Source organism: Candoia aspera, chromosome 10 (genome assembly GCF_035149785.1).
Source record: "Candoia aspera isolate rCanAsp1 chromosome 10, rCanAsp1.hap2, whole genome shotgun sequence".
Classification (NCBI taxonomy): Eukaryota; Metazoa; Chordata; class Lepidosauria; order Squamata; family Boidae; genus Candoia; species Candoia aspera.
In genome coordinates, this window is record NC_086162.1 from 5,680,657 (window position 1) to 5,752,745 (window position 72,089).

The window sequence follows — 72,089 nt, forward strand, 5'->3', positions numbered from 1 at the left end:
GTAACGAAAAAACGGGAAGGGAAAATGAGACTCTCGCTTACCCATTGGCCAGTGGAGCGATCTAAGCTTTTCTAGCAAGTCATTAACCTAAAACATGCCAATCCATAGGACCTGGGCAGATTCTGAAGCAGTTTTAAGACATTAGGTAAGTCTAAATCTGGCAAAGCAGAACCTGTTTTGGATCAGGATCAACTGATGAGACAAGTTGTGAAAGACACAGAGTACAGAATACTATAGGAAAAAAAAAGGTTTATTGCATTTCATGCAGCTTTTAAAAACATGCATTGGCTGAATTTTATACCATTACCCAGTAGATTGCATCTGCACGTCCAAACCTCCTTAAGTCATTCCAAAATAGTTTGAGGCCAGATTTAAAGCCTTTAGAAAACAGGATTAACACAGGAAAAGCTGGGTTCTTCCTGTTGTTTTCATCCTTGGGAGCTGCAATTAGCAGCATCTGGATTTGGGACATTAAAAAGAACAAACAAACAAAAGGAATCCTCTGCCCATTCTCTCTTACATGCATAGACACACACACAAACACATTCATATACACGCTAACACACTTTCAGACTTAATGATAACAATGCGATATGCACAATCAGGGCTGAAACAGGATGAAGATCCTCTGATTCCAAATGTACTGGACAGGAGAACAGAAAAGATCCCAGACCACAAGAAAGCACTGCTCTGCCTGGCAGAGCCTTCTGTAAAATGGTCAGACTGGAAATACTGAGGAACACAGAATTCAACATTTCTAAAAAAGAAATACACACACACACACAGACACATATGTATATGTATATTGCATTGTAGTCAGTTCCTGTGGCATCCTCTCCTCCCAGCAAATATAAGCAGCTGATGTAATGCTGATGTAAAGTCCTCAGCATCTTTCTATCACTGAAGATACATGGTGGGGAGGGAATGGACTAGTTGAAGAAGGCTTCTGAACTCGGTCAGCGGGAACATCAGTCAAGTCGGTATGAATTCTGCCACATCAGGAAAGCTTCCGGCTGGAGCTGGTCAGTCTCCCGTGACCTGTGGGGCCTGTCCATCTGTCGTCTGATTGGTAGACTGGATAAACATGGGTTGGGTGATATCTTGACCAGCAGGCATAGTCACTTGTTGGATCTGGTAGAGTTGCTGGGAAGGAACAAGCAAAGAGAGCTCCTGAAATGGCATTTCTGATGGATCCTTTCAAGGCATGGCATGGCACTGCATCCCCTCAGGCACAAACAATCCATTCACACACTGCTAATGCTACCTACAAACACCTCACGCTTCTACAACAGTCCTCAACTGGGAAGAACTCACAACTCTAATGGAGAGCCTCCAAATGAAACTCCAAGCTAGTTCCCACTTAGCAGAAGGGATCAATAGGGTGAATATATTATAATCCACAGAAGGATGCTTCTGGCTTCTTCCTCTTAGGTCAACAACCCTCCCAGGAAAGCTGGCTCCTTTCAGGAGAAACTGACCACCCCAAGCTGCTCCAGCAACAACCCCTTTCTCCAGCCCCAAGAGCAAAGACATGTACCTGCCCATCTGTAAACTGGCTGAACTGCTGCTGCCCCTGCTGAACGTCTGTTTGCGCAATCTGGAAGAGACATGCATTCATGACATTTGCAGCTCTTTGATCAAGAGGGAATCAGGGCGTTCAATAAATGCGAAAGAGCGACTATAAAACACAAGAGGCCCCTTGAAAAATCTGGCCTGCTCTTTCTCCTGTGAACCCCTTGCAATTTGTTGTTCTCCAGTTATTTATTTCTCAAAGTAATTTATCTACCAAAGGAGATAAATATCCCTTCAAAGGAGGTGCAAGACACTGGCACAACTAATGCTCCCCACAAGAGTGAGGATAAAAGGATGGGGGGGGGGTTTCCATGCATGCGTGCATATTGGATCACTAGTGTTCTTTTTGCTGGGGGGATTGGGGGAGTCAAGTTTGGGGACAACACACACACCATTCAGACAGTCTGTTGAGCAACAGGCCTATCTGCAGATGTAGCTGTGAACTTTTCCAAACAAATGGCCTTCAATATGTAAGCTCTGAAGCCCCGTGACTGTAGAAACCGGAAGACTGGGACACAGACATAGCTGAAGGCACCCCCTTCTTAAGGAAAGAGACTGTCGGGGTTATGTGTTGGGAAAGGCAAAGAAGAAAAGAGAGGCTGAGACAGAAAAGCAATCTGATTGATACTAATCAAGGCAAATCCCAGGTTGCAGACAATGAACCGTCCAGATCTGAAGGAGATGAAGGCTACTGTTAGCCAGGATCTAAACAAAAGCACTGCTTTTAATGAATGCATTTAGCAGTTACTAAAAAAGGTTTTGCAAAGCAGTGGAAATTAGATACGGCGCCTGAACACAAAGAATGGCAACATGAAGGCTGGCAGGTGGCTCAAACATAAAAGCTGACCGATAGATACAAAGGCCTGGGGGAAAAAAAAGGAATGGAGTTTCACTAAATTTGCTGAAAACCAGATAAAGTTTTTAAGTAGGAAGCAGTCAGATTTCAGATTCCAGCCTCCAAACACCAAGCCCCTTATCATCACATAATATGATTTCATTTTTAACCCACGCAAGGGATTTATTGAACGAGGATAGTGGTGTCCAAGTGGGGGAGGGGTGTCAAAAAAGTCACGATGGTAGTTGCAACCACCTTCTTGACTTTTTTGACAGACCCCACATAGATGCCCCTGAAAAATGTTGTTTACAAAACAAAATGTGATTTATATTTTTACAGCTGAGCAAACATTAAAGGACCTGTGTCTGGGCAAGCTTATGACAATAGCTCTGAGCCATAATCTTTGTTCCACTTGATATGCCAAGGAGCAAGGTCAATGTGTGTTCTACAAATGGTTGAGCTCTCTGTTTTTTGTTTTAAATAAGAGGCAGTAATCAGCAGAAATTCAAGATCAGAATGCCTACCACCACCCCTGGATTCAATGACTGCACCTTGGGAAATCAATTCCTTTTTCAAAAGGCCAGGAATATTTTAACAGCTATTTTCAAGAAACTTGGGAGGTCAGCTGGTACCTGCTGGGTGTTGGCTGCAAGCGTCTGGATCTGTCCCTGGACCACCTGGGTTCCGGACACAGGCTGAGCTAAGCGGATATACTGCAGCTGGCCGGCATTAAGCTGGACCTAGAAACAGTAGGAGGGAGGAAGAGGACACAAAGTTGGTCACCTGGAAAACAGAACATTTCCCAGGGATGTGTGGAGAGATTATACAGGCAAGATGATATAATGAGACCAGTGTTGAAACCATAAACACATGCGCTTGGGGTAGGAAAGTTGCTCCTCCTCCCTCCTCCTCCTCCACCTCAGCACTGCAGAAGAACAGAAAAGGAGCTTGTTGCTAGTTTCTCAGCTCCTCTGACTCCGAGCAATAAACAAACCTGGAATGAAATTACCTCCACAGGAAAGTTAAAGGAGAGGATTTTCAGCCTGGGGACTAGGTTGTATACGGTTATCTGCAGAAGGCACTACATCAGCAGAAAGGTGGAGGAAGACTCATCTGGGGCATTTCTCTCACCTACTAGCTGGGCTGGCTGTAAAGAAGGGCAGCCATGAAAATGGGGAGTGCAACCGTTAGTGCTCCAGTACTTTTCTCTGAATCTGTTCTGGAAGAGGAGCTGGGACAGTCACTCCAGAGAAGCGCCCGGAACGTGCTGGCCAAGGCTAGATTCAGCAGTTGGTCTCTCCGCTTATTAAAAAAAAAAAAGAGAGCTGGGAGAAGCTTTTGCCTTGGGACTCTGAAAAGCTGCTGTCAAAGTGTAAGAGCGTGCGCATTCCTTGCCTCATGAGTAATGAGGGGCACCAACTTGGAGAACCCAGGATCGTTTTAGGAATTTTGAGAACCGACCCAGAAAAGACTGAGGTAAAAGTTCTAGGAAACCTCTTGCCAAGTTCATGAGATTCTTCTTCTTCTGTTTGACAAGCTCCAATTGTGTAGCTCTGCCGGAAATCAGAAGGGGCACTGGGCTTCGTGGAAGGCTCTACCTGTCATGAGTACTCATGGCGAGCAGGAGGGGGCCCCTATCCAGGGGGGAAACACATGCATAGTAGAGAGAATTTGAGCTGTCATTCAGAGAGACACAGAACAGACCCGCCTTGACTTTGGGGTTTATCTGTCTGGGATTTTCCCACGCTTCTTCAGTTTGTTAGGATTCTGTTTTATGTAGCAGTAATAAACACTAGAGACCTACTCCTCGTCTCAGCGTGATTTCTGACTGTTAGGACACTACCAGTGTCAATGGGGAAAGCAACCTCTTAGATCAGTGTTTCTCAACCTTGGCAACTTCAGGCTGGGTGGACTTCAACTCCCATGCTGGCTGGGGAATCCTGGGAGTTGAAGTCCACCCAGCTTGAAGTTGCCAAGGTTGAGAAACACTGTCTTAGATTCTCCTCTCAGTCAGGGGGAAAGCAGGCCGAAGAAACACGCAGGCTGGGCCAGGTGTGGAGAGGGGGATCCTGGATCTCCCCCTAAGGACTATTGCCACTCTTAGTACACAGCCTCTTCCTTTTCACAAAGTTCTCTGAAGAGCCACTCTTCCTCCCCAGGGACCAATCTCACGTCTGGCCCTGTATGTGACCAAACGCTCAACGGAAGTACAGGTGGCTGTCTTGGGCATTTCAATCGCTTATTTAAAGCTTCCACGTGAACAGCGTAAAGACTTCTTCGGGATGAAATTCAGTGGAAACAACGTGAATGAAGAACTACCGGAGGTGCACACATCCATGTTTCTTTTCAAACCTGAAGGGAAAGAACCCAACTTGATTCCTGATGGTTCTGATTAATGCAAACTCTGTCCCATTATGGCACTCTCCTCGTCCCCACCCCACCCCGCCCCCAGATCGTGCTACCAAAATATGGTGGTTAATCACGGATTTTCAGGCATTTGAAAAGAAAAATGAAATAACCCCCAACACAGATGCATTAAACCTTGGGCATGCTTATGGCAACTATGCTGATGCCCAGAATTTCAATCTACCCCCCTGGGTGACGTTACGGCGTCACTGCTGGGCCTCTCGGGTCCCTCGCTTTGCACTATTTAAAAAGCACAGCTCCCCCATCACGAAAAGCTTGCTCAGCCCTGTTTTAGAGCAACCTCACTACATCTAGAAATAGTTAACCTCCTCCCTACCCTATTTATGCAAAACACAATTATACTGTGCTCAGGACAGCATCTTTTAATAAAGGGACAGGTGGAGGAGATCTTGAGACAATCTGTCACTGGTGCCCCAAACCTTGTGGAGCAGAAATTACAGCACTTGGACCTTGCCCCTCCACTGAGTTCTCCAACGTGCAGGATTTTTTTTCCCCCCAAATAATCAGTCCCTGAAGGCAAAGGGCAGTCCCCCAACTGCAAATATACACTTTCTGCAAGCAAAAGCTTCTTTACAGCTGTCTTTCGGCAGGCACTGAAATATGCCTGCAGGGAGAAAAGCTGTTTGCAACTGGAGGCCCCTAGTTAGACTTTAACTAGAATAACTAACTCTAAACGGACAACGCAGACATTACGGGCTTCAGCTTACTGCTCTGCTGCACACGACCCAAGAGCTTCTGTCTGGGAAACAAGCTAAGGCTGGAAAGCCTGGAAGGGTCAGTTTGGAGAGAGACCTTCGAAACATGCACTATGATGAAAAGAGGCGTGGAAAGTTTTGCAAATATCTGTGTGACCCTTGTGCAAGCATTCTGTGAAACATGGAGGGCTTGTTTGAATGTTAAACCCTACTGTGATGTAAAACTGCTTTACAAGATGAGACTGAAAGAAGGGGAGGAAGACAAGTTGAGTTGATGAGTGGCACAGGATGGGAGTCTGGATGGGGAAGGGGCGGCTTCAGCAAAGGTTTGAATGAGCTGCTTTCTGGAACTGGCTTTATTTCTAGAACTTGGCGGACAACGTGCAGGGCCCTCGAATGCAGTTGGACCCGAACCCGACACAGCCAGCAAAAAAAAAAAAAAAAGATTAGAGCTGGTCATCCGGGGTATCCGCAGGAGAGGATACAATCAGAGCTTCGATCGCACTGTCGTGGCCACCAGCTTGACTTTCTTTACCACCATACCCTGTGGACACCCCTGCAGTCAGCCACGACTCCCTTCTCTAATCAAGCCTGGAGCTCCTGGCCCTTTCTGTTCTCCTGCAGCTTCCATGCAGATTTGGACCCTCACCGGTATTTGCTGGATTTCGCCTGTGTTGGTGATGATCTGCTGCATGACCTGCATGGTGGGCCCAGTCCCGCTCTGCGCTGGCTGGGTCTGCCCCTGGGGCTGGGCCTGGACTATCTGCACCTGCTGCCCTTCGCCGACCTGCATGGTCACAGGAGTGGTCTGAAAGAACAGAGATGCACAAGAGAAGATGGAGGACATCTGAGACACACTGGCCAGCAACGCTAGTGTCCTGCAGCATGACCAGGACAGACAAGTGCTCTCAAGATCACCAAGCGAGCTGAAATGCTCCCCTCTGTTCAGCGTCACAATCCTTCAGACAGAAAACACCCAAGATAGCAGAAAGGGCATTTTTGAAAACTTTCAGATGCTAATACTTAGAAAGCAAAAGATAATCCATATTTTTCTTTTTTTCCATTCAAGTTATATCCTGTCCTTCCTCCAGGGGTTCAAGGTGGCATCATACCACTCCTCTAATTTTTCCCCTTGAGAACAACCCTGGCAAGCAATAATGGGGGCTAAACATCATCCAGGGAGCTTCCGCAGCCAAAGCTGGACTTGAGACACAATGAAAAGGAAGCTCCGGTCTGACCTTGTAAAACAGGAGCAACCCGTCCAAAAAAGAGTGCAGCATTTATGTAGAGAGCACTGATTTCTCCCCACTGAGGTACTACTTCAACAACTATGCTACAGGACAACATGTGGCCATCCGGAAGTTGCTGGAACTCTAACTCCATGTAGTCCCAGCCAGCATAGCCCAGGGGAGAGAGAATAGGCACTGCACCAAGCAACATCTTCTTTCTTTGCCCCCGCTTCCTTCTTCTCACTTAGGAAGGCAGTGAGAAGCCTGTCCATACTTCCATTCCCACCCCCACCCCCACTGGGTAGGTCTTCCATTTGTACGTCTAGGCAGCTGACTTCAGTCTTAAGACTTGCAGTTTTGCCAACATTATGCGGTTGGATTTCCATAACACACTAATGCTAGCCTAAGACAGTGTTCAGCACATTGTAGCAACGCAGTCACAGCATGTCAGGAGAACCTGGCCAATATATTAAGCCACAATACCTTAGTTTCTCTGTTTGAACGCAGCAAGCTACCCCAATGTAGCGTGTCGTGCTTCGTTAACTCAACTTTAGCACGCTGGGTGAACTCAGCCTGTTGTGTCTCCCTTCACAGATCAGAGGACACCTGATGCCACCTTCCATCCTACTCCCCAAATTCGGAGCGCGCGCCATCTGACAGGCCTGCGTACCAACCTGCCCTTGCTGAGGCTGCGCGATGATGATCTGCCCGGGCTGGATCGTGGTGGTGGATGTGGTGGTCTGCTGGCCCGTCTGCTGGCCCTGGACCTGGACCGCTGCTGGCTGCTGGGCCAGAGTGAAGTAGTATTGGACGGGTTCTGCTGGAGTCACGGCTTGGCGCACCTCCTCCTGCGCCAAAGGAGAAAAGGAAGGTCAGATACAGTAAACCTGAGCCTGGAACACAAGGGTTCCAGCAGAAGCCAGAAATGCAAACAGGCATGGAAAAGTCAGTGTTAAAGTTATATAAATGTCCAGGTTTGCCTCCCCTCCGACTAGTATTCTTCTTCTTCTTTTGGAAAAGGCACATCAACCATCTGTTCTGTTCTGTTCTGTTCTTCCTGCCTTACTTTCTCCCATTCTTGAGAGAATCTTCCAGTCTGGTGGCCGAATTTCCACTTTCTCCTGCAAAGACGAGCAGCGTCCGAGAGTGAACAGGCCTGCTACTTCGGGGGGAAAAGCTTTCCAGGAGTGATGAAAGCAAGGAGTTATTATTCACAGGGAGGACAATGAGCTGAGGAAAAATGCCGTTTACTTACTTGGGGGATGTTTCAAACCAGTTGGGGTTCTTGGGGCAGATTATGGAAACAACAAAATGGAGTAATAGCACAGAAGCAGGTAAGAATGATGCCTTAGTCCAACTACTACTGCAGTACAGCAGGGGTACTTTTTATCTTAAGGGAGTGCCAGGCGTGTGCCCACCCCAACTCTCCCACCAAGACCTCTTCCTGGTTCTCTGCCTCCCTCCAAATGAAGTTGGGGAACAGAATGCTGAGAAGAGGACAAGCTGGGAGCCACACACAGACGCATTTCGAGCTCCACAAGACATGAGGAGGAGTTACCATTTCTGAGAGGACCAGTCCATGGCAGGAGGCGTAAACAACCTTCTCCCAGCCACCACGAAGTCACAGCTGAGAGTGTAGGATGTTTACACACACTGCTACATGGCTAGGGTCAAGCTGGCAAAAGACACATGAGGGCTACTGGCCAGTCAGCTTCCAACACCTTCCATCCAAAAACAGCTGAGGCAAAAAAAAAAAAAAAAGGGGGGGCACAGAGGATGCTCACCCCATCCAGGACTGAATTCAGTCATAGTGACTCATTGCTCAAAGGCGATATCAACATCTAGTTAGAAAATCCAGTGAGAGTCTGTCCCCATTGCAGAAGAGGACCAAAGGACATCCAGTGGATCATTCTCCTCCCCACACTGGTAAATCATCTCCGTGTAGGGAAAATCAAGTAGAAACGTGACCCATCTTCCAGGGTTTTAAACCATGGATCCTGCAGGTTATTTTCTTCTTGAGCTTCTTCAGAAAGACAGGAATAATTTCCAAGCATACCCCCAAACTCATATTTAAATACAATTTTTAATGATTTTGAAATCATTTGGCACTTGGAATGAGTACTGGGTTTGAATGAATCACAGCTTCAAAAGCACTACGAAACTGTTGTCTGGCCCATTTGCCAGCAACGATGTCAACGGGCACGGCCAAGGGATGCCATTGCCAAGAATGAATTCCATCAACAACACATAAGGACCTCTTGTGCAAAGTCACCAGCCTGCGTCAAAGCAACTGACTCTAGACCCACAGGGTGGGAGGAAAATCTTTCTGGGAAAGAAAATCCCGTTCTGACTTCAGAAGAGTTGAAGGCCGCTGTCCAGACAGAATGGAAGCTGACAAGAGTCGCTCCTCTTCCTTTTTATCTAAAATCAGATTCGTGTCCTTATGAGTCATGAGCACCAGACAAATTCCCATGTGCTCGGTGAGCTGGAATACGGGGAAGTTGACGTAACCGGCTTCCCACATTTTTCAGGGCACCCTGAGAGCTGCGGGCTGGGGCTCTGTTCAGCCTAAAAGAGGCAATTGTGGTGAGAAAGATCCAACAGGAACGTCACCAGGGCTCTGTTAAGCTAGACCATGCTAGGAGGTTAAAATTTTAGAGCTCACTGCATACAGGTATGGGCAGATGTGTCTGACAACTCCTTTCATCTAGGATAATATGGGAAGTGTAGCCCAACACACCTGGAGGGCACCAAGTTGAAGAAAGATCCTTCACAGGTAGTCCTCGCTTACAACCACAATTAGGACCAGAACTTCTGTGGCTAAGCGAGGTGGTGGTTAAGTGAGTCACGCCTGATTTTATGATTTGTTTTGCTGTGGCTGTTAAGTGAATCACATGATCATTAAGTGAATCTGGCTTCCCCCATTGACTTTGCTTGTTGGAAGCCAAATGGGAAGGTCACAAATGGTGATCACGTGACCCCAAGATGCTGCAACCGTCGTAAATACACGCTGGTCGCCAAGTGCCTGAAGCGCGATCACGTGACCGCAAGGACGCTGCGACAGCTGCAAGTGCAAAGACTGGTCAAACGTCACTTTTTTCAGCACTGTTGTAACTTTGAACAGTCGCTAAACGAATGGTTGTAAGTTGAGGACTACCTCTATATAATGGTTGGAAGGGGGTTATTTAAAAAGCCAGGAAGACGGATCTCACCAACCAACTACTCCATTCAGCGTATCAAGCAATCCAAGTGCTCCTTATGTATTCCCAGTTTCATCTCCCCACCTCCTCCTGTGCCAGTGTTCTCAACATCTTGAAAACTCACAGATCCATGAGAAACTGTTTTGAGCTGTTCTTCCCCCTTTAAATGTACACTTGATATATCTTAGTACAATAAGGAGTCAACTAGCTATGTGGAAGTGCCTACTTTATTTTTAAGCAGCCCTATTTTGTTTCCAAACTAAGAGTAAAACTTGACTGGCGGAGTGCTTATTAAGGGAATGATAGGCTAAAAACAAGAAGCAGAAGCAGCTGCAGCCCAGGGCTGCCAAGATGGGAATCAAATGCAACTACTTCTTCGCAGTATGATTTTGGTCCAGAGCTCTGCAGCGTATGAACCAGGAACATGGTAAAAGCGTGACCATTATGGGATGGGACAACATATTTGTAGAACTCAGTGCAATCGAAAAGATGTAAGATATAAATGTCTACTAAACACGTACATACATACACACACCTAAAGTTTACTGGAAGATTTGGGAATACAATAATGATATGTCTATTTGTTCCTCTTGTTCAAGGGCACAAGTCAGTCTGTATGCAGACCTAAAGTTAATGAATTTTTACTTTTTCTTTTATACTTTTGTATTTTCTCCCTTTGTTAATTCAGTATGAATACCTTATTGTAATACTGCTCTGCAAGGACTTCATTTATTTTATTTTCTATCCCGCCTTTACTATTTTTATAAATAACTCAAGGCGGCGAACATACCTAATACTCCTTCCTCCTATTTTCCCCACAACAACAGCCATGTGAGGTGGGCTGGGCTGAGAGTGACTGGCCCAAGGGCACCCAGCCGGCTTTCGTGCCTAAGGTGGAGCTAGAACCCTCCTACCACACCTGATTGGCTCTGGGGCTGAGAGAGAGGGACTGGCCCAAGGTCACCCAGCCAGCTTTCGTGCCTAAGGCGGGACTAGAACTCTCCTTCCACACCTGATTGGCTCTGGGGCTGAGAGAGAGGGACTGGCCCAAGGTCGCCCAGCCGGCTTTCGTGCCTAAGGCGGGACTAGAACTCTCCTACCACGCCTGATTGGCTCTCGAGCTGAGAGAGAGTGGCTGGCCCAAGGTCGCCTAGCCGGCTTTCGTGCCTAAGGCGGAGCTAGAACTCTCCTACCACGCCTGATTGGCTCTTGGGCTGAGAGAGAGGGACTGGCCCAAGGTCGCCTAGCCGGCTTTCGTGCCTAAGGCGGAGCTAGAACTCTCCTTCCACACCTGATTGGCTCTGGGGCTGAGAGAGAGGGACTGGCCCAAGGTCGCCCAGCCGGCTTTCGTGCCTAAGGCGGAGCTAGAACTCTCCTACCACGCCTGATTGGCTCTCGAGCTGAGAGAGAGTGGCTGGCCCAAGGTCGCCTAGCCGGCTTTCGTGCCTAAGGCGGAGCTAGAACTCTCCTACCACAGTCTCCTGGATTCTAGCCTGGTGCCTTCACCACTAGACCAAACTGTTGTACAGTAATAATGCATTTTTTTAATGAACCAGGAATGCCAGTTATTCAAAGCCACAGAGAATTACTTGAGTCTGTTCCAAAGCTTCGTGAAATCTGGAGCCCTGGAACCCTTGAAACCTGATGGGAGGGGAGAAAGCACTGCAGTCAATCCAACATGTGGCCTCAAGGGACAACAGAAGGAGGACAGATATAAAACAGTGCCTTGCTTGTTCTATATTTGTAGTTAAGGCTTCTCTGAATCCAGAGCAAGTATGCCTTGGCATTTACCAAGGAGAGAGAGTGGAACAAACTTCAGAGCATGGCTATCCACCCTGCTGCTGGGAATGTTGAGAGCGTGCAGTTCTTTGGAACCTCCCAATGTGGAAGAAATTTGCCCCCCACCCCACCCCTTTGTGGCACACACCGATCTTTTAGGAATCCTACATTAGGGGCAAACCTGATGCCACTGAGCTTGCCGAAGAGACAGAAACCTTTGTCTAAGCTACCCGCACAAGACCGTTACGCCTGCTGTGGCATTAGGAGATTGCAACGCTTCTGAAGCACACGATTGTCAACGTTCAGAAATGAGCGCTCGCACTCAGCCCTTTGGAACATCAGTCCCGAATCTATTTTTATGGAAGGAACAATATAAAATAAAAGCACCAAACTGCGAGGGTGAGAAACTTCCATTTCCCCCCCACCCCACCCAAGCTGGAGATGCTGAGAACAGCAGCTTAGTAACATCTGGAAGATTACAAGTTTCTCACCTCCAAAGTGAGGCCTCTTGAAGGACTCTGCAATTTGTTGCTATGTAGATACTTCTGCAAAGCCACGTATCCCTTCTCTGATCCTCCAGCTGGAAAGGTCTGCCTTGCTCGAAGGCGAGGGGAGATTTAAACCCATGGGGAGCAAACCTCACTCTAGGATCCCTGTTTGTTCTACACCCGACATACAAAAAATCCAGATTTGTACTTGCTATACCAGCAGGAGTAGAATTTGGACAAGGCTTCCCTGCGGTCACCAAATGTCACCAGCGGAAGCTGATGCACAGACATGGGGTTGCCTTTCAGTGACAGTAGGCTGTCTTCCTCGCAATCCTGAAAAATCAACTTCCCCAACAAAGGGGGTGAGGCTTCACAACAGAATGTCTTAGATCAGGGTTCCTCAACCTTGGCAACTCTAAGCTGTGCGGACTTCAGCTCCCAGAATTCCCCAGCCAGCTTTGCTAAAGCTGGCTGGGGAATTCTGGGAGCTGAAGTCCGCACAGCTTAGAGTTGCCAAGGTTGAGGAACCCTGCCTTAGATAAAGGACAGGGACAAACTTCAGGCTTAAAAGATCTGCCGTTTTCTGCATGAGCATCAAGACCCAGAACATAAAGCAGTGGCTGTAGAGCCGGACATATGTTTCGAATTCCAGAACTGGGTATTTTTTGAGCACATTTAGCAGCTCAAAAGTTTGTTTTCAGTATAACAGTTAAGCTCAGAGGTTCCCCCCTTCCCCCACAAGCCCACTCCTTATTCCCCACTCTTCCCAAGCATTTTTGTATTTCAGTGACCTAATATAGGACGAAGGAGTGTGTTTTATTTGTTGCTCTGGTGAGTCAGACGTCCTTGCTGATCAGCTGAACTCCCCTCTGGAGGTCTTCCAAACATATCACCACCGCCATAAGAAAGCATGTTTTAATAAGAGGCAAAGGAAAGAGACTGCATACCTTATCTTGAGGTCTTTGGAAGTAGATTACATGCACACTAAATGGTATCATCATTACAGTTAAAAGAGCGTTTGCAGTATTTTTTCTCGGCCGACGGTCTTCTGTATTCTAAGGCTGGTTTGACAGGAAGCAGTGACTGAATACATTGCAAACCTGGAGCCTTCTCTAGCCAGGTGTCACCCAAGGGCAACTCTTCAATTTGAACCCATTCTGTTTTAGGAGGATTGTGGCAGCCTGCCGCTGTAAACATCCGACTGAAAGCCTCTTTGAGCCTGCACAGCTTCCAGTCAAGGATGTTTACAGGAGCAACAACTGCCCTGATAGATTCACAATGGGACACTCCCAGGATGATGGATTCCTTGCCGCAAGAAAACCATGGAGCTTGTGTGTGTTGGTGGATTCCCATGTCAAATGTCCTGGAAAACCTGGGGACCTAAGGAAGATGGTGGCTCTTCCCATCAGCATAATTCTCAGTTCAAGCAGGCACAAACCAAGTTACCATTATAACTCTCTGGCCAGTATCTGTCCAGTCAACCAGGCAAGATTTTTTGACCAGGCAAAATACAAAAGTTCCAAATGACCAATTGGAAAATGTGTCCCGTTTCTAAGCACGAGGCAGAAACCTGCAACATCGTGCACAGGTTATTGCTTATGTAAAAGGAACCTGCTGGGTAGGTAATCAAGGGCCCAGTTGTGAGCTCAGGGAGGGGAGGGCACACACTGCATTTCAAATCCATCCTCATGCTGCTTTTCACAATTCCTAAAACATTCAATTATCTGAGTCAAAAGCAGCAGTAATACCATGTGCTACATTGAGAGGAGAGGGAAAAACGAAGGATTCTGGAGAATAAACTATATTAAATTCAACTGGTAGACTAAACATAACCATACTTACTATATACATACATCTGAAAAGATGAGGACTGCCAAAGCTGGAGGAATAAGCTGCTCCATTCACAAGAGAAAATATAAAGTCTGGCAGACACTTAGGCCAGCTAAACTTCAAGCTACAGTCAACAAGTTGAAGCCCAACCGGATCCTGCATGTAAATCTGGGCATTGTGCAATTCCAGTCGACTGATGTTATCAACCCATCTGGCAGCTCTACAGGTGACTAGCCAAAGGCATGGCTTAAAGTGCCCTCCAGACTCTACAAGCCCTCATGGGGAATTAGAGTTGCATGCAACAGGGTTACAAGGTACTCCAAATATACACAGAAGCCTGCTCCCCTAGGCTTGCTGCAGCTGAACCTTAATATCATCTAGTCTACCAGGTTGCAGAGCAACAGAGAAGGAACACAAGGCTGCCCTTATCGCTCCGGAGGAGCCAGCTTCAGTGGGTTTCAGAAGAGGGATGACTGAAGGCGAAGCAGAGCCACACGGCCTGTTCCGTTGAGGGACCGGAGCTTTAGGGTCCTTCCTCTCTTTGAACTGCTTCCGTTTCAGTTGGCCGTAAGACTATCGCCAACGGCCACCAATGTTAGTTTCATTGCAAGGAACTTCTATTGGTGTCTGCATCTTTTTCCTTTCTTTCCCCATCCTTTTTATCTCGTGTGTGCTGCCTTTTTAGATTGCAAATCTAAGGCACAATTTTTCTTGCATTTAATGGATCTGTGAGTTACACTAAAGGGCCTTTTTGCCTGGAGAATAAGATATAAAGCCACCTAATATCCCATAATACGTACAGAAATAAGATGGAACCAGAGTATTACTAGATAGGATTTTAGTCGGGTTTACACAAAATATTTACACATTTTGGGAGAGGAAAGCAGAACTTTCTGGCCCTAAAGAACAGTCCCCACATTCTCCTTTTCCACGGATAAAATTTATGTTTCAGGCTGCTCTGATCTGTTGGCTCATGCTTTCTTCTTGATTAAAACTTTTTTCTGTCATGAATTTCCACTGACCATGATAACATCACAAAGTTACGCAGTTAATCAGATTTGGGCATGTTACATCATCACCAAGGGCAGACAAAGCACATTCCTTCCGGGCTGATCAGGTCCAAGTTGCAATGTGAGGACATATAAAAAGAACACACATGCACAAACCAGCACAGATTCCATTTCACCCTCACCTGCCGCTTTGGAGGTTTAAGTTCATCCCTTGGAACAATGTCAATGAGAAAGTCAAACTGATCAAACTTCGTGATGGCCATAGCAATATCATTTCTCTGTAACAAAAAGAAAGTTTGGTAACAGTTGGTTTCTGTAACTCTTGCTGTCTGAATGCTGTTGCCGCTGGCCTTAATCAGCTTAACAAGAAACAGCTCTCAGAGGTGGAGAGGACAATGGATGATGACATAAATCCTTAACAACCTGAAGATACAATAAAACTTGCAAAGGAAGGCTATTTTCAAACTTCCCAGCTCCCTGATGTTTATTCATTAATTACTCTGCAAGATCAATCAATACCAAAGCCTTGCGTTATATAAAGTTACTAAATCCCAAATACATCACATGTTTTCAATTGCGTTCAGTATCACATGGGTGTAATTCAAAATCCATGTATCTTTTCTACAGAATGCTAGGCCACTACACTTGCTCGAGGACTGGAGGTGCGAAGGTTGTGTATTCAAGTCTCGTGGATCTCAAGGCTCTTACATCCCAGGAGGCATCCCATGGCAAAGGGGAGATCAATCTGGCCTCATTCATTAGCCAGAACAGGAAATAACTGCAGTTTGCAGGGAGTTGGCTTTACCCTTTCTTGCCAGAAGGAGCAACTATTCTGAAATTAAACAAGCTGACTCTGCACACTGGCCAGAGAAGGCATTTCTGCTCCAATACTGCCATCTTCTTCCTTCCCCCTCTGTGCTGTGGCTGTTAGATTGTGAGTCTACAGCACAGACTGTGTTATCTTTCATGATCTATATATGACATTTATTAAGCAGTTAAAACTTTCTAAGGGCTTAGCAATAACACCACTAAAATTCCAAAATGAATGAATGCTGTAAACTACCCACTAAGGAAAAAATGCCATTAACGTTATTTCCCATCTACTTTTAATTACAGTTCTGAATATTTGTTTTCCCTGAAGCACTTGTATGACGTATGGAGCCCAAGAATCTCAGCTTTCATTTTTCCCTTTATACCAGGAGTGGGCAATCTTAGGGTGGCCAGCTAACATTTTGGAGGACTGCAAAATGGCATGGACTACTTCATGCACTGGGATCCTTTGTTCTTAACTGTGATTAATCCATCTTCAAATCTGTAATATAATTTCCACGCAGTTCTCATTTCAAATGTGATAAATTGTGCTGTCAATCTTCAGCAATCAGGGTTATTGTGCCACAAAAGGGGGCTAAGACTGCACTAAAGCCCACCCTTGCTTTATTCCAAGGTACCAACTCTTGATGTTGCAAAGATCACTTGGGAAATGCAAAAGATTGGCACAAGGACCACTACCACAAAGGATTTTGAAGTGTGTCCTGCAGATGCACCTGGACAGTACACAACATTATCGGCAACAAAGGGATTTTTTTTCCTCCCCACTTCAGAGATAGGGGGAAGTGAGATCATTCTATGCTTGTGGCATGTATTAGACCAGTGTTTTTCAACCTTGGCAACTTTTAAGATGTGTGGACTTCAACTCCCAAAATTCTGGGAGTTGAAGATCACACATCTTAAAGTCACCAAGGTTGAAAAACACTGTATGGGACTCTCTGCCACACACTGACCATCCTGCAATGCTGCTTCACAATCCAGCTCAAGGGGAAGCAATTTGAGCATGCTGGTTAAACGGGAGGATTGTCAGCTTGCAAAATCTGCTGGGCTAAAATAGTCCACAAGAACTGCTAGAATGGTGACAATTTTTCCTCTCCTCCTGTTAACTGTTTGCTGACATGCAAAGTGATAGAGGTTTTTGGGGCAGAGAAGTAAACAGTAACTGGGCGGCTTCAATGCTCAGCTACCGGTTAGCTGAGGCAAAGGAAGCACAGGCTAAATGGTGAATGCATTTGGGAACCAGAGGTGGTGCTGAGAAAAAGTGGGAAAAGGTACATTCAGGAAGCTGTGAAAGTGAAACAGGTAGTGACACAAAACAAAGCGTATAAAAATCAGAAGGAGGCAGGATGAGTTTTCTAGCAATCACAACTTTATAAACAGTTGGCCAAAGTGTTAGTTCATCCCGCAGAGCGCTGTGCTAATCATGATCAGGAGGCTTCTGGTAGATTAGGACGCAGAGATATTTTGGTCTAAATTTCAGCTAAGGGGGAAGTTAGTTTAGGTGGTACAAGACAATGCAACTCAAAAGGTGATGTCCCACTCTCCAACCCCAGTTCAGCTTCTGCAACCCCAGGAGTGAATTTCATACTTCTAAAAAAATGGCAAACTCATGTTGATGAGGTCACTGTGCTGGGGGGCCTCCCTAAATATCATGGCCTCCCTAAATATCATGCCAGTCTGGTAGTAACTAGTAATCATCTAATTGTGATTTTAAAGACGTTTCTAGAGCAGTAATAGCAATAGCAGTCCATCCGGGGCCCACTGTGTGGCAGCATGTGGCTCTGTGGCTCCTCCCCCCAACCCCCAACCCCCACCCCCGTGCCTCTGGAGCATCCAGAGCACATAGCCAGGATTTGGCAGTGCCGTTTTTCAGTACATTGAACTTTTGTTAGCCCTAATATACCTATTTGCTAATTATCCACAGGAAACCCTTGATAAAAAACAAGCAAGCAAGCAAGCAAGCAAGCAAAAAAAAAAAAAAAAAAATCTACGCCCCTCTTCAGAAGCATCACTGCTACATCTCTTGCAACTTTTTGGATGCACTAAAAAAAAAAGAGGAAAGAACAGATTACCCCTCCTGGGTGCAAAACGATCACCTACTCCTGTTCTAGAGCAATTCGGTGGATGTTCCCAAAACATGCCTCTAAATCTGCATTTCTCAACCAATGGCTGGCTGGGGAATTCTGGGAGCTGAAGTCCACACGTCTTCAAGTTGCCAAGGCTGAGAAACGCTGCTCTAAATGAATGCTGAGGCCAACTCTCAAAAAGGACACAGCTGGTCACTACTCCCGTCTCCCACCCCTTCCGCCCCTGGGATTCTGGGTGTGTGTCTGCAAAGGATGGAAGCAAGACCGAGAAATAGAGACTGGGGGAAGACTTAAGCTCCCGTCGGATGCTTCTGTCAACTGGCTTTGGGGGGAGATGCTATCACCAGGCATTGGCGTGCCAAGGCTGACTAGTGAAGGGCTTGGTCCAATCCACTCTTCCCCTTCCCACCCCCAAAGCAGGAACAGACAAAGGGTAAAAGAGACACCACACTTTCAGGATGGTAAGCCGTCCTTTACCTGCAAGGTCCTGCGTTTGTTGTCTTCTGTGTGTATCCAGGCTCGTAATGTCAACTCCGTGATGAATATCTGAGCAGCCTTGGCGAACAGGACAGGGGCTTCTGCACTGATCATCTACAAAAACGAGGGTGCATTTTACCTAACTGTGTTAAAACAAGACAATTACAGAAGCCTGTCTCCCCACCCACCCCCAAAAAAGCCTTATCTGGGATGAGTCAGAGCTACTAAACAACTTGCTTATCTTGGAAAACGAAGTATCTAGGCTACTTTATCTTCCAAGGAGATCAGAGTGGCCCATATGGAAGTTATCCCTTTTGTCCTCACAGCAACCCCAAAAGATGGACTAGGCAGAATAAGAGGCTGTTTCAAGACTACTTGCTGAGTGTTTTGGACAAACAGAAATTTGTACCTGAGATTCCCTCAGGTTTCACCAGCCCTGCAAAAGGTTGCCTTCCAAATATGTTAGGGCTAAAATGTGAAGAATTCCCAGATTTTCAACCTCAAAGGATGCACATACGAAAGGGCTTCATCTCTGGGGACTCACTTCCAGCCCAGGAAAATGGCAGAGCAGACAAGTGTGCATGTCTTGCCGTTTAAGAACAGGCGTGGCATGTTCCAGACCTTTGGCCCAGAGGAGCCAGCTTCCTCACTCACACAGGAAATGTCTCTTTTAATTCTGATCACACTGCTGGCCTCAGCGCACTTCCTGTTGTTCTCAGACTACAGTCCCAAGAACAGTCCAAACAGCGCTGTCATATAAAAGCATCTTAGTCCTGAATTTTAATCAGTCAAATGTGCTTATGAATAATACCATCATTCTGAAGCATAGAGCACAACGAACTTTGTTTTTAGATGCTCTTCAGAAGAAGCATTTTCTCTAGTGTGAGAGTAATGTTTCTTCAAAGGTTGTACCAGGCATCCAAGGGTTTCTATGTATTCCCTTTTAAACAAATTTTTTTTTTTAAGAAATATTGGACTAAACGTTGATCCCCTAAGTTTTGAGATGTAAGTGAAAATGACCTCACCTGGTATTTTAAGAACCCTGTTTTCACAAATCTCTTTGCAGAATTCTAGCTTTGCACTGCTGGGTAACATTTGACATGCACACCCTTTGAAATCAACCCCAACTCAACCCGTAATTCCTTAGAAATAGGACAGTATTTCACACACCACTCACTCCCTGGAGAGCCAAGTCTACATTCAAAAGCTGGCCAATTTTCAAAAAGAGCAGGGCAAACATCACTCAATATTCCAGCATTAGACTGAAGTTGAGGAAGAGAAGCCACAGCTCCTACTGCCAGTTTGAGCAACGGTCCAGATTCAATGTCCACGTAAAAGAGGGGTAATTGTTTCCATGAACCACTGGTTATTTGCAAAGAAAGTAAATGGGGCACAGAAACCAAGACAAAAAAAATATCATTATCATGTGCGTCTGTCAGGTGAACCTGTTTTTACTGGAACAACTTGAAAAGTGCCCTGCTCCACACCAGTGAGGATTTTCACATCGTATGGCTTAGGCACTCTGCGAGGGTGTCAGTTTCAGTGACCCCATTCCCATCTTGTGAGAGCTACAGTCAGCCTGAAGGAACCTAATCCTGATACTAAGAAAGCAGTGGAGAGGGGGGGGGAGAGAGAGAGAGAGAGAGGGAAGGAAACAACTTCGGTGTTGCGGGTTAAAACGTTACGATCAAGAAAAGCATGCGTTTTACAAGATGTGATGGACACTAAAAGGCTTAAAAGGCGGCTTCTTATATGCAGAAATGAAGATCTATCGAAGGCTATTCTACAATCAGAAACCTGTTTACCATGGAATGTCAGTTGCTGGGAACAGCACCAACAAAAGAGTGCCCAGCTGTAGACTTCTCAGGGGTTGGTGACCAATACTGGCAAGGGGGCAATGACCAGGGCACTTCTGCTCGATCCAGTAATTCCTCATATGCACAAGGTACTTTATGATTTAAACAGGGTCTCCATAGTTTTAGTTTTAATATCCTCACTAGCATACCACATTGCTTTTCAGCTATGTTGTAAAAATAAGGCTATCCCCCGACACCTAACATATATGGGGAGAAAGAGAGAGAAAGAGAGAATAAAAAGGAGAGAAAATCCATTCGTTCCCAGAAAAAAAGTGGAAAACCAAACTGAAAAAGTGAGAAAGGGACAAATAGCTCTAAAATTCACAGTACATCTCTTCAAATCAAAATATAACTCTCACTTGACACCCTGCCTATTCCCCCCACCACTGTCATTGCCCACCCTCCTCTGCCACAATGTCTTTCATGCCAGTGTCAGCACAGCAGCTCATGCTGCATTTTAAGTTTTCATTCAACTCCAAGCCAGGCTGTCCTTAGTTTCTAATTTGAGAATAAAAAGAGAGCCTCCAGGAAACACACTCAATAATAAATCAAATATGCTCAGAACAAATTTATGGGCTTCATATATTTAAAAAAAAAAAACTACTTTGCCAGACATTTTACCTTCACATCTTCATCTAGTTTCATGATCTTCTTAATGCGTGCCAACGGGAGTTCCTGGACTCTGAAGTCTTTCTGCAGAGAGCAAGGCAAGAGACCCCCAAAACCCACAATCAGTAAAGGATGAGACAACTGTCCAACTATATGGTACAAGACATGGCACACACTTCCCCCAGATGTGATAAATTCCCATATGCTGCTGCTACTCCTCTTTTGCATTAGTGATCCGTTGTTACAATTACGCAAGTGGACCTCAGGTCTGCAAAGGGCAGCATGATTTGCTGCAACACAACCAAACTCTCCGGAGATGCTTGGGTAAATATACAACTAGATATATTGGTAATGGTTTCCATGGATGTTCAAGTCAAAGTCTGTATTACACTGAAATCCACTAAAATGCACGTTGGCAACCATCCAGCTAAACAAACTTCTCTTGACAATTCCTTGTCATTCTTTTCCCAAATTAGGTAAACTGCATAACCTTCAAGCCCCTGTACCAGCTCAGGAACCTGGATGTCTCACAGACAGATCTGTGCAACTAAAATCTCTCTCTCTCACTCTCTCTCGCATTAAAATATGTAGCATAACTCAAGGTCTGATACCACAGGGTCAATCATGCTTGAACAAATAACATTCTGCCCATTTTCCCCTAGAAGCTGGAAAAGAACCTTCCAAAAGGGGAAGGTTCTCTGGGTAAATATGGGGCACACAGAAAAAACAACTTTTTTTTTTGCTCATAATTGCCAAGGTAAATGGCATATGGTTAGCCCATTCCTTCTGGTTGTGACAGCTCAAAATGGGAAAACCTCAGCTAAAGCAGCATAAGCAGAACAGAGTCAAAATACAATATAGCTCACTTCCCCCTTTAAACCACTCCCAGAATAACCCTTAAGAGTGAGGATAGGGTCAGAGGGACAGTTGCCAGTTTGAGCTAAGCTCAATTCCAGCACTTCCTGTTCTTTCTGCATGCAAAAAATATCAGGCCTGTTTTGTGTAGTCCAGGAGGGGATTAAAAACCAGCAACAACCAGTCTCCCCACCTTGTATTTGTAGCCATTCTTGGCCTTATGCGCCTAATGGTGAAAGTATACAAGTTGAGTGTCAGAAGGAAGGGCTTGGTTCATACCACCTGTATATTTAACCAGGGCTGCTTTGGTAAATCTTAACAGGTAGGGAAGGTCATACTAGGGTGCTGGGCATTTTCAAGAGACACAGAAAGCCCAAGCTATGAGGTAGGCTTTAAACATCTATCTAGAACTTTGATCTGACCCTGGAAATTAAAAGGGCTATATTGCAGCTGCCATAGTATCGGCTGGAGATGTTTGCTTTTCTTCATTCTATCTATCAATCAATCAATCAATCAATCAATCATAGTTGTATGGCTGCCCATCTCACAGAAAGACCATCTCCCCAAGAGTTCGTACTTCCCAAAGCTTCCAAGTCGCTTGGGAAGAACTGCCACAAACACTACAGTCTGCAGGAAGAAGTGGGCAGAACCACCTGAGCTGAGCACTCTGCTTCCAGCTCCAACCTCAGAGATGGGTGGGGAAGGCAGTTGTTTGCTCCACCAGCAAAAACCAAAAGCAAAGGGCTAGAAGTAAAACCATGTTGTGGCAGCAACTCCGCCAATCTCCTGTTGTAAGGATTCTGGCTGCTGCCAATCCAGTGTAGCAGCAATATTTCTTCCAAGCAATCAAAACAAATCTGATGGTTCTCTGTTGCTGGGATGTTTAGAACAGTGGCTGGGATTCTCCTATTAAGAACAGCCTCTCCCAAAGAGTACTTCCCAGATATATGGACCAACTTCTCAGCAACAGCTCTGGCGGCAGAGATTTCTGGGAGTGGAACTCCACACATCTGGTGAATGCCTGAGCTGAAAATGTTGGATTGAAGGAACAATTACAAGATTCCCCCCAAAGACAGGTGTCCATGACCTTCAGGATGCTCCGTCCATTCCTATGAGGTGACTGCAAGGCCAGAGAAAGCAGGAAAGCCTGCCACAAGGTCTCAGCACCATAAAGGAAACTTCTGTCATGGCGGGGTTTCTAGGCAAGACATGTCAGCCTGCATGAGAACATTAGAACAAGACAACGTGGAAAATGGCTGCTCTAGGAAATACGAGAAGAAAAGGTGTTCCCTTCTCAATGCAGCATCATCATGAGGGCAGTTGCCAAGAGTGCCTGCCTCACACTCAGATCAGGTACTCAACTAAAGTGTGCATCTCTTGTATGGATTACACACAGCTCAACAATGAACACCAAGGTCACTTCAAATGCAACAAAACCTGGACTTCTCTACTCCTGCAGATCACTTGGCACAGCTACAACAGAAGACAGAATTATAAATATACATGCACACACACAGTCTAAATTCAAGACATAATTTAGCACTAATTACAGGCAAGAAAGTTGCAGATAAGGGTTTTTCCTTTTTGTGGTAAATATCTTTTTTACATAGCCCTAGGCAGAAAAATTATGGCTCAATATTCAAGGTTGGATTTAATCACGGTGCAGCGCGTTGCTTCACATCATCAGAATGCCCAAAATTTTAAAACAACAACAACTGCCCTTTCCTGGAAGCCTGTGGGGTAAAACTCTTGACCACGCACAGCTGAAATCTCAAAGCTTCTACATGGCAGGCCTCTGGGTACCAGGGGATCAGAGTAATTAATTGTAGTTTTTATGCTCTCTGCTGGCCTCCAAAAAGGTGGCTCCAAGTGTCACATGAAAATGCAAAGCTTTTTTTTTTTTTGCCTGCTGGTTCTGTGCTGGGCTCTGGGGTTTAATGTGCTACCTTTTCTAAGCTAGCAGCTTTTTCCTGGAGGGTTGGGGAAGGATGTTCAATTAAATCAGACTACAGTTAAGGATCAAGACCTGAAACATGTGGAGATGCAATTCTCTAAGAAGGTCTTGTTAAGAGTCCCCACACAGAAAAGTTCCAGCTGCTTATTTTTAGCCTCATGCAAGCATTTTAAATAAAGCTTGACAAAATCAGCAGTGCTTCAAGGAGGAGGATTTAATAGATACTATTTAGTTCTCTTCCTTGCAATTAGACACTATCCTGGTTTTTCCCTTCTTTTTTTCTCTGAAGAGTTCAATGTTCAAGCTGTGGGAAGGAAACCACAGAATTCTACAAAAGCTCCCATCCTACACAAATCCGTCAGCAGCACAGAGGACAATGACCCAACCAAAATCCATCTTGGAATATAAAAGATCCCTGCTAAGGGATCTCCAAGGGCCTATCTCATTCCCAATCCAGTTTTTAAGAGAAGTCTTTAGGAAGGCTCCGCAGACAGCTGTTTCCCCCCATCATTATCCTTTGACACCTAATATTCAAAGCCATGCTGCCTCTGGACACAGGAATCCCACTCAGCTGTTCCGGCTACCAGATACTCTACATATATTCTCCAGGACGGTCTGCTCCAATCCGGGACCCTCAATATGCACTGGGGCAGCAACTTTCCAAATTTCCCAACCAGCTATGCTGGCTGAGGCTTTCTGGGAATGGCAACATCACCACTGCTTTAAGGTTTTGTCTAATCCTCAGCAACTGTCACAACACCTCCACGATCTCTACAGTACGTATCCCTTCCCGCGCTTCGTATGAGTGATGTCTCCTTCAGTGGAAATAAGACCACTAGTCTAAGTAGAGCCAACTGGGGAGCTTAAGGGATGCGCATCTTTGGCCTCATCCACTGGCCAGGGATCCTTTTTGCTTTCCAAGAGGAACATCGTGGAAAGGAATTAGCTCAGTCTGGTCCCTTATATCGGCTGAAACTGAGCACCACAAAAAGCTTGTCTGCCCTAGCTAGAATTCTCAGGCCTTAACAACCCGTAAGGAGACCAAGGATTGCCAACTGCTCTTTGAGCAAGAACAGAGACAAAAGGAAATCAGTGTGACTTCATTTAGAGAGTAGCATCTAGAAATGTCCAGGCTTAGGCATTTCAGCAATGGCATAACATAGTAAAGTGACCTCCTATGAGAAGCCAGCTAGGCTTTCTTATAACTTGGAACACTACCAGAAGTCTTATTTCTTAATGGGTGTGAGGGGCTGGGGTTTTATTTTGGAAACTGAACCCATTACATCTTAAATGAAAACTTTACACAGTACCTTCTTTTTTACACACATCCCCCAACAGTGGTTATTGCCTGGCTGGGTAGGGTTAACACCACCCTCCTAAGCCCTATGAGTTGGCTTAGCTCATAAACAAGACTTTGGGGCTCAGTCCTTACAGTACAGGTAGTCCTTGCTTAACGGCTGTTCGTTTAATGATGGTCCAAAGTTATGAGAGCCTTGGAAAAAGTCCTTTACAACCTGTTCTCACACTTACAACTGTTGGAAAACATTGCACCACCCCCAGTCACGTGACTGCAATTTGGGCACTCGGCAGCTGGCTCGCATTTACGACCAGTTGCAGCATCCTGCAGTTATATGATCCCGATTTGCAACCTTTTTTGCCAGTTTCTGTCAAAAAACATCCTTAGGGAAGCTGGATTTGCTTAATGACCAGCATAAAAATGTTCATAAAATCAGGTCCAGTCACATGGTGACTCACTTAACGACCTCCCTGTTTAACACCAGTTTTCCAGTCTCTATTGTGGTCATTAAGTGAGGACTACCTGTAGTTAAAAGTCCTAAAGTTTGTAAAGTGGCATACAGTCCTTGCCTCCCTCCAAAAGTTCTTGCATTTGTTGGGGATTATGTGCTGCCTCAGCATGGTTGCTCCTTTCACAAATAGTTGCAAATCAAGGTTGCTGCTGAGCTCTAGGCTCTGCTCTTAAGCAATGTTGTGACTAAGCACCCAAGCTCAGTTCCCAAGCCAACCACCAGGCAGGGATCAAGCCAAGATGGACTGTTTACCGTGGCTGGCAGTCTTGGAAGTTGACTGTCAGCCCGCTTGCTTGCCTGCAGCGGCTGCACTTGCCCAGACACTACTTCCCACTTCCTTGACTCCTCTTCTCCCATTCACCCACAAGCCCTCTGGGTTGGCTTTCCCTTTTCTAGGCTAATGGCGTGGGTAGAGTAAGGTATGCTAAGCTGGCTGCCTGTGAATGGATGTTGGCATATTCTTGAAAAAGCCAGGGTGTGGCTAAACTAGCCAGCTGGGGACACTGTTATCCGGTTAAATGCTGGGGTGTAACCAGATGGCTAGCTGGGGTGCCAGTGGGGATGCCTGTAGTGTGTCTGTACTGGTCAGTCTGCCTCACTCGGCAGGCTGGGGGGAACTGAGCACTTCCCCGCTCAGGTTCCAAGACTGTAAGACCCAGGACTGTAAAACTTTTATGTCCCTTAAGTAATGAAATGCATGCGAATCACCAGCAAATCTTGGGTAACCAACTAATCTAAATATCATATGGCTAATATATTCTGAAACACCATTAAAAGCTTCAAGTACTGTAAAACCCCATTTCTAACCAATAATAAACAATACATTAAGAGAATACATTAAATAATATGTAGATTATATGTCCAACGTGGCACAATTCTATGTCTAATGCTATAGTTAAAAATGGTTTCCAAATAAAACTGAATTATACATCAGAATTATTTTTTAAATATGAAGTTATTCTATACATCAAAGCACACTCCCACAATTTGGTTAGCCATTCTTTCACAGAGGGAATTAAAGATCTTTTCCAATAAAGTGTGTATAAAATCCTTGCAGCTATTAATATATACAGTGCCAGTTCAATATATTTTGAAGAAGTGTATGGTTTAGTGAAGTTTAATAAAAGTATCTCAGGATGAAATGGGATTACAATTTTCAAAATTTGTTCCATTCGACAGTGAATTAATTTCTAGTATTGTTGGGCTTTGCAACATTGCCAACCACAAATGGAAGAAGGATCCAATTTATTTATTGCGTTTCCAGCACTTCACAGAAAAGAAGTTGCTCATTTTAGCAATCATGACAGGAATAGTGTACCATCAGTAAAATATCTTACACCAACTCTTAGTTTAATGCTCGAGGTAACTATTCTTTTTGCACTGAAATTCTCATTGTTCCATCTCTGTGACTATACAGATGCTATTCAGTTAACAATCACTCGTTCAGCGACCGCTCTAACTTACGATGGCGCCAGACGAGTGACACTTATGACCAGTCCTCGAAGTTCCAGCTATTGCAGTGCCCCTGGGTCATGTGGTCACATTTCCAACTGTCACAGCACTCCACAGTCATGTGGTTGTGATTTGCAACCCTCCCTGTCAGCTTCCCACAAGCAAAGTTAATGGGGGAAATTGGCAAGAAGTCAGAAGTCATGATCATGTGAGGTCCTTGTCACGTGATTTGCTTAGCAACAGTAACCTGGGACTTCCGGAACTGCTGTCACTAAGCAGCGCAATCATATGATGTCACACTTTACAACCACATTGCTTAGCAACAGAAATTCTGGTCCCAATTACCGTCGTTAAGTAAGGACTACCTATATTCAAATTTTGCATCCCTTTAATCATATAATCTTTGACTTGTTAGGGTTCTGAGTCACATTTCACTAATAAATTATAAATTGTGCAGAACAAATGTTCAGTACTGTAAGTGATAAGATTTTCAGATTTAATCAATTCTCAATATTCTGCCTTATTTTCGTAATTGTTTTGTTGCTGTGCTGTTTATTTGATAGTATTGAAACCAATTAAGTGTGGAACAGTGCTGTGTAGCAAAAGACTCAAAAGAATTTTCTCCTGTTAATAAAAAATCTGAACAAATTGTTCTCTCTCTCTAATTTTTGGTACTTCATAAAAAGTAGACATTCAGTAACATAACAAGAGGGGAAAAATCTGGACTTAAGTCTTTTCCTGGATTTGTCCCAAACATTCAGTAAGTTTAAACATTCAATATTACACAGTATCTTGAAAACTGATTTTTCTGTATCAACTCAAATATACGCAACCCCTCCGGAAGGCCTGCCCCTTCCACAGAGATGATGCAAACATAAGGAAATATAATCCTTTCTGAAATCCATGTTAGACAGCTGGCATGATAGTATAATCTGAAATTCAGAGCCATTAGGCTGCCTCATTCTTTTGAATCCTGTCTTGAATTTAATCCTTGGCCTTTTATTACACCATATATAATTCATTACTGGTCTGTGCCAGTGGTTTAATACCTTGTTCTCAATAGAAACTGGAATCATTTGAAATAGAAAATTTAGTCTTGGTAAAATATTCATCTTAAATGCTGCAATTCCGCCTGACCAAGATAAATGTAATTTCTTCTATCTAGAAATATATGTTATATGTTTCCAGTTTAAGTAAATAATTGTTCTTAAATAGGTATTTATTCCTTTTTTTAAAGAAAAAACCCTAGATATTTGACCTTAACAGTAATATTAAAGCCTGCTTAGTCAATACACAAACTGGTTTTCATCCTCTGTCAAATTCCACATCAACATCTGAATATTCTCTTTGGTTCATAAGCCTGGCACCAAACCGTATTATTATATATGGTCCATCAATGTGGTTTAGAAGACTCCAGGTTGAGCAATTGCTAGTACAATGTCATCAGCAAATAATTCAATTTATATTCTTGTGAAGCTAATTTGACTCCAGGATTCTATTTTCTTGACATATTTGGATTGCCAACAGTTCCAATGCTAATAAAAATAAAGGAGAGAAAGGACGCCCCCCACCCCCATGTGTGCTTCTCCCACTCACCTACACCCCCTCTGGATCAGTGTTTCTCAACCCCAGCAACTTTAAGATGTGTGGACTTCATGGCTGGCTCGGGAATTTCGGGAGTTGAAGCCCACACATCTTAAAGTTGCTGAGGTTGAGAAACACTGCTCTGGATTGACTTTCCTTTTTCTAGGCTAAGGGGGTGGGTGGGGTAAGGTGTGTTAACTTGGCTGCCAATGAACGTGGACACCTTCCTGAAAAAGGGTGTGGCTAAGCTAGCCAGATGGGATGGTGTTATGCCAGTCAAATTGCTGGGCGTGGCCAACTAGCTAGCTGGGGCACCAGCATGGATGCCTATGGGTGGTGGATGCCTATGGGTGACTGTGCTGATCATTCTGCCTTTCTCAGCAGACTGGGGGGAACTGAGCACTTCCCCTCTTAGTTTCCAAGACTGTAAGAGCCAGATCTTTAAAATGTTTATATCCTTTGGGTGGGGAGGGAGGGAGAGAGCCTAGCTTCAGGAAGAGTGTGGTGGGGGGGCATTTTTGCCTGGCTGCAGCCAGGTAGCATTTTCAGTGCTGCCTTCCCCAGGTGCAGAGGGCATTTTTCACCTCATTCCCCTCTCAGTGGGCCCATTATCCTAACTTGTTAGTTACCCCTCATGGTTGCTAAAATGTATAACTTTTAGCAGGCATTCATATATTTTCATATTCCTAAGTTATCTTGGACATTTATTTTTGCAGATACCTATCCAATAAATTTAGAAAAAAAATGAAGTTGTTCCTAAGTGAGGTGATGACAATGGTGAGCAAATTTTCAAGGCCAAATGAATCCATGGTCAGTAGTGCAGACCATTCACAGGGATGTGTGACCACCGAAAACTATACATAACAGTGGATGCTTGCCAATCACCAAAATAGCACATTGCTGAACATCCAACTATACAGCTTCTTCTGACTTGAAGGTAAGGGGAAAGTATTTCTGAAAATAATTCTGGGCACAGGTGTAATACTGTATTTTTTTTGCCACTGCTTCAGTGAAGAACTAAATGAAGAGAGATAGATGAGGATGCCATATTCCATATTCCTGGCAGGAAGATTTTATGGTGAACAAATACCCCAGACTGAAACATGTCTACTAGCCCTTCTTAGCATCTTGAGCATATATTTCATATACCAAGAGGTAGCCGAGGAACAATTCTCTCTTGTTGTAAAATCAGAAAAGGGTGATTTTCTCGCTCTAGTTGCTCTAGTAACCAGCAGCCCATGGAGGAAATTGTTGAGGTTTGAAATTTTACAGTCATTAAAATTGTAAAAGTCTGAACCTTTTCTCCTTTAAAAGCACAACATGAAAAATCACTAAACACTTGTAGACATAACTAGTAAGAGGTTTATAAACAATTTCTCAGTGGGATGCTATGAAAAAAATCTCCTTACCACTGTTAGGTTTCGAATCTCATCCATGACCCGAGGCCAGAAAGATTGAAGACACTGCTGTGCATCACTGTTGCCTCCTGCAAAGCCCCCATCCGTGGACATTATGGTAACTGGAAAGAAATCAAGTAATATCTTAGAAGGAAGATGGTGGGGATAAGGTTTTTGAGCCTATATTTTAAAAGATGTACATAGTGGATTATAAAGCAAAATAAAGATGTTCAGCAAAGCTTCAAACCAAGAACCTGAAGAGGATCTTCCTCAAATCCCTTTCATCAACATAGATTTTATTCCATCAGACTTGGAACAAAGCAACTTGGAAAGGCTTGGTCAAGGATTTTGTAGGCTCTGATTCTATTCCTATTCTTGTTCCTATATCTTCCTTCCTTCCTTCCTTCCTTCCTTCCTTCCTTCCTTCCTTCCATCCATCCATCCATCCATCCATCCATCCATCCATATTTTGCCTATGTGATCAAGCCATGGAGTGCCTTTTCTCCCAGAAATCGTTTTTAATGTTCTACAGATATACTTCCTGATGTTCCTTTCTCTCTCACAAGGCCATGAAGGTCTTTCTCTGACAAGTGTTTCTCTGTACCATAATCTGTCAAGGAACTTCCTATATTCCTTCATCTGATTTAATTCAGATACTTTTATTAGTCTAAGATGACGATATACTTACAGGTAGTCCTCGACTTACAACCATTTCAAAGTGACCATTCAAAGTTATGACGGCACTGAATGAATGGTGGTTATGATCGGTCCTCGGAGTTCCAGCCGTCCCATCACCCCCACAGCCATGGGATTGCGATCTGGGTGCTTGGCAACCCATTTGCACTCACAACCGGTTGCCAAGTGCCCTGCGATCACAAGATTGCCATTTGCAGCCTTCCATGCTGGCTTCCCCCGAAAGTCAAACGGGAAGCTGGTAAGGAAGATCATAAGCTGCTGGGGTAAGTCTCCCCACCTGCACACACGCCCCAGCCCCTCTGTGCTTGTGCCACACCAGCCACCCATGCACCCTCCCCAACCCACACCCCATGCACCCACCCAACCCGCGCAACACCTCTCACACACCCTCCCCAACCCACGCAGTGACTCTTGTGCACCCCGCGCATACTTCCCAACCCGTGCAGTTGTGGGAAGCCAGAATGAAGTTGCCTCGCCTAACAACCATGGGATTCAGTTAACAATGGCAATCAGGACTGCAGGGATTGCCGTCAGTAAGCAGTGCAGTTGCGCTTTATGACCACGTTGCTTAGTAATGGAAATTCCGGTTCCAATTGCCGTCATAAGTCAAGGACTACCTATATTTCATATGCAGATGTTATGCTCAGCTAAACACAGCAGGACTACTTCAGATAATGTGGTTGCCTAACTTCTAAGTTAATCTGTACTGATTTGCTGTGTATATACATTATACCTGTTAGGGTTATATATCATTATTCATTTTGAATGTTACTGCTGAAGCACTGGTTCTGACAATTACTGTAACTGCCTTCTGTGATGCTCTGGGCAACTCCTGATGACATCTGTTTCCAAGACTGTGTGGCTCCTCCACAAACTGACAGTAGTACTGAGCAGCCATGCAATCCTGGAAAAAGGTACAGCTTCTTAAATGAGCATCCGAGGTGCTGCATTCATTCTCCAAGGCAATTTCCTGGAAGCAGATCTGAAGCTCTGCACAGCCCTGCTATGATAACACAAGGAAACAGAACTGAGGACCCTAAGTCAGCTTTAAAAAATATCTCAATATTTTGCTTTGGTGTGCAATCTTCATCTTATTACCAAGAGACAGTTATCTTTCAAGTATTACTACCTGAACGGTCTAGAAGAAGGAACACATAAAAAAATAATTGAAAACTGTGGTTGGCTCAAAAGTATTATCTCATAAGAGGCTACCCTCTGTGTCTCCCCGTGATTCTTCTCTTTTCCCTGCTTCTTTCCTTTCAGCCTTTTCCAAGATGAATAATTATTTATTTTTGTTTATGTATTCAATTTATATCCTACATATCTACTCATAGCAGCAAGTATTCCATTCTACATTTCTTGATATTTGGAGCAACTAAAAGTGCACGAGCCAGCACAGAGACATACTGCGGCTACTGAACCTCCGATGCTGTAAATATATGCAGATTTAGAGGATACTTGTAACTTCTCTGCAAGGGCCTGGGCTTGTCCTTTGCCATTCAGAAGGCACACCAAATGGAAATTCATTCTAAACCCAACCAGTTAATTTCTCTGAGAGGCCATCGTAAACATTCTTAGAGTGGACTTTTGTGAGGGGAGAGGGGAAAGGATAAGAGCCCTACAGCATTCATTTTTCTTCAGGAATCATACTAGCAGCAATCAGGATGGACGGATCCCCAAATAAAGTCAGTTTTTTAATCATGGGAAAACTTTTAGAGCCTTTCTGCCAAATGTAACAGCTGCAGAAGCAAACATACATACAAAGAGTTGCAAGTATATATCATGTGAACTGCTGAGAGCAGTTTGATTATGGAAGGATACAAATAAATAAATAAATAAAGTGTGTGGATTGATGTCAACCCATGTCATATTTTACTTACCTAGAAGAAAGCATCCTGAAAACTATAGCACACATAGCTGTCCCTTGAGGAGAAAGGGTCATGCTATTTTGGAGTGGTTTTATTCAATCCTCTCCAAATCAACACAATCCAGACGCTGGCTGGATTCACAAAACACACTGTAACCTAGACTTGGTTTAGCAAAACACAATTGTTATGTTTGCTTAACATGTACTAGCATACAGAACATTATTTGTTACATTTATATCTTGTCTTTTGTTCAGGAGCTCACTGCAACGCATATAGTGGCCCTCCCTGCATTTCCACACCCACCTGCCCCCCATATTTCACCACCCTGTGAGGTAAGTTGAGCTGAGTGAATGAGTGTAAATGGCCCAAAGTTGCTCAAAGAACCTCCGTGGCTAAGGGTGGACCTGAATCTGGGTCTTGCCACCGCCAGTCCAACACCTAAACCAGAAGGCCACAATAGCTCACAGCTTAAGGTGATTGCCTTAGTCACACCACATGCTAAAATAAGGTTCTGTTTCTACAACAAGCAGAAGCAGAAACTACCCAACTACTACATTTTACCATAGTTTATCATCGTTGAGTAAATCGAACCTCGGAAAGAATACGTCCTTCTCTTATTTGCTCCAAATTTAATCATAAAAGGACACACATTGACTACAAGGTAGGTAGAACCTAATACCTGTTCACTCAACCAACCTGTCAGCTCTTCAACCATAGTTAGTCTGGATTTGAAAAAGAAGCAGGACAATTTACTTTCCAAGCATTGGAGAATACTGACTTCCTCTTGTAATCGTATGGAAAATCTGAATGGAGGACTGCTTTGTCCTCACAGATGACTTCTCGTTTGGATGAAAAGGGGGGAAAAAAAATCTACCTCAACTATGTAACATCTGTGAGGAACATTTCCTGAACAGTGAGGTCTTTCAATGCACCGTATCTGCAGAGTGAAAAGGCATAGCTGAAAGAGCAATGAACAAATCTGAAAACCCATCATCTCTGCAAGTAACCCTAGAGCTGTAGGTGTAAAGAGAGAGCATCCTTCCTCTAACATGCTAGGATGCTGGCTAGGGTTGCTCTGTGGCTCACTATTAGAGCAGCATCGTTTTTAATAGCCACTTTCTGTGGGGAGGAGGCCTGCATATGGAGGACGGGCTGGAAGGGGAGAAGAAAACATTGAATCACTTTTTTTTTTTTTTTTTAAAGGAGCATCTACAGAAGTCAGGATTCTGTTAAGAGCAAAACCGAAGGTCTGCTTCTATACAGAAGCCGTCTGGAAGAAAGTGATTATTTGCTTTTAAATGGGACAAAATGAATTTACGTCTGCTAAATGTTCTCTTAGAAAATAATCCCAGAGGTGCTTTTAGAAAAGACTGTGTTAAATATATCATTCAAAGTTCACATAGAAGGGTGAGAGAAATGAAAGAATGCTTTATTTAAAAGTCTGAATACATGCAATCTTTTTATGTAGTGGCGTAATGGGAAATGGCTCGAGGCCAAGAACAATTGCAACTTAAGTGGATACGGTTCCCGCTGACTTATGATCCATTGTGTGTGGTGGATTTTATTTTGGCCTTTTCTCCCTCCATCCGATATATACACAGTATAAGGCTATTGTTTAGAGCAAAGTTGTCCAGAACCAATCACTGCCTGGGCTTTGGCTCATGCAGTGTAAAATAGCAGGTTCTTCTTTTAAAAAATCATACTTCTAAATCATTCTATGAGGAAACTAATAGTAGTCAGGTTGCTTATATGCGTCTATGAGGGACAATTACCCTCATACATAATTTTATTTTTTTTTTTAAAAAATGTTATTTAAGATTAGTTAAATGTTCTAAGTGCAGAGGTTGAAGACGTTTTGATGAATTTTCTTTAATATCAGAACATTATGGCTTATGAAAACAAAAAACCCCTTGAGGGTCTCTACAGATTTCGGCAAGACTAAATGCACTTAAAATGTAATCAGATCTTTCAAATGAACATTCAGTTGACAATCATAATACATGAAGCAAACACAGATAGTGTATATCTATAATTTCAACATTGTAGAAGGCATAAGAAATGAGCAAATTCACAACAGAAAAAGCACCTGTAGATTTAAAAAAATCCCAATGTCAAGTCCATAGTGATAGGCAACTCAACTCTAGCTGCTAAGGTTAATTAGGTCCAGATGCAAGGAGAGGACTTTGTAGATGGTCCTAAAGGAGGAAAGGTCAGGGTGTTTTTTTGGGGGGTGTGTGTAATTGAAAGCACTTTAGAATATTTCCCTACCTTCAGAATCTCCTGTAATGTGCTGGAGTTTCATGGCAATTGCACATACTGTAGGTTCACCAGCATAAGCCAAATTGGAAATTATTCTAATGAAGCCAGAGGAAATCCACTAATTTAAAGATTCTTCTTTGGCAGAATCTATACCCCACTGTTAATTCATTGAGGGATTTAAGTATTTTCATTAGAGTCTATTTGCAGTATTAACCTTTAGATATTTGAGAGCATCAGATTGAAATGAGCACCAATTCATTTCCTATGTGAAGATGTCCAATATGGATTTCATAGCATGAATCTGTCTATCAAATTTGCTCTGACCTGGCAGGAATCAGTTGTATAACTTATTAAACTTTCTATATTAGCCATTAACATAGAATTTTCTCCTCCCAACCAGCAAAGCAATTGCCTTAAAAGACAGAATTAGTACACAATTCCCCACCAACAACAATTTTGCCCCTTGTCAAACGTATTTTGCACCTTAATCTATTTAATCCATATACTATGCTTAAATAGAGAGGAAGAAAAAAAAATGTATTACTGATTAAACCTCTACAACCATCAAATCAGAAAGACTAACGGCTGCTCCGTGTCTGAACTGACATGCGTTGCTGTTCCACACGATACATAGCAATCATGCTAATATCGAAACTTATGAGATAGTGTTAAGTATGAAAGGAGCTCCTTGTTTCAGTGGTCTCTCTTCATCAAGTGTAATGTGTACTTCTCCCAAACACTGGGAATTATCTACCTTACAGTATATTGTTTGTATATGTGTGGTAGGGATGCTAAAACAATAGCCTATGATGACCAAGTATGCTCAAGTAAGAAACAAGGTTTGAGAAAGATTTTGTTTCTGGTTTACCATTCTGCCTCTTAGCCATTAGTCTTCTATCCAAGGAGTAGCATAGCTAAAGGCTACTTGTCTTAAGACAAGTTCTTAAGTCATGAGCTTGAATCAGAAAAAATATACATACGCAGTATGAGTTTTGAAAGTCTCACTCATGCTCTGATTTTTCATTTACAGGTAGTCCTCGACTTACGACCACAATTGGGACTGGAATACCCATCATAAGTCGTTGCATTTGTAAGTCAAGTCACCACATGACCAGACCTGATTTTACAACCATTTTTATGGCAGCCATTAAGCAAATTGAGCTTCCCCAGTAGACTTTTTTTGCCAGAAAATGGCAAATAACACCGCAAAACGCAATCACATGACCATGGGACGCTGCAACTAGTAGTAAATGCAAGCTGGTTGCCAAGCACCAAAATGTGATCATGTGACCGCGGGAGGGGGGTGCAACGTTTTGCGACACTTGGAAGTGCTTTACAGGTTGTAAAGCACCCGTTCTGAGGCCATCGTAACTTCAGACCATCATTAAACAAACTGTCGCAAGTCGAGGACCACCTGTATGTGAAATTGCATCATATCTTCCTTTAATTTAGAAACTTGATTCCAAAGTACTTTAACATTTTTTCTTTAAGAAGTAAAATAAATGCCACTTAGAGAACAACAGTATCAAAATATCATACTGTTACTAAGAAAACCAATAGGATAACTGGATAGAAATAATCTGATGATTCACCCAAATTCATATAATTTTGCCATAGTTATATCCTGGTTTTGCCTAAAATGCTCAGGTAGCAGTTCTGCAGAAGCAGCCAGTATTCATAATCATCCAAAACGTGTTCTATTTTGCCTCTGACGCACCTCAAAATTTAAACAGCAATACTTGATTTAAAATGTATTTTTTCCCTAGACATTTTCTTCATAATAACCTCAACTGCCTCAGTGGTTACATATCTTCAAATGAATAATACAGTATTAAAAGAACTACAGAAATAAGGGGGAATACTTAAATATCTGATTGAATTTGAAAATCTTATAACATGAAACTTGGAGCATTTGTTGGGCCTTATCTACAAATAATTGCTAAAATATGACCCCAAAACTAAGCAAATTAAAGATTGTATAATTAAATGGATGCAGAATTTAGATGTACTAACAGATATGCAACAAGATGAATTTCAGTGTAAGAAGAGCATCAAATATACTGGGTGGGAGAACAGACATGAGTAGGAAAAACTACAAGAGCCTTGAATTTTATCACCTCAAAATGAGAGACGAGAGATTTGAAAGAGAATTTCATCCTCGGTGTTCAAGAAAAGTGCGGAACAAAGATATAGGAATGCACATATTTGAATCAATTTGATTTGCACAATTTAAAGTATGTGGTAGCAGAATGTTTTTCTAGAGGAAAATGTAAATGAGATCTCACTGAAGGCTATAGCACAACAAACACAGAAAATCTTTGACTATTAATTTATTTTCCAGGCTGAAAGTTCTATAGTTGTTCGTATTTTGGGCCTTCTAAGTAAAGCATGATGATTACGGAATCCTTCCTCAAAAGAGAAGTTAGGCTGCTCCCTACACTACCTTCTTTCAGAAAACAATTGAAATTCCTGTTCCCTCAGGCATTTATGGAATAACTACAATTACAGGACCAGACTGCCTTTCTGTTTGCCTCTTGTTTAGTTTTTCTATTTTAAAAAAGTAAACATGTCATTTTTGTCATTTTTTTAAAGCTCTATTGGTTTGTTGTGATGGCTTTAATTAATATTCCTCAATTTCACTTGTAAACTGCTTTGGGTGGTATAGAAATAAAATAAAGTAAAATAAATGTATCTTCCAAAACAATATTGAAACAGAAGGCTGCATATTTTCAGCAAAAGTTATTTCAGAAACGCATTATTTTATGTCAGCTTTTCTTAGATCAGCATCTGTCATTAATTCTCCTATAGATAAAAAGAAAAAAATAAGGGAGGGATGAGGAATAATCTGGCCGCCCAGAGTCCCCCCATTGGGGAGAGATGGGCGGTGAATAAATTTATAAAATAAATAAAAACAAATAATTCAAGATAATAACTGGACATACACACATCCCAAGGACTGGTTTCCTTTAACGTTTATGCCGTTCCGTCAATCCTAACGCTACCTTCCCTTTTTTAACAGCTGACCTATTCATCGAGAAATAGAAATATACTGTAACATTATTAACTATTGTTAATCAGTTACATGGCATGTGATCCTATAAAAGAGGAAGGAAACAAACGTTGAAGAAGCCAACAGCAATGCAAGTGATGCACAGCGGAGCCATAAAAACAACCCCCCCCCCATATCTGGTTTCCTTTCCTCATCAAGCAACCTGAGGAAGGGACAAGAGCTCCGCATCCAGAGAAGCACCACAGTTACTTGAGGGTTGCTCACAAACCTGCCAGTAAATTATTTCTACTACTACTACTATTAGATTTTTATCCCACCTTTTGTTATATATATATAACTCAATGTGGAAAACATACCTAATACTCCTGTCTCCTCTTTTCCCCGCAGCAACAGCCCTGCGAGGTGGGTTGGGTTGAGAGGGTGTGGCTGGCGCAAGGTCACCCAGCCGGCTTTCGTGCCTAAGGGAACTTATTTATATGCTTGTAAACCTGATCATACCCCTGACCACTTTGACAACAGTTTATATCCACACTATGGCACAAGATTGGCTATTGACATAAACATACAGATAGTCCTCATTTAGTGACCACAATTGGGACCAGCAACTTGGTTAAGTGAGGCGGTCACTAAGTGAAACTATGACTGTGCATACAATCTTACTTCAACTAATCTTACTTCAACTTTCCTTTTCTTTATGGACCTGCAAAGGTTGTAAATGCAAGGATTGGTTGTAAAGTTACTTTTTCATCAGCTTCATAACTGAGTGGTCACTTTATTTATTTATCTATCTATCTATCTATCTATCTATCTATTTATTTAATTTATCGCCGCCCATCTCCCAAAAGGGACTCTGGGTGGTTTACAAGGCAGTTGCTAAATGAGGACTGCGTGTAATTGAAAGAAGGTCTACAGCCCTATCTGTCACCTTACTAAAATAATCAGATGCTTTCCTCCACAAAATTCAGACTTGCCATAATTTCTGGGCAGCGAAAGAGGTTCAATTATCTCAGTTCTCATGGTTGCACAGAGGAGTTGGAGAACCTGCTTGGAAGAAGCTATGTTAGCAGCAAGAGCCAGAATTAACTCTGATAGCACAACCTACTTCTTACCAGATTAATGAAGCAGACCAAGAATGGGGGCACCTATGAGTGCTTCTGAAAATCAACTTTGTTCTCAGCACATCTATTTTGAGCTCAGAACCTACGCTGCTTTGTTGTGGAGTTCAGCTGAAATAATATCCACTGCTGATTTAAATTGTCTCTATCAAGCCCAACCCGCATATGTTTCTGATATGATGGGTGAGTACCTCCCCAAATTTAACAATGCATGCCAAGAAGAATCATCAATTTTTCCACTTTTCAGATCAGTATCTGAATCTTTAAATGAATAAATATTGAATAAATATATCTGTGGCTCATGAGAAAGTCTCCTTTTCACCAGCTTACTCTAAGCGTTCACAATCCACATTTTGAATAAGGTGAATGAGCACAATAGATTTGTGCCACACAAAATTAACTGAACTTAACATAACCCATTCCTGCACAAAATTTAATATTAGATTCCTACATAACATTTTCCCACTACAAGGTTTTTTTCAGGGTGCAAGTGAACAGAAAAGCTATATGCCAGATAGGACCAGCAAGCAACAATGTTCCAGAAGAAAGGTGGTCAAGCTGGATGCCAAAGAAAAAATGACCTTTTCTTTATAACCCACCTCAATCACCAGCCATTTGGAAAATGCTTCACTTGCTAGTTTTAAAAAGTAATGTATTAAGAGAGGAGTAAAACATATTGGCATTGCTATTTCCATCAATTATTGTACTTGCCTTTAAACAAAACAGTTCAAGGACATATTTAAAAATGGTACTTTAAAAGTTAAACATTTACTTAGACTGATTTTGTTAAAGGCTTCACTATACTACATTAGATTTTCCTACTTACCTACAGGTTTTCCTTGGCAAGCAAGGTACTTTCCAAGTGCAGAATCACTTCTGCTGTATTGTACTTCAGAGCCATTATTAAGGGCAGGTTCAAGAGGTCAGAGATGGCATAAGACAGACCACACATTTTGAGATTCTACTCTGAAGGCTCTGGGTATTATCAATTAAACTAATAATAATTCTGATACACAGTAAACTTCAGTCTCCAGAAACTGATCCTAGTCCAATCGGCACCTGCTCTTAGCCTTGCAACCTTCAATGCTACTAAAAGATGTTCAGTTTTGGAGATACTAAAAAAACTATTAAACCAGTCACTTTGGGCACTTAAAAATACAGACGGGCACAATATACATTTCTAAAATTTACAACGAAGAACAGCCCAACTTCCAAATATGGAACAGTTCATGAGCCCGTGGCAGAGCATGAAGGAGTGAGGTAGCAATCCTCATAATTTCATAATAGGCTTGAGAAAGAATATCATATGACTGGTCCATTATGAAACACTGCCATCCTATCATTTCAGGAAACATGGAAACAAGAATGAGGGGATTATCTTAATTCTTCCCATTCACTAAATTACAATTCCCAGGGATCCTGGGAATGGGAAGCAGGTTCATAAACATCATTTATTAATGTGTAATCACCAAGACAGTTCACAAGATTGTGACTGAAAAGAGAATAAAGACTCTGACTCATATCCATCTTCCCAAACTAACTGCCATGCAAACGTACTGCCGCGGTATCAGAATTCTCATCCCAGGAACTGCTGCCTGAGGCACATGCAAGGTGGGATGGGATGTTGCAATGAACTTTGGAACAGGAAGAAGTCCAGCAAAATACGTAAAACTTCTTTGCCTTTCCCTTCTAAATTTTCCCACAGACTTCAGTACAAAAGAATTTAGCGGCAAATACAAAACGCGGCAAGCTTGTAAAATAAGGCCATGGCCATGTAATACTATTCTGCCTTTAGCACATTCTTGAGTTGTTAGCCAGGGAGTTAACTCATTCTATTTTCAAGGGCAAAGTTACAATCCTTAAGCACTTTCCTAATGATCCAGTTCTAATACAAGACACCTTTTAAACCTGTGCCACTCCTAGATGTGACAGGTAATCTGCTGCTCTGGAACTATTAGGAAGCCGGCTGTATACGCATTCTGTGACCTACACCTTGACCATCCTTGTTCTCTATCAAGAACCCTATGATCCAACACCTTCACTTTTAAGTCATATTCAAAAAGCAGATTGCTTTATAGAAGCTACAAAACAGCACATGAAAGTTTTGAACTAACAAGAACACTTTTCATCCAATATCCCATTTAAAGGCAGCTAGTTCTTGGTTCCTCAGGAACTTCAAGGAACATAGGATAGAGTTCATTTTCTGTTTGCAGTTTCAGTTTCTGCAAGGGCTGTGGTATCAGGCATGCTCCAAGCACCACCCTCAACAAATCTAGATTTTCTCAGCTTTTAAGATCTTGTTAAGCATTATCTATATTCTGTTATCTGATAAACCATGATCCCCAAAGGTGGTAGAAGGTGTGTGTTTTTATTCTAATACAAACCAGTTTAGATGCACTGGCTAGATTTAACTTAGCACTAAGCCAAGGTGTGTTTCAACCAGGGATGACTATAGAAGGGTTTATACATGTTATGGCATAAATCTTGGTATACAAACCACTATACCTGGGTTCACACATTATGCTAAATTATGGCTTACAGGTAGCCCTCGACTCATGACCATTCATTTAGTGACAGTTTGAAGTTACAATGGCGCTGGAAAAAGTGATTTGCGACTGGTCCTCGCACTAACAACCGTTGCTGCGTCCCTGCAGTTGCACGATCAACATTCAGGCACTTGGCAACCGGCATGTATTTACAATGGTTGCAGCATCCCAGGGTCACGTGATCGCCATTTGTGACCTTCCCAGCCAGCTTCCAACAAGCAAAGTCAATGGGGGAAATTGGATTCACTTAACAACCAAGTGATTCACTTAACGCTTGCGGTGATTTGCTTAACAACCATGGCAAAAAAGCTCATAAAATCAGGCACAACTCACTTAATGACCGCCTCACTTAGCGAGGGAAGTTCCGGTCTCAATTGTGGTCGTAAGTCAAGGACTACCTGTAATAGAACATACAATTCCAGACACATTGCATGTGTGTGGGGCAAATCTTATTTGAACCACCACAGCTGTTATACATTAACAACTTTAATACCTAAAGTTGCAAATACTTTTGGCTACTAACTTGCTCAAATAAAAGGATAAGAAAAACTCAAAAGCATTGGTAGGTTTCTAGATTTGGATCCTTATCTCACATATTATATAATATGCAATAGTCTGATTTCATTTCCAGATCATAAATGTGAGCTAGCCCTCTTGATTGTTCATTTATTTCTAAACTGTGAGTCCCATAAGAAGATAGAAAAGCATTTAAGCTGGAGGGAAAACATAATTAAGATTCCACCTAATTACAGTAAAAATTCCGAAGAACAGTCATTGGTTTTACACATTGTGCTAAACCATAGCATTTTACATATCGTTTATTGAACAAACTATAAGCAGCTGATTGATATAACACTAAGCTAAAAACTTCAATTTACTAACAAAAGTGGTGGCTTAGATCATGTATCATGCTAAGCCAAGACTCAGAAAAAATATAGCTTAACATAATTGTATGAATCCAGTCATATCATAGTTGTGTTCACAGATCATACTAAATCATAACCATGGTTAACAAAACATAGCATCTAAGTTATCATACTGTTTACTGTGCTGGAAAAGGGAACCAAGTGAAAGTAATTCAACAGACACATGATTGTGGTACTTGAAAATAAACCAAAATTTACAGGTTGTTTCACAAGGCCTATGCAAATCTGTCAACATTCAAGCATGCATGTAAGACCCTAATTAGAGTGCTGAACAGATAAAATATGAAAGCAAAAATGATGGATTTTGTTTGGAAAAGTACAAGCCACAGTTTGGGGCCTAACTATGGCACAAATTGGCAGGGAGGAAAAAATACCAACAAAATTGTATTGCAAGCCAGCTTGTTTGCCATTAGTAATAATACCCATAATAACATACCTAAAAGCTGCTACTGAAACCAAGCCATTTGACAGAAATAATCATAAATGCCTAGAAACAACATCAGAGAGAATAGGGTAAACACAATTTTTGAAAACTGGAACAACAGGATGGAAGCAACAAGGTCTTACAAACTGTGGCTAGGTTTGGTTTTGGCTTAGCGCATGTTATGAACCGAGGTACTATGGCTGATAACATATGGATCATGCACTAGTGTTTTGTCTGTATGTGCAAGTTGATCTTCTGGTTTCCTAACAGACCTGGAGGTTCACCTGTTTGCATGAAGAAAAGGCACTATACTTTATGGGTGGCAATGTGATTTTATCAATCCTGTCAAATCTGGAACTACCACTTGCAAAACAAAAAACAAAAACAAAACAAAACAAACAAACAAAGGAATAAGCTTCTACATGCAATCAGACTATACCAGAAGTAAAATCCAAAAGGAAACTCAACCATGTAATACCCACTGAAATACACATTTGACTTGCACAGTTCCCATTAGTCCAAAGATGCATATGCAAAGTTTCAGCTGGCTGTGCCTCTATTTTTTATATTATGAACAATAATGCATAACTTTTTTTTCCAAAACCTAAATGGCAAATGGGAGACCTGGACATACTGTTAGAGCTCTTACAATACTTTACTGAAAGATGCTATTAGGAGTACAACATTTGTTTTTAAGACCACTCCAGCAAAGGGATATTTCCTGAAAATGCAAAGGAAGAAAGAAGAACTAAACTGAACAGCCATCAGTCCCACAAAAAGCAGAACGGGTGGAGGAAAGGAGATGAACCTGCTTCCTGCTCCCTTCAGCAAGTCAGGTGGGTGCCAAGGCCACCTCTGAGCTACTATGATGGGTAGAGTCCTGATCATTAACTGAAAGCCATTATAAACCTTTACTTGGTAGTCAGTATTTGGTGAAATATACTCCCAGGAGGCATTCCTTCATTATGACTGTGCTTAATAATCACAGAATAGATTTTGTATGATTAAATCATGTTCTCACACATTACACCTTTCAAGGAAAAGGAACAGATAACATATTCTGAACTTTCAAAATGTTGCTCACAAGGCCAGCAAATGAAGGTTATGCATGAGAGAAAGGCAGAAAGGCATAAATCCAGGACCTGTCATTTTTCTGGATTTCCGGGGAGCTAAAAGATTCTAGCCTCTTGAACCCTTTGAGAACAGGATAATAGTGGGGCCCAGAAGACAGAGGGGAAAGCAGTTCAAAGCTCTTTATTAAAATGGCTTTCGTTTCAGCTTTTCATGGTATTCATAGCAGTAACCACTTTCTCAGATACTACAAACCCCCGTTTCTTCCTTCCAACTGATTCCTTTCACCAGCTTCAAATAGCATAAACAAACTTCGTCCTTCAACAGTTAACTCAGAGAAGCTGTGCTTCAAGGTCACTCTTGCTTGCAAAGGCAGGCCTTGCTTCAGCAACTTTTACTGCAATACTATTCCACCGAAGGGGAAGGGAAAAAATGTAAAGAACTCAGGTGTAACTCTTTACTTAAGGCAAACAGGTAAGCCCTTTGCTATGAAAGCATTCCAGAGTGCACTTATTCACCTTAATCCATTAAAGGATGAGACATCTCAATAGCAGGAACATTCCAGTGACCTTTATCATTAATTGCAGTTTTAAAAAAAAAACCCTAAGTATTCTTATACTTATGAAAGGTTACAGCAAGTTAGGAGAAGAGATTCAAGTCTTCAGGTATTCACCCTAAGCTCTTCTTCAGTGGTCTGAAGGACAGACTTTTCTTACTTAAAGTAGATATGGGACAGAAACTACCAGGGAACAGCTGAGCTCCTTCCCTCCAGCATTCCAAAACCAACACAGCGTAGCTACTACAAAGGTCTAAAGACCCTCACATCTGGAAACTAGCTTTATGACAGGTAACATACTGTTATGACTCATGCTGCTTAAAAAATGTGTGATTTTAAGAAATAACTCTTCCCCTCCTGCAGTCCCATCAGTCAAGCTACATAATATTGGGATGTGGGTGGAGACAAGGAGGAAAAAGGAGTGACAGACGAAACAGATGTCAATATCTGGCTGTTACAAACAGGTGGCATTGAATTCAGATGTACAAATACATCAGCCCAAAGTCTTTGTATTAAAATGGGACATGGCATGGGCCAAGTCAATGCCACCCCCACCCACCCCCCAAACTTGTTGCCAATGTTGTATTCCCTAAAATCAAGAGGGAAGCTGAAGGACTCTCCGCTTACATTTTTGGCCTCCTATAAAAGCTTCAGTGCGTTTCAAGAAAGACAAATTACTAGGAAGTGGGTGGGAGAAGAGTTCCAGACTTTCGACCCTGATTTTACACAAAAAGATTATGCATCTCTGTACACATTTCTCTCATATTTCACAGCTATAAAAAATGGGAGGGGGGAGAGAAGTGGGGTTGGGGACAAGCCAAGGACGGCAAGGTAAAATAGGTGCTCCCTAAGGTTTCCAGTGAATGCCAAGGGGCCATTTTCAGAGACAGTTTCAACTTATCTGCACTTTTGGGTGTTATGACTACTCCAAGGATTGCTACATGAGGAAAAAAAAACAAAACGAAAGCAATACAAAAAAACTTACCAGGGAGAGCGTTAATTTTACAGGCAGCTAATTATCCCTCCTCTGACAGAGCTAAATGAGCCATTTCTAGTCCATCTCCACAAAAGGGAGAGAGAGACGTGGAGGAAGAGGAAACAAAGGCAGCAGGAGCAGCAGGCAAGGCTGTCTGGAGTGTCCACTGTGGTACAAAACTGAACAGCTGCCCTCCCAAACTATTCGCCATTTTTCTTTGTCTTTCAGCTGACCCCTGCCTCAGTGCAAAACTCCCAGAGACTCCAATGAGACACGGTGCAGCCTCCTTCCACTTTAACGGTGAAAGACATTCAATCTAGCCTGCTATTTGACACCAAACCGCCCTCGGCCGGCCCCTCATTGGCTGGGCGCCCTCGTCGCGGAAGATCCCCGGGCCCGGATTGGCTGCCCCGCTCATCACTCACCCCCTGTGTACACTTCCTGTTTTAAAGTTACCTTGAGAGGCGGCGCAGGGGTCAGACGCGGAGACTCCGAGCCAGGAGCAACTTATGTAAAAGGCGGACCTCGCGAGGCACAGGCGCCCGGCGGGCACGCGACATCAAGCCGGGGCCCGCGGGCAATGCGCGGCCGGCGGGAGGGGCGGGGAGGGAAAGGCAGAGATGCGGGTGGACGAGGCGATCTTGGCGGTGCTGACCCTCCGAGTTTTGGGGGTTTTTTAAAAAAGCAAAAAAAAACCGACCCAGGCTCCATTTTTGCAGGCGGGCTTGGGAGCACCGCGACTGGTCCCGCGGGCTGTCCGTGAGAGGGCAGCTTCGCTTTAGAAGCAGCGAAACGCTTGCAATGCTACAGTGAATACTCCTTTACTCGCGAGCAAGGAAGTGGGGGCAGGACCTTGGCGTCCCGGGGTTTGATTTTCAGAGCCTCGTCTCCCCACCGCGAATAATGGGGACAAGAATTCAGGCGGGGGGGGAGGTTGCAAATGCTCAGCCTCCCTCCTCCCCGCCTTCAAAGCGGTCTTCTGGTGACCTTAGGGGCTCCCGGGATTCGCTCGCCGGTTCTCTTCTTGCATCAGCAGTTCGGTCCAGTGGTGGAAACCCGGCCGATTGCTTGGGTGAGGACAACCTGGCAAAGCCCTCGCATTCCCAAGCACGTTTGTCTTGCTTAAATTGCAAGCAGGACGGTTATGTTCCTATCCATTGGCGAGGCCAAGTTAAAACCAGGGATGGGCTGGCAAAAGGAGAGAGGGAAGAGGGAAGGGGGCAGGACCAGTAGAGAGAAACAGAAAGGACGGAAGAGAGGCGAAGTCGGAGGAGAGTGCCGGCAGAGTCCCCAAGGGTAGCTTTAAGGCTTCACTCATCTCAGAGCTCTTCCCAACAATCCTGAGGGCTTGAAACTTAGTATTTCTCAACCTTGGCCACTTGAAGATGTGTGGACTTCAACTCCCAGAATTCCCCATCCAGTATGGCTGGCTTGGGAATTCTGAGAGTTGAAGTCCACACATCTTCAAGTTGTCAAGGTTGAGAAACACTGAAACGTAGGCTTTCCTTTACAAGCTAAAAGGTTAAGGATTTTAAATGTTTTGCCAAATGCCAGATTCCTTGCTCCGGCACTAGCCTCAGAATTGCAAAGTATTCAAACCCATTTGGAACATAAACAGAAGGCATGCATACATGTTATACACAAAATGCCCTGAGATTAAAGTATTTTAAGTAGGTCCTTTAGGCTGTAATTTAAAAACAAGATTGAGGAAAAAGAAACATCTCAGAAAAGTCAGGTGATTTACATTAACCTGTGTTTTAAAATGTATCTACATTTTTTTTTAAAAAAAAATAGGTAAATATAAATATCCTGAATATTATTATATCAGCAGTACAGTCTCTACATTAACTTCTCCAACCTTACAGCCCCAGAAGTGTTGAACTACAACTCCTAGTATCCCAAGTCAGCAAGGGTTTGAGGAGACTGTTCTAAACTAAATAACTGTCTAGCAGATTCTCCTTAAAAAAGGAAGTTCTAAGTTAGTGAAGAACAAATATAAAAAAAATATGTAAAATTATACTCTCTAATTTATCAGGCTGAGAAAAAAAACTGGTTTGTCCAGTAATTATGAAATCATATCTGTTAGACCACGACATGCCTATCATATTTCCCTTTTGTTTATAAATACATGTTTTGAGAAAGGGACTGAAAGAAGGCAGAGAGAAACTAAAAAGCGCAATCAGCAGGAAATAAAACCCCAATGTAGTTTCCTGTTTCATACTTAACCTATTTTGCCTGGCTGCTGGTCAGAAGATCCCAAATGTAAATATTTTAAAGTCATGTGATGTAAAGAAAATGCATAGAACATGCAATGCAAAAAAGAACTACTGGTTTTCAGAATAGAATTTTAAAACAGCTTTTTACTACTTTCTGATTTATACCAATTTAATTTAAACCATTTAAGTGGCATAGTTTTCCTGTCAGTTGGAAACTACGTTGTGCAGATCCAACTGTAGTTCAGAACCATAATTTTGAAATGATATTATGCAACTCCTCAAAATATTTTGTAGTCTGGAAGTCAGCTAAATCATAACAAAACCTCAACAGAAGTTTGAAAAGGCATTTTGTAAAGTTCATAATACGGGCAGCAAACAAATATGTCGTCATAACTTTCTCTTCAATCAATTTATACAAACAAACCCAGTTTTGCCCAACACTAAAGTTTCCAAATTGTTTTAGTGAACAAACTCAACTTGGAATATAAAATGGAAAAGTGCCATAACTGGATGGGGGGAGGCAGTCCAAGACTCATGCCAGGAGAGTCTTCCTGCATTTCAGTCACAAACAGTTACCAGGAAACAGAGAATACCAGGTTTCAAGGAAGGAGCACTATAGAAACTACGCACAGGAGAAAAACAGTTCACCAAAAAAAAAAAAACAGGGAGAAAGTGAATATCCTACCTTTGTATTTGTGTGAATAATTAGAAAGAAACATTGACTAATCTTTTTATTTCAGTGTTTTTCAAACTTGGTAACTTTTAAGATGTGTGGACTTCAGTTCCCAGAATAACCCAGCCAGCATGCTGGCTGGGGAATTCTGGGAGTTGAAGTCCACACATCTTAGAGTTGCCAAGGTTGAGAAACGCTGCTTTATTTGCTCCAGAGGGTTTATGTCCAGTCCAAATAAGCAGCTGAAGAGACTCTCTTGTCATACTATCAGCGGCCACATTTGTATAAGAGGTTTTCTGAACCTCAATCATTTCCAAGTCAGGAGGAAGGCAACCCCACCTTTGGATCAAAAGTTTGTTGGAATAAATAATGCAGTGACACAATGCAGACGCAACTAAGTATGTTGCCAGACCTGGAAGAGGTCTGGAAAATTCAAGACTTTCTTCAGCATTCCATGGTGCCTATAACCTGACCTGACCCACTGTGCGTGTGTCTGTGTAATATTTCTTTAATTATTTAAAAAAGGAGTGACAGCATGCCAGCTACTGCAAAGAAGGCTGGGATGCTGTTAGATAGCCCTGACAGTAGCCATGAGCTACTTCAATCAACTAGCATCAGAAGATAAGCCCCTTCCCTGTGGTCCATCCCAAACTGAGCTACGCACATTGTACAAATACGTTCCTCGTCTTCTTGATGTTCAACAGCACCCTCGTGTTCCCAGCCAAACTGGCCTACTTGATCTCCAGGCTATTATCTAGTCCCACTTTCCTGGTCCTCCTTTGCTTGTGCCAGAATCAGCACTTCGCTGTAACCTGTGTTGGTGCTTAATCACACCCTGACATACGCTTCCTCTTGAAATTCCTCAAGCTTTTAAAATGAGCTTTGCACCTCCTGCTTTTAAAGACTTGAGAGATAAGTGGTTGGTGGCTTAAAGACACTCTCTCTGCCTTTTAGTTTTCCTCTTGTATCTTCTATTTTTTGTATTTTTATAACAGTTGTTTATGATTTTTTATTTGTAAGCCGCCCAGAGACACTTTTATAGTGAGATGGACGGTGTAGAAATTTAATAAATAATAAGATCAAGAGTTTATATTCTGTTTAAATATCATTTCAAGTTCTCTAATAGCAGATGAAAAAAGGTTGAAATGAGCTAGACAGCCAGACATTTGGAGGGTGGTAATATTTCAATAAACTGTCCAAGTTAGCAAATATTATCAGTGAACAATGGAATAAGTGAAGATACACTGAACAATTGCTTACCTAATATCTATTTTTCAAGCGGACTGGATTTTTAAACACTTGTGAGAATTATGGACATAGAACACTAACATTAACAGGAAAATCCTTTTGAAAAAGAAGCATATTACTGTAGCAGATCACAGTAGCTTGTTCAGATAACCATAGTGCTGACTACTCTACATAATTGTAATGCTTAAAGGTATTTAAGGCTCATAACACTTTGCAAGATTGTACACTAATAATAATAACAGAGAGCCAGTTGGGTGCAGAGGTTAAGGCACCAGGCTAGAAACCAGGAGACCAAGAGTTCTAGTCCCGCCTTAGGCACAAAGTCAGCTGGGTAACCCTGGGCCAGTCATTCTCTCTTAACCCCAGGAATGAGGCAATGGCAAACCACTTCCAAAAAACCTTGCCAAGACGACTTGTCCAGGCAGTCTCCGAGAATCAGACACAACTGAACAGATTTAAAAAAACCCACTAATAATGGTCACAGGGAAAGCAGAATGAACTTTGAAAGTGATATGACCAGGCCAAGGTACAGTTTAAAGTTATGGGCACAACTGTTGATATTGCTGTGGCTCTGGACCACGCTGTAAAAATAAAGCTCTCCATGTGGAAGGCAGCATACCAGACACATACAAGCCCCAACAAGGTGTGCTGCAGTGAGTGCCAGGAGACACTACTAGTGTCAGGAACATCCACAGCCTTTTCTCCATCCTGATAAACTGTTCTGCCCTGATGCAAAACAAAAGACAAATAGCAAGCAATTTGGTCTACAGCCAAGATCTAACTTTACTTTTAAAGGAGGAGGATGGAGAACTGGAACAGATCAGGAGAAGTGCTTATGGAAAGAGGTAGAAATGGAATGAAGGGAAAAAACCAAAAGGAAGGAACCTGCTAGAAAATGACATGCACTCGCATGAATGTGAAAGAGAAAGCAGAGGAGGGTTGAAGAAAAAGGCTCTTGAATTAGGATACAAAACAATGTATGCCTACTTGGAAATAAATCTCATATAGGTTTAACTGTAAGTAGTATATAACTGTGTTAAGAAGACAAAACTTAGTTATGAAGGGGGAAAACTCCAAACAGGACGTGACAATCTTTTGATCCAGCACCATCATTTCTTGAAGCCTGTATCCACTCCAGTATCACATTGTTTGCCATTATTTGTATTATAAGACTTAGTGAGACATAATAATTATAGGGACGTGGTGGCGCTGCGGGCTAAACCGCTGAGCTGCTGAGCTTGCTGATTGGAAGGTTGGCGGTTCAAATCCGCGTGACGGGGTGAGCTCCCGTTGCCAGTCCCAGCTCCTGCCAACCTAGCAGTTCGAAAACATGCAAATGTGAGTTGATTAATAGGCACTGCTTCGGCGGGCAGGTAACAGCGTTCCGTGTAGTCATGCCGGCCACATGTCCACGGAAGTGTCTACGGACAGACGCCGGCTCTTCGGCTTTGAAACGGAGATGAGCACTGCCCCCTAGAGTCGGACACGACTTACCTAAGACATAACTACAAGAGCTGGAATGGTGTAAAGGTTGAGTTGTTGGGATTAGAACTGGGGAGATCTAGTCTAGTCCACTCTCAGCTACAGCAGTCTATAGGGTGACTTTGGGCCAATTACTGTCTGTCAACCCAGCCAACCCCACAGGGCTGTTGTGGGGAAAACCAGAAGAACAAATGCTATGCTGACCACCCTGAGTGAAAGACAGGATATAAATCCAATAAGTAAATAAATACCAGAACTGGACAAACATGCTGATACATGTGATCAAGGTACCTCCCCTGCCAGGTAAGTACGCTGATACATGATGCTGTTCCATTGCTCCCACCTGACTCCTCCTGCAAGTGAAAGTGGCTAAACAAACCAGGAAAATATCAACACTGGTTAATCATTAGTTTGAAAATAGAATCCTGTCTTAATAAGCCAGAATCGTAACTCAAGAGTTGATTCTTAGCTTATGATGCTGGATATTTAGGAGAGCAAGTCAGGGATCCAGCACGTGTCACACTAAACAACCTACAGATGAAGGCTTCCCACAATTTTTAGCCAGGAAACAAGTGAGAGCAGTCAAACCCTGTTCATTTCCAGTAAGCCAGAATTTTGAACCATAGCCTACTGTGACATGTGATCCTGATCCAAGACTTACTGAAATGCAACCACTAAAAATCTAACCAAATAACCTACTGAATCCTATTCTACAGGGGGGAAAAAAGGCTTTAGACAACTAACAGAGATCCACAGTAAGGAGAGACCAAGTTGCCAATGATTGTGCTAAGGAAAACTAGAAAGTCTTGTGGAAAAATAAGAAATGGGGGCAGCTGAATAAATCCCTATGATATAAAGATAAACCTTCCCAATAATAAACTCTTCAGAAGGTCCTGCAGCAACAAAAAAAGACCTCCCAGAACAGGAAGCACTGGAGGTTGTGTTCTTGGACTGAACTACCAAAAAGAGAGACGGAATGCCTAAGAGAAGGATGATAGAGGAAGCCTCTACTATATGCCAGTGTTTCTCAACCGTGGCCACTTCAAGACATGTGGACTTCAACTCCCAGAATTCCCCAGCATAGTTGCAATTTAGAAAGTTAATTTTAAGAAGCAACAGCTGTGAGACAACCATGGAAGCCAACAGACAATGATCAATATATAATCAAGGCAAACAGCTAGGAAACAAGAGAACAAAGCATCAATCTCAACATACTCGCATCACAATTAACTCAGGGGAAAAGGACAAGCTTTGTCTGGGCCTTCAAAGGTAGTTTTAATTCCCCCGAGAAGCAATTCTTTACGGGCGAAATCAGGGTTCTATTGCCACTTGCCACTGGCATTGCTCCCAATTTCTGAAATGATCATTGCTTTTCCAAAAGAAAAACACGATATAAACCATTTTCAACCCTGATCAGGATGTAACTACAGGAACTGGGGCGATGAAGCCCAGAGAAGGCTTAAATAGCTTTCTTTCTTTTTTTTTTTGCTTTTTAAACATCCGCCTTTTAGTCCCAACTACAGCCATAGAAAGGAGGAGCCACTGAGAGCCGGCCACGAGCCTGGGCTCTTCCGGGAAGTGTAGTCTGGGAGTTGTGTGTGGACTTCAACTCCCAGTCCGAGGTTTGACCCGCAACACCAGTTCTTCCTGAGAGCCATGCAATTCCGAGAGGTGAAGCCACACTTGGCCTTCCTCTTAAGAGGACACACGTACTGTGTTTGCACAAGCTGGCCATGGTTAAATGAACCACGGTTTTCTGAATTAACCACATCACTAGCCAGAATTCGGCCCCTTTCCAAGCGGTTTAGAACCCAAACCTCGAGCAATTCAGGTTCCTTCCGCTTAGCTTAAGCCCCGCCCCGCCGGCCTCTCTGCTCTCCTCTATGGGAAGTTACCCAGGGTGACAAGCCCCGCCCCTTCCGATCTGCGCCTCGGGCCTGAGAGAGGGAGGGCCGGGAAAAAAAGGCTCTTTCCGTTGCACGCTGTTTCCTCCACGGTCCGCACGCAACCTTTACCCAATGGCCTAATGACAGTTCCGCCCATTCGTCTCCCCCGACGGCGGCCAATCAGGAACGACAGCGGGGGGCCGCTGCAACCAATCAGAAGGACGGGCAGGGTGAATGGCGGCGACGGGAGAAGGGGGAAGGGAAAGAGAAGTCCAACCGCCGCTCCACCGCGGAGCTTCCTTCGCCTTTCTTTAACTCACCGGCCTGATCCGAGTCCGTGGCTCCCGTTGCGCGTCGGCTGCAGCGGAGAGTGCTAGTGCTTTAGCCGCAGCTCGGGCGCTTCCCACCGAAACGAGCGGGAGGGGGCGGGGACGTGAGGGAACGGAGCGAGCGCGAAGTGGCGGTGAAACAAGATGGCGGCGGGGCCGAGTCTGAGGGAACGGCAGGCCCCGCCCCTTTCCCTCTGTTCGTGACTTTTCCTTAATACGCAGGCGCGAGGCTTGGAGCGCTTTGACTCCCCCTCCAGTCCCTCGGAAGCGCACGTTTTCGCGACAATTCACAAAAGGCCGAGATTTTTTTTTCTTGCAGCAGCAGGAGGGAGTTGCTTGCTCTGCAGAATTCTGGGAAGTGTAGTTTGGGCTGACGCGGACGACGAACGCTGGCGCGGGGCGCGGGCCCGCAGATACAGAAGCTGAACTCGGCGGACGGTGTTGCTGCTGGCCGCAGAGTTGCTGTCAAGAGGCTCCCCGAAAGCCTGACCGGGGAACGAGCGGCTGCGTGGCACTGATCTCCTTCGCCTGCTAGTTTGCCGTGGGAGGTGGGAGGACAGCTTACAGGCAGTCCTTGCTTAACGACCACAATTGGGACTAGAATTTTGGTTGCTAAGCAAAGTGGTCATGAAGCAAATCTGACCCAATTTTAGGACCTTTTGGGGCAGTTGTTAAGCAAACTACATGGTCGTTAAGGGAACTGTATGGTCGTTAAGGGAACTACGTGGTCATTAAGTGAATCATGCAGTTCCCCATTGATTTTGCTTTCCAGAAGCTGGCTGGGAAGGTCAGAAATGGTGATCATGTGACCAAGGGATGCTGCGACGGTTATAAATGCGAACCAGTTGCCAAGTGCCCAAATTGTGATCACGTGACCGTGGGAGTGGCACAATGGTCGCAAGCATGAGGACAGGTTGCAAGTCATTTTTTCCAGCACTGTTGTAAGTCTGAACCATCACTAACTGAATGGTTGTTAAGTGAGGACTAGCTGTAGTTAAGGAGCAAGCATCTAACACCTTGCCATACAATACAGCCTGATGCAGCCAGGAATGGAATTATTAGCGTCAGATTGACAGTCGAAGGACGGGGAGCTGGTCTGTTTCACTGAACTCTCGGGATTTGCTCCCGAGGAGGCGGAGCGAAGGTCTGATGGCCACGTCGTGCATCCTGCATACCTTTCTTCCCCTAAACACTGAGGCATTTCGCCTTTCAGTAAACTGAGGCCACCACAGCTGACGTGCCCCAGATCAGGACAACCACTAGGTGGAGAGTTAGAGCTCTTTGTACTGTATTTTTGCCTTGCGGATTTTTGCAGCCCAGGTCGGGTAACCACAAGGAAAGGAAGCACACCCCGGTTTGGGTGGCCACAGCCCCAAACAGCAGGCTGGACAACCAAGCACCCTGCTGGGCCTCCCCTCAGTTTGCAACAGCAGAGCCGGTGGCGAGGAACTGTGAGAATGGTAATGCCAAGTATCGGGAGGGCAGGACCTTGGCATCCTTGAGAGGATGGGGACCTTTTTTGCCCAAACTGCAGAGGTATGATAATTCGCACTAGCCGTGGGCTTCCCTGGCAGGGGTTGCTGGGTTCTGTAGTCCCCTATCACTTGGAGGACTACAGGTTCCTCAGTGTTGCTCTACAGAAGGGCCTCATTCTGTGTCTATGTGCTGACTCCCATGTATCAAGAAGGGCGTTCTAGGGATTCTCAGATCATAGGGTGGATCTCCTTGACCCAAACCTGAAATAAAAAGCTGTGTTTGCACAATGCACATAAATCACGTTGAAGATACTAGAAGGGCTTTGTCTACACCACTGTTTCTCAACCTTGGCCATGTCAAGCTGTGTGGACTTCAGTTCCCAGAATTCCCTAGCCATCCATGCTGGCTGGGGAATTTTGGGAGCTGAAGTCCACACAGCCTGACGTGGCCAAGGTTGTGGTCTACCCAATATACTGAGGCAAAACACACAATTACCTTATTTATAACATAATGCCTAACTAACGCACTAAGACATCATGGCTGTATTTACACAGCATGTTTAACTTGGTTACTAACTTTCAATTGGGGTTATCATACAGACTTACCAAATAGGCTAAGTTTAGACAATGGAAGCAACTAACCAAAGCGTGTTCTGTGGATGCATCACTTGTCTAAGGATGTTGAATGAATCCAGCCAATGTGATTTGTTTGGCTTTGGCTTATTCTATTTACATAAAATTTTATATGCCATTTACGTCACAAGACTCAAGGCCGTTGGCAATAATGCATACAATCAATCAATCAATTTGCCCCCACCCTGTGGAATACTCTTCCCCCAGAGGTGAGGTGTGCCCTCACTCTCCCAGCCTTCTGGAAAGGGGTGAAGACCTGGCTCTGCCATCTCGCGTGGGGTGTGAGAAGGGGTAACCAACCCTCGGGGTGGTTAGCACCCTGAAGACGCTCCCAGAAATTAAGAACTTTTTAACATCTATGCCTGGGACTGTGTTACTTATTTAAGAATGGTTTTATTGTATTTTTAACTAGTATTTATTTTTGTTTTTATTGTAAACCACCCAGAGTTGCTCTGTGAGTGAGATGGACAGTGGCTAAATTTGAAATATAAATACCAACTGAGATAATTTCCCAAATTAAAAATCTGTTTGAAGGCAGTCGCGTCACCATTTGCGCCCAAACACTCTGCAAAATAAGATGGTTTTAAAGTGTCTTCTTAAAGGCCAGAAGGTTAGGGGCCTCAGAAGCATATGGGAATGACCCTGTTCGAAGTCAGTGTTGAAACTGGAACTGAGCAGATCCATCACCAACAAATACCAATTCCATCTTGCAAAGATTGTGGCTTAGTGTTGTTGTATAATCATAGCCTAAAATTGTTTTTCCTTTCCTTCCCCTTTCAGGGAAACAAAATTGTTCCTTAAAAATTTTCATTGCTTTTACATGAAAAGACAAAAAAATTAGAATTGGCTTCAAGATAACTCCATTGCCTTACTTGGACCATTTTAGACAGACTTAATGCAAAGTACCTTGTTTTTCAAATTCCGACTGACCACATCCATGTGGCTTTCTTGGTCAAGCTATACAGGGTTGGACCTGATTGATGGGAGACCACTAAGAAATTTCAGACCTGTAGGCTAGACTAGAAAGCCAACCCTTCTCCCCTCGCCCACGGCTTATCCCAGAAAAAGAAATTGGGAAACTACCTTTGTATTGTTGCCAAGAAAACTTTCTGGAGGTATCCATGTATTGACCACAAGCCAAACTCAACCTGAGTTTGATAACTTTTAATGAAGATAATACCATAACGGTTATTTATTTACTAAATAAATCACAACGGGCTGGGTTCATATAACAAGCTAAGTGAAAAGCAAACAATCTTGATAAATTCACACTTCATACTAAATCATAAGGCAGGCTGCTTGGTTTTGACTTAGTGTGTTCCGTGAACCCAACCACTGAGATTTATCAACTACAATATAATTTATGGCTTATGCATGAACCTATTGAACGAACTAGAGCTACAATTAATTAATCGTGGCTTAGCAATCTTCTTATTGCTGTTGTTTTCGTAGAAAATACATGCACCGTGCAGGATATCAAATAAAGTCAAGACTCATCTACTTCAGACTGTCTGGAAAAAGTAGGAAAGAGAGCCATCCAATGGTGAGAAAGAGGATGAAACAGTACAACTCCCTTGGCTCCGTCATTATAGTTGTTTCTCTTACATGCTAGAATATGTCAGTGGGATGGCCTTCGTGTGCATTATCCCCAAGGAATTAAATTTACCCTTAAATAGACCAGTCATACCCAGAACTAAACCAGCTCCATCCGTGTTGTGGAAATACCTAACCCCAGGCACTGACCTGTTTTTCTATATCTAACTCTCTAAGACAAGAAGGAGTGGCTGAAAAAAGGAAGCCAGTCCGTTACAGTGTTCACCACCAAGGCTTGGGAGCTCAGAACAGACCTCCAAAATGGATTGACTGCGTTGACCAAGCCATGCCTGCTATTGCCTGCTTGGCCAGTGATGAAGGGCTGGTGATGTCATAAAGCCTTGCCAGAACTCTCCTGCTGCCAGAGTACATGGGGCACTCGGCACTTCCTGGAGAATGTAGGCAGGGAGTCTTTTCCCAAAGGAATACTTTTAATCCAGTTAGTGTAGAAATGTGCTATGAGAACCACTGGAAAGATTTGCCTAGGTTAGCGGCTTACTGGGTGAAGTGCGTTTTGGAAATAGGGCCACTATCTTTAAGTCTCAGAAGTTGGGGATAACAATAGAGGAAGGTTATTGCACCATACACTGTTGATGACATTTTCCAGAAGCAGTTGAAAGCCAAAAGATCAGAAAAAACATTTTTTTCTAGCAAGGCAACACCTTGACCCTCTTTCCACAACATGCTTAACTAGGCTTAATGGGGGATTAAATGTGGCTAGACCAAAAAGGGGTTAATCAATCCAACTGACTAAATTTGGCAAGATTAAATTCAGCCCTGAACAAACCCAGTCATATACAGGATTAAAATAACTTTGCTCAGCCAGTCATTCGTGTCCTGGGAACACCTAAACTCAGTTGACCCTGTTTTAATACCTAATCTGCCAAGAAAAAGAACTGATCAACATTTTGAAAAGCAGCAGCATTGACTCACAACCACTTCAGGCCTCTCTAAGGATCTCTGATTGTACAAGAAATGTCCCTCTTTGTGCTTTCCCATATGGTCTCTGCAAGCACTTACAGTATAAAAGCAAAGACTCCAAACGGGAAAGAAACTTTAGTGATGGTATCTTGTGACTAAGCTACTAAGCTACTACTTCTAAGCTAAGAACATCCAAAGATAAACAAAGAATACTCAAAAAGAGATTGTTCCCTGGCTTCCCAAGAATGGCAACTATTGGCATTGCATCTCAGGAAATTCTGCCAGCTGCTTCCAGGATCCTCTGGGAAGATTAATCCATTCCATGATAACTGTAACCATGCCCCCAGGGGGACCATTTGGGTGAGCCCATGGGGATAACCAGTGGCCTTGCCATCTATTCCCCCCAAGATTGATTGATTAAGTGCTTCCAGCTGGTGTTCCCTTAGTAACCACATACATAGACTTTCTCCTGGGCTCTGTGTGGCTTTTGAAGTATCTCAGTGGTACATTCACTGCTGTTATAATTAAGTGCATCCACTTTGCTACTGGTCGTCCTCTTTCCTTTCCTTCTACATTTCCCACATTATGGACTTCTCAAGGGAGCTAGGCCTTCACATAACGTGCCCCAAATACGATCATGTGTGCCTTGAGTTAAAACTCTGTTTTGATTATTTTCTGTGATCCATTTGTTTAACTGGCTGTCCTTGGAATTCTTCAGGGTCTTCTCCAACATCAAAGTTCAGAAGCATCATTACTCTTTCTGTCTGGCTTCTTCAGAGCTCAACTTTGCTTCCACAGACTGTCCCAAGGAAAGCCACTGTGCATGATTCTAATCTTTGAAGGCGTAGGCATGTCATGACTTCTGAATATCGTTTCCAGGCCCTTCTTTGCCACCCTACCAAGTGCTGGTCTGTGGCGCATTCTTGAGTGCTGGTTCCTTTTCTGTTGATGGTCAATCTTAAAAGGTGGAAGCTATTTCAATCAACACCAAAAATATTGTCATAGACACCCCTCCCTCCACTCCCTACTGGAGAAGTATGTGGCAGTCCCATCTAGTCCAAAGAAAGCAACCCAGGAACCCCACAGTCCCAAGTAGCCCTCCCAGCCTGTCTTCCCCCCCCACCCCCATGCATCTGTGTCAGAACGCCAGGGACCTCTGGATCCTGCAGAATGATAACATTCCGCACCTGCTGCTGCAGGCTTCCAGCCATAGGCCACAGAAGGAACCCACACAACCTCTTTCCACACACGAGAATCCACTCAGGTCTCCCTGCTCTCCATGACACAAACAGAACGAGGGAAGAAGTAGAGCAGCATGGAGACCTTCTCTCCAAAACACCAAGGAGGAAGAGGCAAACCAACAATCCATGAAAAAGGTGGCTATTGTACATTCACTGTGTACAGACAGTGAAAACAATGAGCTGTGTCCACTACACACACACACACACACACACACACACAAAGTTGTGGGGTCCCACCAAAAGCTGGGCCACTGTATCATTAGCTGACCATTTTCCTGCTGTGGGGGTATGGAGAGATGTCGTTCAGGGATACACAGTTGGCTGCAGCAATCCAAAACTGATGGCAGGACAAGCTGCACTGACCAAGGAGACAGGTGGACCTGCAGCTTGGGGCGGAAGGGGGCCTGGAAAAGTGGCCAGGGGAGTCTGGGGAAGACAGGGCTCACACCTCTCAACATCCACGACTCCAGATCTGTCTCTAGTTTCCATCCAGGTTCCACTGTGTTGGCTGAAGAAGAGAATATGGACAATGGGGTGAGGTCTGCTGCTGGAATGGACATCCCCAGGAGTGTGATTGCCCCTGATGCTGTTGATGATGTTGGCAAAGGAGAAGACGAAAACCCATTCAAGGATATCCAAAAGTCTGCATGATTACAGCTCAGGAGAAAGGGAGATGAACTTCAGCAAGGTATCGAGAGCCATCACAAGGAACAAGACTCGTGTGATCCTCCTAGAATTGGAGGACAGGGAAATCTGAAGGTGTGATAAGGGATGCACGCTGACAGATTGTGCATATCCACAACGCCCACGCCCTTCCCAAAGGAACACTGAAGCACATCGTTGGCTCTTCTGTGACTGCTGGCAAAATAGTACTGGACTTGATGGGCTCATGCCCTCTTCGTATCCCCCCTCTCCTCTCCTCTCCCCTTGCGGCAGGTCGAGGTGCCTGGCCGAAGGAAAGCAGTTGGGGCTCTGCCAAGGTCATGGTTTTTGTTTTTTTTAGGGAAGCCAGATGACTCAGCACAAGACCACAAGCACGTGGGCAAAAAGGGGGGAAATGCTGGAAGGCACCTGTTCAGTGGCACGTATAGGTCCTGGATATAGGATATAAGAAGGAAAGAAAGAAAGAAAAAGAACGAACGAACGAAGAAAATGGGTTATGTGTTGCAGATGCTGCAGGACACACTGCTGGAGAGGACCTCACCTGGGAAATGTGGGGTGGAGTCTGCAAGTCCAGAGACTCCGGCCCTGAGACGAGGAGGAGGACCGGGAAGAAAATCCTGGAGTGGCTTTGAACACGTGGAGAAACCAGGAGAGCAGACTGTGTCATGTTTAAAGAGCTTCAGATCCTGGACAGGAGTGCAAAGCTTTGTTTGGCAGCCAGGAGAAGTTGTGTACTGTATCTACTAGGTTTCGTAAATTATATTTTCACTTGCATCTACTAGCTCAGACTATTATATTTGTATAAGTATCTCAGTGGTTAGAATAGACTCCCTCATTTGTTTAAAAGTCCATGTGGGTGTCTGTATCAACTCCTATCTGACCACCATCAGACCCCCCTCACAATTTTTCAGAAGGTGTTATGACAGAAATGGAGCATGTTCCCCCCAGGCTTACATCCCTGTAACAATGTGGATAAGTCTCTCCACATCCCTTTCAGCTCTGCCAAAGTTCTGTAACCTCTCTGCCAGTCATGCCAGCTGGCCTTGGTAGGCACTGCTCAACTCCGTGTAGTTACTTAACATCGCATCCTTGAAGAAGAAAGCGTCTATCGTGCTACATCTTTATGGCATCGGGATAGATATCTGCACTGTTGAAAGGGGTCTGCAAAACCACAGGAACATCCATGCTGGCCACCTGCTAGAAACAACCAGACTTTGCAGGATGTCCAGGCAAGAAAGTTTGGGGGGGGGGGTTCAGTCTTCCACCAGTGCAAGGCCTTCCACATAGGGACTTCAGTCTTCTGATCTTGGGACCCAGGGGCCCAGGGTTTGTGGAATGAGGGGATTGTCAATCTCGAGCAGGATCTGTGCCATCTTCTTTTTTCTCTCCCCCCACCTTCCCTTCCCCACTGTTTGATGTGTGATTTACATAGTCACTGCAGCTTAAACTACAATTAAATGATCTTTACCTTTTTGTGACTTTGAGTCATTGCTGACTCCTGGTGACTGCCTGGACAAGTCCCTGCAATGTTCTTTGCAAGATTTTGGAAGTGGTTTGCCCTTGCCTGCTTCCTAGGGCTGAGAGGGAGTGACTGGCCCAAAGTCATCTGGCTGGCTTGGTGCCTAAGGTGGGACTAGAACTCATGTCTCCCAGTTTCTCGCCTGGGGCCTTAACCACTGCACCAAACTGGCTCTCAAGCTTTACTTAGCATGGTGTTAAACAGTGAATCAAATCACTTACAAGGTCCACATTCTCTGCTAAACCATAAACATGCAACATTTTTCATCCTCGGGGATATATCTGTTTATTTCTTTAATTCAGAATAGTTTGGATTCATGGGCTACTGTGATCTTGAGTACAACCCTCAGATCACTTGTGAAAAATCAGCGACTGGGATACACATAACACACAATAAGCCACAGTACAATTTGCTTGTTTCTGACTTGTATGAATGCAGCTGCTGAGGTTCGTATACTGTAGTAACAGTTGTACCCCCCCATCATTCCTTTCAATTAACTAGGTTAAGCAAACCATAGCCAGAACGATTGTGTGAATGCAGTGACTTAGGGTTTTTTAAAATTATTATTTTAAAGTTAATTAAAATCCAAAAGTTGTCCCTAAGAATTTACAATGTATAAGTCGCTACATTGCAGCAGTTTCAAAAACTAGAGAAAGGGATGTATCTTTATCCACTTCCACGTCCATGCATTACAAAGGTGGTTCTCAACATTAGCAACTTCAAGATTCGTGGACTTCAACTGGCTGGGGAATTCTGGGAGTTGAAGTCCACATATCTTAAAGTTGCCAAGGTTGAGAAACACTGCATGGCAGGATGGGAGATCTTGTGTTTGGTCAGAAGGAGGTGCCTGTCGTTACAGATGTTCAGACATGTACATTTCCCACCGTATTGTGCATCCCTGATCTGAGTAGCTCTTGAACATACGCCCTGGTGTATGAACAGCCTTCCTCAACCTTTTGACCATGGAGGAACCCTTGAAATATTTTCCAGGCCTCAGGGACCCCCTGCCCATTCAGGCTCAAATATAGGCCTGACGTTACAAGATTATTCTATTTGTTCAATGGGTAGGCCTGTATGGATGCACTAACAGTGTTCTTAAACTAAAAATAAAGAATGAAACTTGCCTCTTTCATGTGACGTTCCCTAATTTAAAATAACTTTTTAAATAAATCGTGATCTCCCAGGGAACCCCTTGTGACCTCTCACGGAACCCTCGGGTGCCATGGGACCCTGGTGGAGAAACCCTGCTCCAGAACCCACTTCTAGCCATTGGTAGGTCCAGCTGATGCGAGGGATCTACAGCCCACGTCTGTTGCTTCTCTCCCCACATCCCAATCACTGATCGACTTCTGCTTCGTTTTCCTCCCCACAGCCTTCTCGTCAGAAAAACAAATGCTAAGAATGGCTACTTTACAGGACAAACATCCCCCTCCTGCTTTTTATTTCTTTGCTCTTTGCTTCCAGCACTTTCACTGCCTCAAAGGGAGGCAGAAGTGAGGTTTTCTGCATTCTGGGCATCCAAACAGAGAGGTGCAAAATTGCTGACATCCTCCTTTATCAGGGTGATACTCCTTTACCGGCCACATATTGTGGTGAGGGGGAGGCAGTTGCTGAAATCTGGTGGTTTGCAATTTACTTTGAAAAATATGCAAAGTTCAGCAGTGGAAAACTACCCCACTGAGCAGGTTTTTGGTTGCTCATCTCTTCTGTGCACAGTGATCTTCTGCTCTTTGTAATTAACACACAACGATAGTAAAAAGAATACCGTTCTAACAAAGCTGTGAAAATCTTGGAAAATGAATGGCTGGCAGGGAAGCAGCTGGTACCTTTCCCTCTGCTCATCTGCCCATCTGGGGTATCTGCAGAGTAAGGTAAAAAAGTCAAGGTAGTGGTATGATCAAGCTCCATCCATTTTTTGTGTGCCGTCCGTTGTTGCCCATTGCAGGCAGTCCTCGTTTCACAACCACTTGTTCAGTGACCATTCAAAGTTACAACAGCACTGAACAAGTGGTACTTACGACTGGTCTTCAAAGTTCTGGCCATCCCAAGCACCCTGCGGTCACATGATCACAATCCAAGCGCTTGGTAACTGGCTCGCACTTATGATGGTCGCAGCATCCCATGGTCATGTGACTGCCATTTGTGACCTTCCCTGCTGGCTTTCCACAAGCAAAGTCAATGGCAGGGAAGGTTGCAAGTCACTCCCACAAGTTGCTCCCGCTCCCGAGGAACCCGACTATGGAGTACGAGATCCAGGAATCTTGTACTCTGTAGCGGCTGCCTGCTTTGCTATGCTTGCGCCAGGCGCAGCACCCACCCCCTGCCCGCCCGCACTGGTGCCATGATGCACATCCCCCTGCCTGGCCACACTCTGTAGCCCTCACCTGCCCACCAACCTGCTTGCAAGCCTCCTAGGGAAAGGCAGCCAGGATTTGCAACTTCCTGCCGGCTTCCCCTTTGACTTTGCTTGTTGAAAGCTGGCAGGTGAGTGAGGTCCTTGCTTAACAACCTGCGATCCTTGCTTAACAACAGCAGTGGGGACTGCTGGGGTTGCTGTTGCTAAGTGATGCAGCCACATGGCATCATGTTTTACAACCACATCACTTAGTGACAGAAATTCCAGTCCCAATTACCGTTAAGTAAGGATTACCTGGAGTGGCAAAAGGAAACCACTCCTAATTGGAAAAAATGAGACATACTGTAAGTCCAGTGTTTCAAAGTGAAATCTTTTTTAAAAAACATTTTATTGAAACGATCAAATTCAAACAATTCAAATGGAAGGTTAAAAGTGTTCATTAAAGCATACATTGCTATATTGTATAAAATATTGTATAAAAGTATAACATAAAATAGACAGTAAAATATAAAAACAGTAACAGGAAGTGAAAACAGTAATAAAAATTTAAGAATATCACAGCGGAATTAACAGATCTTTAAACAGTCAGGGGGAAATAAAGTACATTTATCTGGCACAGAAAAGACAATAAATATAGCGCCCGGTGAATCTTCTCGGCCTTTCGGCTAAGATCAAACATATTGGTTCTTACTAATTTAATATCTGATACATTCTCTATTCAGACTGCAGTCTTGGACTATGGACATCCCTCCCTTGTTACTGGATCAGTCATTTTCAGCAGCTTTTACCCATCTCTGTCTTGAAAAGATTCTGCAGCTATGATGGTATTGGTTTTCAATACTTTCACACTAATAATGCATTTCTCTTCAATGTGTTCTTTAGTCTCTTCTATTTTAAGGCAAATGTCCCCAGTCTTGGCAGCAAAGGTTCTCATAAGGTTGATATTCTGTTCTTAGGCCTTTAAATACAGTAATCGTTGCCAGTGTAATTCTTTAAGAGAAATGTCAGTAGCTCTGGGCAACATCCATGTGCTGGGAGTGGCGGGTATATGCATTTTATGCTGCATTTATATAATCCCGGAGCTGTCCATTAGGGGTTCACCCTATCTGATGAGGGGTGAACTGTACAATGAAGTCTAAGTGTAGGTCATAGTTTATATGTGTCAGAGGTTTGGCCCCAGAAGCCATAAAACCCCCTTCTGGTCCTTCTCCTCTGTCATGGGTTGTAAAGGAGGATAGACTGCTGTCTGAGAAACGGGGACATCAAAAATGTGAGAACTGGTCACAAAATTACTTTTTCATCACCGTCGTAACTGTGAAAGGTCACTAAACAAGCCACTTAAACGAGAATTACCTGTACTTTCTTGATCCCCTCTCTCAGGTCAACTTGATCACAAAGGCTACCAACTCTCTTTGTGCCTCTAGGTGGAGGCAGAGAGCAACCACTGATGCTGTTGCCCAGAAGAAACAGGTGATAGTGGTGATGCTCCAGCCAAGGAGCTGCTCTGACACGTCACCTCCAGGGACCAGCAGCAGGAATCTCTAGGGAGTAGAGGAACACCTGCTCTGCAGGCAAGGAGAGCGGCTGGCTGGAGGCTGCAGACTCCATCTGAGTGTTCAGTGCCTGGACTAGCAGCCCTTAGTCGGTCTCCAAGGCCAGACAAAGCCCCGGCTCTCCCAGGTACCAGCGCTGTCGGCCACCACTGGCCCAAAGGCGTCCCTGAAGGAAGCGGAACGCAGTAAGGCCCATGTTCCATTTTTCTGGGCGCGTGTAGATTTCTCTGGCTTCACGGCCCACCTTGCAAGTTAGGAGAAGCTGAGAGAGCCCACACAACTCACCCTGTGAGCCTCATGCGCGAGTGTGGATTTGAACCCAGGCCTGCTTGGCCTCTGAACCACTGCTCCACCTGCCCTTTGATAGCGATGCTCCCTCATGCGAGGAGGAGGAGGGGAACTGGACGACACTGAAAGCTGTTACGTGGCCTCTTGGAAAGGGGCAGTCGCCATCTTTCCATGTTATTGTTCTTCTTAATGCCATTAATACCTCTGTCCAGTGTTAGTCATAGGTAAAGGTAAAGGTTTCCCTTGACATAAAGTCCAGTCGTGTCCGACTCTAGGGGGCGGTGCTCATCTCCGTTTCTAAGCCTTGGAGCCGGCATTGTCCATAGGACACTTCCGGGTCATGTGGCCAGCATGACGACTCGGAACACCGTTACCTTCCCGCCGAAGCGGTACCTATTGATCTACTCACATTTGCATGTTTTCGAACTGCTAGGTAAGCAGGAGCTGGGATTAACAACGGGAGCTCACCCCGCCGCGCGGTTTCGAACTGCCGACCTTCCGATCGACAGCTCAGCGGTTTAACCCGCAGCGCCACCGCGTCCCTAGTGTTAGTCATATCTCTACCTTAATCCGGTGCTCAAACCGTTGTACCACCACTGTATTCTGTATTTTTCAAAATGAACTATTTTCTTAGATCAGCTATTAAAAGCGAGGCCCTATTTTTTTCACCTCTCTGAGGTGACTAATGTTTTGCGGAAAGGAAACACATAAATTTGATTAGAAGAAAAAAACCTCGGCTTTTGTGGGAGAGATGTTTCTGCACAATTCTGGCAAAGGATACAGACTCACAACTGAAGACTTAATGACATCCTGTCCAAGTCTACCCAGGAGGAGGAAAACATCTGGCATGGGGGGGGATTTGTTTTCAAGGATGGTGAAATAACTGATCAATAGATCCTGGGTGGATTGGAGCTCAAAGGTTGAAAGACATTAGCCAAATCAATGAGGGTGTGTGTAACTTTTTTCTGGGGTAGGGGCTACACTTTTCAATGGCTTGCTGACAAGACGCACTCCCAAAAATAGTGGATTTGATATTATGTAAACCAGTGTTTCTCAACCTTAGCAACTTTAAGGGGTGTGGACTTCAACTCCCAGAATTCCCCAGCCAGCAAAGCTGAAGTCCACACCCCTTAAGTTGCTAAGGTTGAGAAACATTGCTGTAAACAGTTAACGTGCAATATAAATCCCAGCTTCCCAGGGTGTGCTGCCCAACTGTCCTGTTCTGTTTCAAAGGGCCTTATCTCCAGAACAAGACTGGGGAATGGTGGTGACCAGGAACTACGTTTAAAGTGGGTGAATAAAGACCCTTCCATAAAATAATGTCATCTTTAGCACCCAGGAAGTGTGCCTTCTCTGTTGCAGCGTCTGCCCTCTGGAACAGCTCCCCCCCCCCCCCCGCCCAAGAGATCTGTATGGCTCCCACCCTGATGATGCTCAGAAAGATACTGAAAATTTGGCTGTTCTCCCAGACCTTGAGGCAGAGCAGTGGATAAGCCCCTGTAGGATGTTTTTGTTGTGATATAGAGTTTGCCTCCTGGATGCTCATGTCCTCCCCCTCATGGGTTTTTTTAATGTAACCTGCCCAGAGTCATCTGGAGTTCGACATCTCTACATTGGATACAAATAAATAAATAGTAGGCAGAACGTTGGTGTAAAGTGGGTAGGGCCATGTCAGTAAAGTGGATGGGTCCCGATTTTCCAGTTGTGGGGTGCTGACTTGGAAGCCCCTTTCCAAAATTATACTCAGCTTCTTTCAACATCTGCACAATTGTTTCTGTGAAGTTCCCACCTCAGAAAAGTGGGAAGCCATGCCACCAATTTCTGGCCACTGAAGGAAGCTCGGGGGGGGGGGGGGGGAGTCCAAACAAGGAGGTCCGGAAGCTTGAAGGTAACAACAGCCCTAAAGCTAATTTTGGAAAGAGCACCTTAGGGATGCCTCATCTGAATGGGATGACAACCCTAAGGAGCTTTGCTTTTCCTGGACAATTTGGGGAATCCTAAATGCTTCAGAGGGAGGACGCTTCACACCGCCAATCAAAAGCTTTTTCCTTAAGAATTTAGATGTATTTTTTCTATGATGGGAAAAAAAAAAGATTTTGAACTCAGAGTGAACACAGAGAGGGTTTCAAGTGGAAGATGATGCCTTTCGGACCTCTGGAAAAATTCTTTGAATCTGCAGGGCAATAGCTTGATAAACATCTCTGGATTTCCAGATCTTGCTAAGTCACGGTGTTTTCAAGCACCTGGACGGGTGACAGAGGCACAAATAGAGGGGCTGAATTTGCACCCCACACTAAGCCAAAACCAAGCGTAAACTAACTACTTCACGATTAGCTGGATGAGTGAGGCTACCTTTGTGTTCAGACAACCCTCTAACCAACGAGGATTTCCTGGTGTTGTAGGGTGATCTGCAACACGCAGGTGATCCGTTGCATCGCTGACCCGAGGCACGAATCAAACCCACAACGGCAAGAACAAAAGGAAGGGGCGCTGGGCTGGCAGGCCAGGCTGAATCAGGCCCATTAGCAGCCCGGCAGCTGCGTTCACACGGCATCATAAGAACGCAGCGGGTGTCGACCTCGGCTCCGGTTCTAGCCCGGTGCGCGGCGCAGACCCCTTCGCCGGGTTCCTTCCGCAAGCGGGTCCGGCCTGCCGCGGAAGGCAGCCCAAGCACGCGCGGGCACTGCCCCTGGAGCCGCCGCCCGCCGCCGCGCCCCCGGGTGGCCCAGCCCTTCTCCAAGCCGGCTGCTCTGGCCGCCGCCCCGGCTGCGGAGGCTGGGCCGCCTTCCAGAGAGGCCAGGGCCGGTCCCCACCCCGCGCGCTTAAAGCTGCCAGTCCGGCGCCTGGCGGCATCTTTCTCCGCAGCTGGCGAGGGCGCAGGGCGAGCGGATGCAGGAGGCCGCGGGGAGCAGCTCCGCGCCGCTGTCGGCGGCGGGAGCCCGGAGGCGGGAGGTGAGTAAGCGGCTCCGGCGGTCCTCGGGGAAGGGGGCGCCCAGACCGGGAACCGGGAGGACGCATCTCTCGGTACCCTTCCCTGACTCAAAGCCCTTCTTCAGCCCGGCGCTCTCTCGGAGCCGCGGAACCCCAAGCCCCATCATCCGCAGCGCGCGGAGGCCAGCCCTGGGTGCGATGCGCTGCGGAATTCGCCCAGGGGCTGATGTCGGTGGAGACCGGCAGATGCATCCTCCGTTTCCCCGTTCTCGGGAGGAAGGCGCGCTGGCTACTCCGACCGGCCTCTCGGATTTCATTCCCACCGTGCGCTGAACTAGGAAGCCGCCAATCGCGGTTTCGTTTCGCGGGTTGTGTGAATGCTGCACATCTGGTCGATTGATGGCCCTGTGCCCCGCCCCAGCCCCGGAAAACGGCAATAATTTAGTAACTGTGGCAGAGTGAAAACTGGGTATCTTGTAGAATCGCAACCTCCCGCTCTTTTTTCTTCAATCTGTTTTTATGACTTTGGCAGCAGAAAGACCCGGTGGAATTGCCGTCTCGTACATGGTTAGCTGGACTGTGGCTTATTCTAGTAACCGAATTTTTTGGTTCTACCTGAAGGGGGCTCTTCCATAGATTAACCACCCTGCCTGAATTAGTTACAAGCCTTTGATTGCATTCACATACTAACACTGGTTAACATTAACCTGGGTTTGATTTTTGGTGACTTAAACTGTTGAGTGAACCCAGCTTGCTTGGATAGTTTATGGTTCAATGCAAGATGGTTTCACTCAGTGTTGTGTGAAAATTGTCCACCTTTAGGCATATAACACAATTCTGTGCCTGAAAAAACTTTAGCTAACATTTTTTGGGGTCTGTGGTGGCTGTTACAAGCACTGAATCAGACAGATAAATGTCAATCCTAGTTAGAAATACTGGAGCTCTAAATTCCCTTTACTTTCAAGGTTTACTTCCATCCTCTAGCTATCAGAATAACCAATTATCGTATTTAACACAGCATTTACAATATTAAATATTGAATTGCATTTTTCTGAATATTTTAATAATCAACAACTTAATGTTCACAGCAAGACAGTGATTTCATGGAGTTTGACTTAGGGAGGATGGCTGGCTGAATTCAGTGACAGGGCACTAAACTCATGGGGTTCAGTCTTAAATAAGGGCCTGGATTGCACCTGTTTCTTGTCCAAAACGTCAACAATACCTTCTGTTTTATTTTCTTGTCTTGACTGCAAGAATTGTGATAATGCACAAAATAAATATGAATAACTATCTTTGCTGGGAGCATGACTCCTAAGCACTAAAAAGAGGTTGAAAACTTTTTTAAACATTTGCACCAGGCTCTGTAAATTCAGTGTAAGTTAGTTTTACATTTGTTAGTAATTTTATTTGACTTCGGCATCTGACTCTGGGCAGCTCACAGCCTAAAAAACAAAACAAATATGAAATTTTTTTAAAAAAAGTATTCTCCTGCTGTCGTTACAAAATGCTTGTTCAGATTTTGATCGAGTTCTGAGCCTGTACTAGAAGCTGTACTTTTTTTAAAGGTGAGATAAACATAACTCAAATAAACAAAACAATAAGGATTCCTGTAGTGAAAGGCATCTGCTGATTGTGGCAGCTTCTGTTCAAGAGCAAAAGCCTTCTTTTGTCTTTATCAGGTCCCTTGGCAACTCAATCTGGTTTGTGACTGTGAAATTCCACGTTTGCCATTTCTGCATCTTTTTGTTGTTGTTGCTTGCAATTTGCTCCAAATTTGCTACTACCTGTAGTTGGGAAGCATTCAAGTGCCTATTGAATTCCTCTCTGTTACTAAAAGAGCAACAACTTTGGGGAAAGTGCTCTGTGATCACAGAGTTGGGGACTCTCAGTGGCAAAGCAGCTTCACAGACTACAAGCTTCTAAGTTTTAATTAATAATATTAATATTAATAAAACAGGCCAGCGGAGAAACACTGCTTTTCCTTTAGACTTGTGGTTTTTCATCACAGTGATTAGTTGCAAATGTCACCAGTGAAACCCTACGTGAAGATGGGTGTCGTATGTCATGCTGAGCTGTTGTATGGTGTTTAGAATGTTTGTGCTTACTGTGTTGTGTGAATCGAACCAGTTGTGGTATATTCAACAATCGTATTGACCATTCAGTATTCAATACTTTTTAATAAACTATGGTGAAACTACTTGGAGTGCCCTCTGGCTAATAAAGCAGGATGCAAATTGAATTATATTTAATATAATTATAATCCATTAACTACTTGTGGGTAGTTTATTGCAGTGTTTCTCAACCTTGACAAGTTTAAGATGGGTGGACTTTTAACACCCAGAATTCCCCAGCCAGCTCTGTTCTATGGCAGTGTTTCTCAACCTCAGGAACTTGAAGATGGGTGGACTTCAGCTCCCAGAATGCTCGGAGGGGGAATTCTGAGATTTGAAGTCCACCCATTTTAAACTCACCAAGGTTGAGAAATACTGGCTTATTGCAAGACACCAGGGAATGGTTTTAATTGAAACCATGGTTACATCCATGAATTAGTGTGTCCTGCAAGAATAGCCATAATTAATGGCCTCATAGCCAAGTAAGGTCCTTCTTCTCTTCCTCTTATCCCTCTGTCCTAGCAGCCAGTTTGGGAACAGGTCATGGATTCAGTAGCCCTCCCCCACCTGGTGCCCTCCAGATGTGCTGGGAAACAGTTGTGAATTCCCAGCTGTGCTCTCTGGGGGTGTAGGAGCTACTAGTGTAGAGGACTATTGTACAGGATTGGAACCAGCGCCGGAGGAAAGTCCTTTCTCAAATCCCACCCAGTAATCATCATGAATCAAGGCATGGGCTTCAGAATGGCAGTGTTCACTCAACTCATCCAACTTGATTACTGAGTTAATCCATTTTTTCTGGCTTTGCCCAATATGTGGAACTATGTGGGGATGAGTTTACCCAATGCACCACACCCCCAACCAAATCAAATATTTAGCCTATTGCGCAAATGCAGCTGTTGGGTTTCTAACTGACCTGGTTAAGCACATTGTGTGAATGCAGCCAGCATTTCTGCTGGGAAATGTGATACTGGACAGGGGCCAGCTGCCTCCATCCAAGGGAGGGTGTGGCATGTAACAGGCCAGGCTGGTTGGGGATTCCGTCAAACTTTTGCAAGAGCTTGGCCAGCCAAGGGTTAACACTTATCTTCAGACACCAGAGCTCCCTTCCAATTAGCTTTAATAAGGCTGCAGCAGTCCCTTCAGGGATATGTGGCTAGGACTAATTGGTGGCAAGGTGAAACAGTTTGCCCTGTTGTTGGGATCTTAAAACCAAAATGGATGAAGGAAGGAAAAGGTTGGGGGAAGAGCCAAGAATTAATGCTGGAAGATCTGTCGGCTGTAGCTGGCACCTTCTTTCTCTGGCGAGGCTTTTCAGGCCTGCAATTGGTTGGAAAAATGGCAGGAATCCAACAGGTTGAGCTGTCACCTCTCCAGAGCTTGCTGAGTTGTTGCACATCCTGCCTAAGAATGTGTCTTTCTAGGTTTAATTGCTCGAAAGAGAAGTTCTGGAAGCTTTAGCCTCTTGGGATGGTTAGCAGGGAAAGCAAATTTTCCAGGCCACTGCCGGCTGAGGTTTATGTGTTCTAGCAGGGGCTGTATGGAACTGAAT

The 72,089-nt window shown here is 44.1% G+C and overlaps 1 protein-coding gene across 2 annotated transcripts; it reads right to left on the reverse strand.

Moving 5' to 3' along the window:
• Positions 1-238: 238 nt before the first annotated feature.
• NFYC (nuclear transcription factor Y subunit gamma) lies at positions 239-53,421 on the reverse strand. Of its 2 annotated transcripts, none has more exons than XM_063311643.1 (10): positions 53,245-53,421; positions 29,985-30,094; positions 20,935-21,006; positions 18,458-18,571; positions 15,248-15,343; positions 7,433-7,606; positions 6,179-6,337; positions 3,040-3,147; positions 1,538-1,597; positions 239-1,143 (listed from the first exon to the last, which is right to left on the reverse strand). In XM_063311643.1, exons 2-10 carry the CDS (start codon positions 30,084-30,086, stop codon positions 1,024-1,026), a joined length of 1,005 nt encoding a protein of 334 aa, XP_063167713.1. In that variant the 5' UTR covers positions 30,087-30,094; positions 53,245-53,421; the 3' UTR covers positions 239-1,023. The 2 variants fall into 2 exon arrangements, with proteins under 2 accessions (XP_063167713.1, XP_063167714.1); XM_063311644.1 differs by lacking the exon at positions 53,245-53,421 and adding an exon at positions 45,429-45,690.
• Between the last annotated feature and the right edge of the window lie 18,668 nt (positions 53,422-72,089).

Bases quoted from the DNA above. Each gene is read 5' to 3' on its own strand.
- NFYC (XM_063311643.1), bottom strand. From the start codon at position 30,086: ATGTCCACGGATGGGGGCTTTGCAGGAGGCAACAGTGATGCACAGCAG. The intron at 15,344-18,457 runs GTAAAGGACGGC...TTTTTGTTACAG, and splicing joins ACAAACGCAGGACCTTGCAG to AGAAATGATATTGCTATGGC. The intron at 1,598-3,039 runs GTACCAGCTGAC...TGTCTCTTCCAG, and splicing joins TTGCAGCCAACACCCAGCAG to ATTGCGCAAACAGACGTTCA.